This window comes from Carya illinoinensis, chromosome 4 (genome assembly GCF_018687715.1).
Source record: "Carya illinoinensis cultivar Pawnee chromosome 4, C.illinoinensisPawnee_v1, whole genome shotgun sequence".
Taxonomy (NCBI): Eukaryota; Viridiplantae; Streptophyta; class Magnoliopsida; order Fagales; family Juglandaceae; genus Carya; species Carya illinoinensis.
This window is the reverse complement of record NC_056755.1, coordinates 36,841,705-36,913,793: the sequence shown is the minus strand read 5'-3', so window position 1 is coordinate 36,913,793 and position 72,089 is coordinate 36,841,705. Positions and strand designations below refer to the sequence as shown.

Here is a 72,089-nt window from a genome sequence, read left to right as displayed (position 1 = left end):
GTTTGAACCGTGCTGATGTATCATTTGAACGGTTAAATTTGAACGTTCTAACGATGCATCAATTTCCCTCTAAAAAAATTTACTTAACGCGCCAAAATTACGTTCAAACGGTACAATTTATACGTTCGAATGGTGAATCTTTAGTGTTTGAACGGTTAACTTATTTGGGACAAAATATTTCATCCCTAACTAGACTGTTCGAACGGTCTGGACATTCCATCGTTATTTGGAGTTCCAAAATCTAACTTTTTGGAACGATTTTCATTTTGTCCCAAAGCAAAATCATCGCAAAACTCTTTTTTGTTGTAGTGTACATTGGATTAACTAAGTACATTTCATCTGAAATTTAAGTTATAGTAACTTCATCACACTTTTCATACATGAAAGAAACTATAGCAATCTTCATTCTAATATTTTATTATTTGCTTTTCATATATGAAGGTGAGATTTTAATAGCTGTGTACATATGAGATTGTTATATTATAGATTGTTGGATTGTAAAAATGAAATTGAATATGATTGTTGGAGGTTATTGAAGATTATTAAATAAAATAAAAAATTAATTGAAAAATAAAAATTAATTAAAGAAATATAAATAAAAAAAATAATAAGATTTTATTATTATATAGAATGTGATACCTAATCCAATGTAAATTTTAAGTTTTGAGTGATTAGCTAAAAGTAAATATTCTTCAAATTTTAAAAATTGTGATGACCAATCTAATGCCAATGCTTTAAGTGAGTTAGTCCCGTGATGCACATGCGAGTTGACATCTTTTTATTTTCTTTTTTTTCCCTGACTTATTCAGTACGCCAATGTTTTTTTTTTATCTTTAAAATAAAAAGGAAAATAATTTTAAAATAAAACCAACCTAGTATATTGTACAAAAATCAGGTAAATGTCTCATGTTCTCTCTTTTGCAATCTAGAAGGGAAGGAAAACTCATGCCACTCCGTGAATATCTTCCGCCATTGCAATTTTCATCCACTCTGGAAAGGAACACGACAAATGCTCAAGCTCTAATATAACAAAAAATTTAAAACTATCTAGTAAATCACTAAAATAGAAGACACTTGAACACAAAGTTAACATACAGAATGAGGAAGAAAATGAGTTCTGATAAGTAGCGTTGCATTTTTGTGGCGCCCCCAAATCCCCATGCACGGACACGGGAAAATCGAGATGTCCGGATGATGACAACCCGGGTCACCACCCTATCGACGAATGCCAAGTGTGTGCAAAAGCAACAAATGTGCATGAAGAAACACGCAGCGGATAACGAAAGTCATATAACTAAGTACCAGAATTTTTTCTTAATATAATACAAGCTGTTTAAAACATACATAAGTAAAACATTACATGACACAAATATAGATTTAAACCAAACTATAAAGCATAACTTCAACTCAAAACTCTGGCGGAGCCGCATCCTCGGGCTCAGCCTCCTCCTTCTCCTCGAATCCTGCACCAAAATCTACGGAACCAAAAATGGTACCGCAGGTAAGTAAAATTCAAACACCACCAGATAAAAGCATATAGAACTCAAACAATATGCATGAAGTGATGCCAATGCGCAAACCCATAAAAACATATTTTTCCACGCACGCCAAAAAAATCTCATTTGGCCCAAAAACAAACCATTTCCAAATATCACGCCAAAAGTCACATTTGACCCATAACCATCTCAAACCATTATCCAATTAATCCGTATGCACCATGACCTCCCCTAGGGGGCATCCGCACACCTTGGCTCCAGTGCCATACCGCAGATTACGACCACGCATGTGACACCTAACGAGCGATGCCCAGTTCTGCGCCCCGCGCATTCATAGCCAAGCATCCTCTAGCCCTCGCCAGCGAAGGGCCACGGAGTCAGTGCATAGAGCGATGCCCGGTTCCGCGCCCGGCGCGTTCGTAGCCAAGCATCCTCTAGCCCCTGCTCCCGTCGTCGCCCAACGACAACTCAGGGGACGTCACTCAGTTTATTCCACTCCCGAGTGACCAGAGGAGCTCCACCGAGATAATACCCCATCCCGGCTTGGGGTCGTGATACACACGCACCCGAAAGTCCACTTACGCCAATTAAATAGGCTTTTCTCAATTAAATAAAAACACACGTGCATGCACCATGTAAATACTATATCAATGCACAAAAATAATCAATCAACATAAATCAATAAAACAAGCAATTCCGTTCTCCATCCATCCGACCCCCGAACTCCTCGGTCTCAGTCCGGAATCAACCAACCAGCAGATAAATATTGAATGAGCAAAATATATTTAAATCTGAAAATAGGGTTTGGAAAATACTTACAGCGCTATATGGTATTTTTAGAAAGCTTGCGGCGTTGCAAACGGCGGAGAAAAAGCAACGTAACAGTGAAAATTTACTGTGGCCGTGGGTTGTAAAATACCCACTTTTGAACGGAGATAAACCAAGGCTTGAGATTGATAGGGAATGGTCTAAGGATGATTATGAAGCTATTGGAAGTGGTGGCTGGCTGTGGGTGGCGGCGAAAACGGTGGAGGGAGGCCGGATTTTCCAAAATGGAAAGCTAGCTCATGGGAGCTGTTCCGGTGGCTATTAGGAGCCGGAAATGGGTGGGTTAGGACGGTAAGGAACTGGTGATGAAGTGGTGAAGAAGTGGTGGCTGGAGGTGGAGCGAAGACGGCGGATCGGGGCAAAATCTGTGGGGCTTCTTGGGCATTTTCCGGCCAAACGGCTGGCCGGATGGGGCTGGGATTCGGTGGGGTGGTGCGCCGGAGGGAGGGGCTTTGACCGGTGGGGGTGGTGTCGCCCACGGTGGCCGGACGGTGGTGGGTCGGGGTTGGGGGTACTTCCGGCGTGGGAGAGGAGAGAGAGAGAGAGAGAGAGAGAGAGAGAGAGAGAGAGAGAGAGAGAGAGAGAGAGAGAGAGAGAGAGAGAGAGAGAGAGAGAGAGAGAGAGAGAGAGAGAGAGAGAGAGAGAGAGAGAGAGAGAGAGAGAGAGAGAGAGAGAGAGAGAGAGAGAGAGAGAGAGAGAGAGAGAGACGATCGGGAGAGGAAGAAAGAAGAAAAAGAAAAGAAAGAAAAAAAAGAAAAAGAAAAAGAAAGAAGAAAAAGAAAAGAGAAAAAGGGAAAAAGGAAAAAGGAAAAAAAAAGAGAGATGTAGGAAGAAATGAGGTCCGAATCCTCACTCCGGACAACAAAACAAAACTGCTGAGAAAGAGATTAAAAACCGTAAAACAAATAAATAAATAAATAAATAAATAAATAAAACACAACATCCAACAAATAAAAACTAAATTTAAAACACAATAATTTAAAATAAATAAACTAATATATTAATTAAAATAAAAACAACCATTCAGTGAAAATACACGCGAAGCGGGTCATCACATCCTCCCCTCCTTAATAACAAATTTCGTCCTCGAAATTTGTAAGATCAACCACCAACTTAAAACAAGCCACATAAAATCACATAAACCATCTGTGATCAAGATTAAGATACGTACCTTCATTACTCAAACAAGTATGGGTACTGCTCCCTCATGTCCGCTACTCGCTCCCAAGAGAAGTCTTGAGCTAACGGATCTCCCCACGCCACCTTAACCAAATGTATCGTCTTGGACCTCAACTGTTGCTCCTTCCAATCCATGATCTGCGACGGAACAACCTCATAAGTGAGATCCGGTTGCAACTGAATACCCTCTGGGTCGACGAAGCGTGGCTCTTGCTGTCCAAAGCTCTTCTTCAGGGATGATACGTGGAAGACATCGTGAATATCCCCAAAATACTCTGGCAAAGCAACTCTATAGGCGACGAACCCTACCTTCTCCAGAATCTGAAAAGGTCCGACATACCTCGGATCCAGTTTCCTCTTCTTACCAAAACGCTTAACACCTCTCATGGGAGAGACTTTGAGATAAACCCAATCACCAACTTCAAAAGACAACTCTCTCCTCCTGGTATCAGCGTAGCTTTTCTGGCGACTCTGAGCTGCCGCCATTTTATCTCTAATGATCCGGACTTGACTTTGCATCTCTTGAATTATTTCGGGTCCAATAATCTTACTTTTCCCGACTTCGTCCCAACACAAGGGCGATCTACACTTCCTCCTGTAAAGAGCTTCATAGGGAGCCATCTGAATGGTCGCATGGAAGCTGTAATTATATGCAAACTCTATGAGTGGCAAATGGTTTTCCCAACTCCCCTGAAATTCCATGACACACGCTCGCAACATGTCTTCAAGGGTCTGAATGGTGCGCTTTGATTGACCGTCTGTCTGCGGGTGATATGCAGTACTGAACTTCAACTTAGTACCCAAAGCTGCCTGCAAACTCTTCCAGAACTACGACGTAAACCTTGGGTCTCGATCCGACACTATACTCTTTGGTATGCCGTGCAGCCGCACTATTTCTTTCACGTACAAGCGTGTCAACTTACCTAAGGAGTCGGTGTTATTAACAGGCAGGAAATGAGCACTTTTCGTTAACCGGTCAACAATCACCCAAACAGAATTTTTCCCACTAGGCGTTCTTGGCAAACCCACTACAAAGTCCATCTTGATGTCATCCCATTTCCACTCAGGAATAAGGAGGGGTTGGAGCATACCTGCAGGTCTTTGATGCTCGGCCTTCACTTGACGACATGTGTGGCATTTCTCAACATATAAGACAATATCCTTCTTCATTCCATCCCACCAGTAATTTTTCTTCAAGTCCCGGTACATCTTTGTACTGTCGGGATGAATTGAATAAGGGGCCGCATGAGCTTTTGCCATGATCCGCTCCTTGAATTCTGAATCTTTGGGGACCACTCTGCGATCTCGGAACCGAAGTATCCCATCTTTATCCATGCTATAATGCAACGACCCTTGAGATTTTCTGACTCTTTTTCTGATATTCAGCAGCTTTGGATCCTTCCTTTGAAGAGTCTTCAATTTTTCAAAATCAGTTACCCGAATATCAAGAACTGAAGATAAAATCATTTCTTGCTGCGAACTCTCAATAAGGAGCCTTCTCATCCCACAAAGCAACGAATCCAATTCTGACGGCTCGGCTTCATCTTCCAAGCGTGACTTTCGGCTCAAAGCATCAGCAACTATATTAGCTTTCACCGAATGGTACTTGATCTCACACTGATAGTCACTGATTAGCTCTAGCCATCGCCTCTGCCTCATGTTCAGATTTTTCTGGGAAAACAAATGCTTCAAGCTTTTGTGATCAGTAAATACCTCGCAAGCTTCCCCATACAAGAAGTGCCGCCAGATCTTGAGAGCAAAAACAATCGCAGCCAATTCTAAATCGTGCGTCGGATAATTCTTCTCATGGTCCTTTAGCTGACGAGATGCATAGGCAACAACCCGTCTTTCCTGCATAAGGACACAACCCAAATCAAATTTAGACGCATCACTGAAGACTACGAATGGCTTATGCGGTTCTGGAAGTGCTAACACTGGTGCCGTCGTCAACCTGTTCTTTAATTCTTGGAAGCTTCTCTCACACTTATCTGACCAAACAAATTCTGTATTCTTCCGAGTCAGAGCTGTGAGAGGTCCGGATAGGCGAGCAAAACCCTCCACAAATCTTCGGTAGTATCCGGCGAGCCCCAAGAAACTCCGGATCTTGCGCACTGTAGTCGAGCGCTGCCATGACAAAATGGCTTCTACCTTACTAGGATCAACAGCCACTCCGTCTCGGGAAATCACATGCCCAAGAAATTTAACTTCTTCCAACCAGAATTCACACTTGCTGAGCTTGGCGTACAACTGGTGTTTTCTCAATTTTCCAAGTACTAGACGAAGATGATACACATGCTCTTCAACATCTCGGGAATAAATCAGAATATCATCGATGAATACTACCACAAAGGAATCCAGATAAGGTCGAAATACTCGATTCATTAAATCCATGAAAGCAGCAGGGGCATTAGCTAATTCAAATGGCATCACCTTAAATTCATAATGCCCGTACCTCGACCTGAAAGCAGTTTTAGGCATATCCTTGTCTCTTATCCTCAGCTGGTAGTATCCCGACCTCAGATCAATTTTAGAGAACACGGCTGCTCCTTGAAGCTGATCAAATAAATCATTTATCCGCGGAAGAGGATATTTATTTTTGATGGTCACCTTATTCAATTCCCGATAATCAATGCACATACGGAGGGTTCCATCTTTCTTTTTAACAAAAAAAAAACTGGTGCACCCCACGATGAAGTACTAGGCTGAATAAATCCCTTCTCTACCAGCTCTTGCAACTGAGTCTTCAACTCTTTTAATTCAGCCGGTGCCATGCGATAAGGAGCTTTATGCACAGGAGCCGCTCCAGGTTCCAAGTCTATAACAAATTCCATTTCCCGCACAGGGGGTAGTCCGGGCAAGTCATCCACAAACACATCGGAGAATTCTTCCACAACTGGAATGTCTGCCAAAGACTTCTTCTCAGACGGCGTGGACACCATCTGAACCAAGAATGCATCCGCTCCCCATGCAATCTCTCTTCTTGCTTGAATCGCCGATATAATTATCGGCTTTTCTTTTAATTTACTCCCCGCAAATTCCAGACAATCACCATCTGGAAGCTGAAAGCTAATTATTCGACTTTTGCAATTAATACTCGCAAAATATCGGTATAGCCAATCCATCCTGAGGATGATATCAAAGCCCAATAGCTTAAACACAACCAAATCGGAATCCAAGAACCTTCCCTCAAAATTTAACGGGCATCCCAAAGCAACCTTGGAACACCACACCATTTCACCATCGGGTAGAGCCACTACCATAGACTTCGGCAACGGTTCCGTGACCAAATTACACACCCGCGCAAACGTGGAAGATACAAACGACTGTGACACACCGGAATCAAACAAAGTGCAAGCATAAAACTCATACAAACGGACTCTTTCTGAACCAAACACATTAACCCATGAAATCCAAAAAGCAAAGGAGAAACCAAATATACCCAAAAATTAAATCCAACTTAAAATTAAATTAATCCATACCTGTAATTACTCCAGCATCATGGGTCACTGGCACCTCATCATCCACCTCTTCGGGTGTGACAGCATAAACCCGGGCTTGCACTGCTTGTCTCGGATTGATTCTTCCACAGTGTCTACCTCTACGGCTTCCTTGAACTCTGACGGGGCATTCCCGAGCAATATGTCCCACTTGGCCGCACCGGTAACATTGGGGTCCACTACTCAGCCGGCACTCGCCCTCATGTGCTCTATTACATGCTCCACAAATTGGCACCCGTCCTCCCATACGAACACCTGAGGACGCTTGAGGTCGAGTTCCAGTCCGCTGAACAAATTTTTGAGGCGAACCCGAGCTGCTTCCTTCACCAGAAAAACTCTACCTCTTATGTCCTGGAGGGGAGCCCATACTCAGATTATTTTCTCGCTCCACAAGGGTGGCCACATCCACTAATTCCTGAAAAGTGGATATCCGATGGCTGACCACCATACGGCGTATATTAGGGCGTAGTCCCTCCTGAAAGCGATCAGCTCACATCTCCTCTGTGGCGATAAGGTGGGGAGCAAATCGCCCAAGTTCTATGAATCTTCGGGCGTACTGTTCCACTGTCGTGCCCCCTTGGACCAAATTTGAGAACTCTCTTGCCTTTTGCTTCCTTACCGATGCGGGAAAGAAGCGGTCGTTAAATTCTTTCTTGAAGCGCTGCCAGGTCATAGCAGCGAAAGATCCCAATTCTAATTCCAGCATCACCCTCTTGGTATCCCACCAATCAGACCCGGTACCTTGCAACAGATAGCTGGCGTAGAGTACTTGTTGTGCCTCGGTGCAACCACACACCTCAAATGTTCTTTCCAAGTCTTTGATCCATTTTCCAGCTTGAAGTGAATCCTCTTCTCCAGTGAAGTGTGGAGTTCTATGCGCCAGGAAGCGCTCATAGGTGCATCCGGCTTGCACCATGCTACTGGACCCTCCTGGGTACATCCAAGGCCCTCCCTGATGTGGCCAAGGACCTCCTGGTTGTGGCCAAAATCCTCATTGCTATGGACAAGGCCCTTCTTGTTGTGGCCAGGGACCCCCTTGTTGTGGCCAAGGTCCTCCTTGTTGTGGCCAAGGCCCTGTCTGTTGTGGCCTAATATTCTGCTGCATAAACTCCATCATCTGCCGTATTGCTTCGGCTATGGAGTCATCTCTTGAGGTATTGTCCCGTGGCTCCTGAGTAGATTTCCTTGGTCTTCCCATTCCCTACCACCACAACCTTTGACCCCCTTTCAGAGAATAAAAACAAATAAAACTAACAACAAACAAAAACAGAACCAAAGACCAACACCACATCACAGAAAACAAAAGAAACCAACTTGCAAAAACATAACTAAATAAATAAAAACAAACAAACAAGTTCAAACAAATAAAGCAAATAAAACAAATTAAATAACTGTACTTAACATAATTTTTAAAACACAACCTAAAAAAAAATATTTTGGTACTACTTACGGGACATGTGGTTTTACCCAGAGCCAAACCGCTCTGATACCACCTGTGTTGCCCCCAAATCCCCACGCACGGACACGAAAAAATCGAGATGTCTGGATGATGACAACCCGGGTCACCACCCTATCAACGAGTGCCAAGTGTGTGCAAAAGCAACAAATGTGCATGAAAAAACACGCAGCGGATAACGAAAGTCATATAACTAAGTACCAGAATTTTTTCTTAATATAATACAAGCTGTTTTTTTTTTTTTTTTTTTTTTTTGAAATGGAAAATTTCATTGATTAAATCATGCTATTACAAACATCTAAGATAACAGCACGTCTAATACAAGGTGGTATTTCCTCTAACTCATAGAGATCACAATCATTTAGAAGGGCATTCTTGGCTAGCAAGTGGGCTGCCATATTTGAATCCCTCTTTGTGTGACAGAACTTCCATCTAACAAGATCTTGTAACAAAAGCTTAGTGTCTTCAATGATCAAACCTCCTTGGCTCCAATCCTTAGCTTTTTTCTGCATCCCTTCAACTACTTTGAGTGAATCACCTTCGAAGATGATAGACCGGAAACCAGCTTCTTTACAGAATATGACAGCCATCATCAGTGCATAAGCTTCAGCAGTGAAAGGGGATAGATTCAACTCTCTTCTGGCTCGCATGGTCCCAAGCACCTGGCCATTGCAATCTCTAATAATAGCCCCAATCCCTACTTGGTTCAGTGGTTGATTGATGGCAGCATCCCAGTTCAGTTTGTATTCTCCCACAGGTGGTGTAATCCATTTCTGAGGACACTTAGATGTCTCTGCAGCCCTGCAACTCACACGACCCTGAATTGCCAACTTGTAGCAGTAGAGATCATCCTGGGCCTTAACTAGTATTGAGTTGGGATGCCTGAAAGCCTTCCCATGCACCACTTCATTTCTTCTTGTCCATATAAGCCTCATAATCGAGCCTACTTCCTCAATTCTTGCTGCTGGTAACTTATCTGTTATTTGCTGCCAGACTTCCTTGAAGGATCCTACCTCTAGAGAGAGTTTTTGGATTGGCTTGCTTGCTTGGCACCAGACATCTCGAGCTGCACTGCAACTCCAGAGGGCATGGTCTGCTGTCTCCTCTACACGACCACAGATTGGGCAGGTACTTTCAGCAACAATCTTCCTTCTTTTCAAGTTGGCTAGAGTAGGTAGGCCCTCGTTGCAAGCCCTCCAAATGAACACCTTAACCCCATTTGGGACCTGCAGCTTCCAAACACCCTTCCATAACTCAGATTGATCCTTTGGCTTAGAAGGGCCAGCCTCAGGATTAGCATGGATTTCTTGGTGAAGATGGTAGCCACTCTTCACTGAGAATAGACCATTCTGAGTGCAACCCCAAATCAACCTATCACCCCTACTACCCAAAGTGATTGGGACAGTTTTTATCACCTCTATGTCTTGCTGAGTGAACATTTCATGAAGGCTGTGATCATTCCATGTCCTTAGGGAAGGGTTGATTAAATCTGCGACCACATTCCTTTGGGTTGGGGCACCAGCCTCTATTCTTGGGGCAAGGAAATGGGGTCGAGGGAGCCACCTATCTTCCCAGATTCTTACCTGTTTTCCATCCCCTATTCTCCATAACAAACCTTCCTTTAGCAGTGAAAGTCCAGCATGTAAGCTTCTCCAAGCCAGTGAGGGTCGAGCCCCAACTTTTGCCTTTAAAATGGACCCATGTGGGAAGTACTTTTGTCTGAGGATGGTGGCAGGGAGAGATGTAGGGCTTTGCAGCAGATTCCACCCATTCTTTGCTAAAAGAGCCATGTTGAAGCTATTGAAATCTCTGAAACCCAAGCCCCCCTGATCTTTTGCTTTGTTGATTCGGCTCCACTTTATCCACTGCATTTTAGTTTGATCCCCACTAAAACCCCACCAAAACTTCCTTAGCATCTGGTCAAGCCTCTTGGTGATGGACTTTGGTAGGAGAAAGATACCCATTGTGTATGTGGGAATTGCCTGTAGTACTGACTTGAGCAGCACCTCTTTTCCAGCTACTGACAGCTTGTCTGTCTTCCAGTTATTGATCTTTGACCACATTCTATCAATTAGGCCATGGAAACATGCTACTTTTGTTCTTCCTACCATGGCTGGTAAGCCTAAGTATTTTCCAAAAGATGCTGTAGGAGTTACACCTGCAATTCGAGTTATGTTGGCTCTGCACTCACTTGTAGTGTTTCTGCTGAAGTATATTGCAGATTTCTCTTTGTTCAAAAGCTGTCCAGAGGCCTGCTCATATGTAGTCAGCATGCCTAGCATTCTTCTCCACTCCAGTGTGCTTGCTTTACAGAATATCATACTGTCATCAGCAAAGAACAGATGGTTTATCTTGGTTGGTCCTCTTCCCATTGGAATACTTGATATTTTGCCCTTTGATTCAGCCTGAGTCAGGAGGTTTGATAGGGCCTCAGCACATATGATAAACAGGTAAGGGGATATGGGATCCCCTTGCCTTAGGCCTCTAGTTGGCTTAAATGTAGACTGAGCCTCTCCATTAAGCAATACTGAGTATGAAACAGACCTGATGCAATTCATTACCAGTGTAACCCATCTTCTGTCAAACCCCATTTTGCACATTACAACTTCCAGAAAATCCCACTCCACCCTATCATAGGCTTTACTCATGTCAAGTTTGAGAGCCATATAAGCTGACTTTCCTTGTATTCTTGTGGACATGGAGTGGAGGGTCTCGTAAGCCACCATAATGTTATCTGTTATGGCCCTACCTGGAACAAAAGCACTTTGGTTCACAGAAATTATGTCAGGCAAGATAAGTTTAAGCCTATTTGATAACACTTTAGCTACCACTTTGTAAATGACATTACATAGGCTAATTGGTCTATAATCAGAGACTTTGGTGGGGTTCTTGATCTTTGGGATCAGGGTAATATAGGTGTCATTTACCCCTTCCAAAGAACCAGCAGTATTGAGAATGTTGAGCACAAATCTTGAGACTTCCTTCCCTGTAGTATTCCAATGTGTTTGAAAGAAACAGGCTGGAAAACCATCAGGGCCTGGTGATCCCATGCTTTTCATTTGGAAGACAGCATTCTTAACTTCCTCTTCTGTGAACTCCTGGAGAAGCAGTTCATTCATTGCTGTAGAGACTTTGTTGGGCATATCCTTGATGCAATCCTCTATACCTGATGGGGAGGAAGAGGTGAAAAGGTCTGAGAAATATCTTGTAATAACCCTTCCAACTTGGTCTTTTTCTGAAATCAGGCAATTCCTGTGGTCCATAATCTGTGATATCTTGTTGATTTTCCTCCTATGGGATGCATGCAGGTGGTAGAAAGTAGTATTTCTATCTCCATTTTGTAGCCAATGCTGTTTGGCTCTTTGTTTCCATTTCAGGTCCTCTGCTGCTAGATCTTGATCAATATCACCTTTTAATTTTCTGATTGAGTCTAATTGGTCCCCTTTGTTTAGCTCTTGAAGTTCTTCCAGGGCTTTCAGTTTCTGTCTAATTTCTTTGGGGGCTTTCCTTATAACTTTTTCATTCCATTTTCTCAGCACAGTAGCACTCATAGTCAGCCTACTCCTTATGGTCTCAGCAGCTGCTCTTTCATGAATTGGCTTAACCCAGGCTTCTTTAAGAGTAGCTTCACACTCCTTTCTTAGTGACCAGGCAGCTTCGTATCTAAACCTCTTTACATGAGGCCTTGGTTGATCTTGCTGGTAAATCACATCAATGAGTACAGGGCAATGGTCTGAAGTCATGGTTGGTAGGACACAACAGGATGATTCTTGATACCTTTCTAACCACATTGGGTTTGCAAGGGCTCTATCCAATCTTTCCTTTATAAAGGAGTCTTGCTCTCGGTTGTTTGCCCAAGTAAAGCAGGGGCCCTTTGTCACTAGTGAACTCAATGAGCACCATTCAAGAGTATTCCTGAATATTTCCATCTGGTTATACGGCCTAGGACCCCCTCCCATCTTCTCATCTTGACATACTATTTCATTAAAGTCCCCACAACACATCCAGGGTGTACTGTCATCAGGTTTGATAGACTTGAGGAAATCCCAACTCAGGTGCCTTTTTGAGGTTTCTGGGTTCCCATAGAAGCCTGTAAAAAGCCATGGTTGTTCCATTCCCATGCCTACCATTGCACTGATATGCCATCTCGAGTAATTATAGATTGAAACCTTGTCCCTTGTCTTCCATAAAAAAGTTAAACCCCCACTACTTCCTCTACTATCCACTACCAGACAACCATCATAACCCAGCATGTTACACACCTCTTCAATCCTCACTTTCATACACTTAGTCTCCATGAGAAATATCATGGTTGGGCTCTTTTCCTTAACAAGGAGGTTAAGGTATCTAACTGTCCGAGGGTTCCCAAGCCCTCGGCAGTTCCATGCTAAGATTTTCATTGAGTTTGGCAGGGCTGGGATCCAGCCTCTGCCTTAGGAATTGAGCTTTCACATGTAACCTCCTGCCTCCTAAATTTCTTTCGTTCATGACTTTCTGTTTTTATGTTTTCCAACCTCCCTCTCTTGATTCCAGTTCTTAAGAGGTAATTAGATATGTCTCCCATGGCACCCCTCTCATTTTCTGCACTTGTTTGATTCTGTGTTCTAGTTTGCCTCTTCCATTTCCTAGCATGTTGAACTGCTGTTTCAGCCTCAAAGCACACATTTTCTTTTCCTGTGTCAGGTCCATTGCCTCGATTCTTTTTACTACTCAGTAGACCCCTCTCTCCACTTAGCACTCCATCTAGGTCCTCTTGGGTATTTTCCATGTGATTAAATGATACATTTAGAGCCAGCTGGTATTGGTTAGGATCAAGTTCCATATCAGTAAACGTACCTGGCATGCTCTTTAGTTCAGGCTCTATACCAACCGAGCTTGACTTAGTTTGAGGACTTGTCCCAGTGGAGCCCTCCTTTTGACTTTCCACTTGGTTTCTTTTGTGGTCCTCGATGATACAGCCTGGTTTTGTACTGACGTCCAAGCCTTCCTCTGTTCCCCGCCTACCATGCGGGACATGATTTGATGTTACCGGGATTTCCTCTTCACCTTTCTGCTTCTGGTCTGCTGTCACCTTCTGCAGGCTAGGTTCACTGTTTATCTTAGACTCTGCTCTGTCATCTCCCAACTTCTCTCCTTGCAGACCATCGTGAGGGTGGTGTTTACCTGGTGAACCACCATATTTTCGCCCCTCAAAGAGGTTAGAATGCATGGGTTGGGCTCGTAGCCAAGCCCCGAACTGCATTAGTTTTGGATCATCGTTTTGTTGTTCATCCCGAGACCTCACACAGTTTCTACCTTTGTGCGATAAGGTTCCACACTGGAAGCAGAAGTTTTGTAGACGTTCATACTTGAAGGAGATCCAGTGTTGCTTCCCGTCAACCCCCAACCATTTGCCACACATCAAGGGTTTGTGTAAATCCACCGCCACCCTAACTCTCAGGCATCTACCCCATGCTCTTCCATCTGAGCCTGCATCGACTCTTATCACAGGCCCTATTGATGCTGCGAACTCCTCACCAAACGTCTCTGTCATGGTAACTAGAGGAAGGTTATGGAGTTGAACCCAAAAGGGTTCATAACGGAATTGCAGTGCATTAATGGACTGGTTTTCGTCAACTTCTTGTATGGCTAGCAGGCATCTATCAAAGAACCAGGGACGCCCCCCCAGGACCTTCTCCTTATCCTTCACTTTTTGGAATTCAATCAAGAAGCTCTGGTCTCCGAGTTCTTTGAAACTGACCCAGCCTTCCAACCTCCACAGTTGTGACATGGTGATATGGAAAGCTTCACTATTAACAAGCTTTTCAGCCATTGCCTTAGCTACAAGGCATTGCTTGCCCAGACCTTCAGAATCTTGGTGGTCACCCTGTGTTACGTGAAAACATAAGCTTTCTTCCGTTGACAGTTGCAGTTTCTCCCATCTTTTTGTCAAGTCCTCTGTTGCGTCCATTGTAGTCCAGTAGAACGATGAACAAATTTACTACAAACACACAGCTCACACTAGTGAGACCCAAGCCTTTGAGGATCAAAGGCACTCTGGAGCCTTACCGTTTCTCACGAGAGAAAGAAAGGCACTCCCCAAATGGATGCATTCTATTCTACATTCTATAATACAAGCTGTTTAAAACATACATAAGTAAAACATTACATGACAAAAATATAGATTTAAACCAAACTATAAAGCATAACTTCAACTCAAAACTCTGGCGGAGCCGCATCCTCGGGCTCAGCCTCCTCCTCCTCGAATCCTGCACCAAAATCTACGGAACCAAAAATGGTACCGCAGGTAAGTAAAATCCAAACACCACCAGATAAAAGCATATAGAACTCAAACAATATGCATGAAGTGATGCAATGTGCAAACCCATAAAAACATATTTTTTCCACGCACGCCAAAAAAATCTCGTTTGGCCCAAAAACAAACCCTTTCCAAATATCACGCCAAAAGTCACATTTGGCCCATAACCATCTCAAACCGTTATCCAATTAATCCGTATGCACCATGACCTCCCCTAGGGGTCATCCGCACACCCTGGCTCCAGTGCCACACTGCAGATTACGACCACGCATGTGACACCTAACGAGCGATGCCCAGTTCCGCGCTCCGCGTGTTCGTAGCCAAGCATCCTCTAGCCCTCGCCAGCGAAGGGCTGCGGAGTCGGTGCGTAGAGCGATACCCGGTTCCGCACCCAGCGCGTTCGTAGCCAAGCATCCTCTAGCCCCCTCTCCCGTCATCGCCCAGCGACAACTCAGGGGACGTCACTCAGTTTATTCCGTGCATGCACACACACGTGCATGTACCATGTAAATGCTATATCAATGCACAAAAATAATCAATCAACATAAATCAATAAAATAAGCAACTCCGTCCTCCATCCATTCGACCCCCGAACTCCTAGGACTTAGTCCGGAATCAACCAACCAGCAGATAAATATTGAATGAGCAAAATATATTTAAATCTAAAAATAGAGTTTGAAAAATACTTACAGCGCTATATAATATTTTTAGAAAGCTTGCGGCGTTGCAAACGGCGGAGAAAAAGCAACGTAACAGTGAAAATTCACTGTGGCCGTGGGTTGTAAAATACCCACTTTTGAATGGGGACAAACCAAGGCTTGGGATTGATAGGGAATGATCTAAGGATGATTATGAAGCTATTGGAAGTGGTGGTTAGCCGTGGGTGGCGGCGAAAACGGTGGAGGGAGGCCAGATTTCCCAAAATGGAAAGCTAGCTCGTGGGAGCTGTTCCGGTGGCTATTAGGGGCCGGAAATGGGTGGGTTAGGACGGCAAGGAACCGGTGATGAAGTGGTGAAGAAGTGGTGGCCGGAGGTGGAGCGACGGCGGCAGATCGGGGTAAAATCCGTGGGACTTCTTGGGCGCTTTCTGGCCAAATGGCTGGCCGGATGGGGCTGGGATTCGGTGGGGTGGTGCGCCGGAGGGAGGGGCTTCGACCGGTGGGGGTGGTGTCACCCACGGTGGCCGGACGGCGGTGGGTCGGGGCTGGGGGTACTTCCAGCGTGGGAGAGGAGAGAGAGAGAGAGAGAGAGAGAGAGAGAGAGAGAGAGAGAGAGAGAAGAAAAAGAAAAGAAAGAAAAAAAAGAAAAAGAAAAAGAAAGAAGAAAAAGAAAAGAGAAAAAGGGAAAAAGGAAAAAAGAAAAAAAAAGAGAGATGTAGGAAGAAATGAGGTCCAAATCCTCACTCCGGACAACAAAACAAAATGCTTGATGTCAAGGATTCAAACGCTTGATGTCAGCTTGACAGTGAGCTCGAGTAGGATGCAGAAGGGAAGTTCGCTCGACTCGCACTTGACACGCCGCTTGAGCGAACATGCATTTTTAGTGTTTTCCACCGTTTAACTATATATATATATATATATGATGTTTTACATCATATGGCCGTACGGTTGATGTATGAGTGAACACAGTGGACGTACTGTGTTGAGATCCATCTTTGTAGTGTGATATTCCTCAGTAATAAAATCCTCTGCAGCTCCCGTGGACGTAGGCAATTTGCCGAACTACGTAAATCTTGTGTCGTGTGATTGTGTGATTGTTTTTCTCGTTCCATATTATTTTTCAATTCATTGTCATCGTCTTTCACAATAATTGGTATCAAGAGCCAAGGTTCGGGTCTGAGGAAAAACGATGGCTGGAGATGATTTGAAGGTATCGGGGATCCGAGAAGTTTGATGGCACGGATTTTGGATACTGGAGGATGCAGATAGAGGACTACTTCTATGGGAAGAAACTTAATCTTCCACTATTGGGGAAGCAACCAGAGAAGATGGATGATGTTAATTGGAACCTGTTGGATCGACAGGTTCTTGGGGTTATTCGATTAACCCTGTCGAGATCTGTTGCACACAACGTCATCAAGGAGAAGACGACTGCAGATCTCATGGCGGCTTTGTCAGGTATATATGAAAAGCCATCAGCGAATAACAAGGTACATTTGATGAAAATGTTATTCAATTTAAAGATGGCAAATGGTACGTCTGTTGCACAACATCTGAATGATTTTAATACTATCACAAATCAATTGTCGTCTGTTGAAATTGAATTTGATGATGAGATACGTGCACTGATACTATTGGCTTCACTGCCAAATAGTTGGGAAGCCATGAGAATGGCTGTTAGTAATTCTGCTGGAAAATCTAAATTAAAATATGATCATATTCGTGATTTGATTTTGGCTGAGGAGGTGCACATGAAAGATTCAAGCGAGACATCGGGTTTAAGTTCAGCTCTAAATGTTGATTCTCGAGGGAGATCACATGACAGGAACTCAAACAGAGGAAGATCAAAATCAAAGTACAGGGGCAAGAGCAAGTCCAGGCCTGGTCAGCAGGCAACTTGCTGGAATTGTGGCAAAGCTGGCTACATAAAGAAGAACTGCAAAAACCCTAAGAAGAAGGAGAATGATAGTGCTAATGTGGTAACTGAAGAAGTACAGGATGCACTATTGCTTGCAGTTCATAGTCCAGTTGATGACTGGATACTAGATTCAGGGGCTTCCTTCCATACATCTTCCCATCGGGAGCTAATGCAGAACTATGTTGTAGGTGATTTTGGGAATGTGTATTTGGCTGATGGTGAGGCTTTGAACGTAGTGGGGATGGGAGATATTGATATTGCACTCCCTGGCAAGAACAAATGGACCTTGCAAAAGGTCAGGCACATTCCTGAGTTGAAGAAAAACCTCATTTCTATTGGGCAGCTCGATGAGTGTGGCCATTCAGTGGTGTTCTCAGATAGCACCTGGAAGGTCACAAAAGGGGCATTGGTACTAGCTCGGGGTAAGAAAACTGGTACACTATATATGACTACTGGTTTGATTGACACTATTGCTACTACCGTTGCAGAGAGCATAGCAGATTGGTGGCATTGCAGGCTTGGCCATATGAGTCAGAAGGGTATGAAAGAACTTCTGTCTAGAGGCAAGCTACCAGAACTGAAGTCAGTTGATCTCAGTATGTATGAGAGTTGCGTTATGGGGAAACAAAAGAAGGTCAGCTTCTTGAAAAGTGGCAAGACGCCTAAGACAGGAAGACTTGATCTTGTGCACACAGATGTGTGGGGTCCTTCCCCAGTGGCATCTCTTGGAGGTTCTCGCTACTATGTTACGTTCATTGATGATCATAGTAGGAAGGTATGGGTTTATTTTTTGAAGCATAAATTTAACGTATTTAATGTTTTCAAAATCTGGAAAGCCATGGTTGAGACAGAGATAGGCCTGAAACTGAAATGTTTGAGGTCTGACAATGGTGGTGAGTATGTTAATGGTGGGTTCAAGGAGTATTGTGCAGCTTTGGGTATCAGAATGGAGAAGACCATTCTCGGGATACCACAGCAAAATAGAGTTGCTGAACGTATGAACAGAACCATCAATGAGCGTGCTAGAAGCATGAGGTTGCACACTGGACTACCACCCACTTTCTGGGCAGATGCAGTCAGCACTGCCGTTTATTTGATAAACAGAGGGCCATCAGTTCCACTTGATTGTGGATTGCATGAGGAGGTTTGAAGCGGGAAAGAGGTTAAATTTTCTCACCTTAAAACTTTTGGTTGTCTTTCTTATGTGCTAATTGATTCTGATGCTCGTAGTAAACTTGAGGCTAAGTCAAAGAAATGCTATTTCATTGGCTATGGAGACGAGGCATTTGGCTATCGTTTCTGGGATGATCAGGGTCGGAAAATCATAAGAAGCAGGAATGTAATTTTCAATGAGAAAATTATGTACAAGGATAAGTCTAGTACAGCTTCTGCAGTAGCTCCTCAGCAGTCCGAGTTTGTAGGATTGGATGACCTACTGGAGGTTACAGTGCAGTGTAGAGATGTGAGTGACGGGGAGAGTGGGTCCAGTGCACCCATTCCTATTATTCCGCAGGCAGTTTCAGAACCGTCCACTCCTATAGTTACAATTTGCAGGTCAGGTAGGACTATACGTCCTCCACAGCATTTCTCACCTACTTTGAATTACATTTTGTTGACAGATGGTGGAAAACGGCAGAGTTACGAAGAAACCTTGAAAGATGAAAACTCTAGCAAGTGGGAGCTGGCCATGAAAGATGAGATGGATTCCCTGTTAGGGAATCAGACATGGGAGTTGACAGAATTTTCATCAGGGAAGAAGGCATTACACAACAAGTGGGTGTACCGGGTGAAAATTGAGCATGATTGCAGTAAGAGGTACAAGGCTAGACTTGTTGTAAAAGGCTTTCAGCAGAAGCAGGGTATTGATTACTCTGAGATTTTTTCTCCTGTGGTGAAGATCACAACTATCAGGATGGTATTGGCTATGGTTGCTACTGAAGATCTATTTCTTGAGCAGTTAGATGTGAAGACAACATTTCTTCATGGAGACCTTGAAGAAGACATCTTCATGCACCAGCCTGAGGGGTTTGTGGTACAGGGAAATGAAGGTTCAGTTTGCAGACTGAAGAAGAGCTTGTATGGCCTGAAGCAAGCTCCTAGACAGTGGTACAAGAAATTTGATAACTTCATGCACAGTGCAGGGTACATTAGATGTCAGGTAGATCACTGTTGCTATGTCAGGCATTTTGACAATTCTTATATTATTCTACTGTTGTATGTGGATGACATGTTTATTGCAGGGGCTAGTATTGATGAGATCAATAATCTGAAGAAGCAGATGTCAGAGCACTTTGCAATGAAGGATTTGGAAGCTGCAAAGTAAATCCTTGGCATGAGAATTGTCAGAGGTAGAGTGAGAGGTACGTTGAGACTCTCACAGGTTGAGTATGTGAAAAAGGTTCTCAGCAGGTTCAATATGGACAAGGCTAAACCAATTGGCACACCCTTGGGAAGTCACTTCAGACTCAGCAAGAATCAGTCACCAGAGTCAGAAGAGGAACAAGATTACATGAGTAAGGTTCCTTATGCCTCAGCTATTGGTTCACTTATGTATGCTATGGTTTGCACAAGACTGGATATTGCCCATGCAGTGAGAGTTGTGAGTAGATACATGAGTAACCCAGGAAAGCAACATTGGGAAGCAATGAAGTGGATTTTGAGGTACCTAAAGGGTTCCTCAGAAACCTATTTGTTTCTCTGGAGAGAGCTTGGAGGTGCAGGGCTATGTTGATACTGATTTAGCTGGAGATATTGATAGCAGAAAGAGTACCACGGGCTTTGTTTATACACTTGGTTGTACTGCAGTATCATGGGGTTCTAATCTACAGAAAACAGTTTATTTGTCTACAACAGAAGCTGAGTATATTGCAGTGTCAGAGGCTGCAAAGGAGATGGTATGGCTACAGAGCTTCTTGGAGGAATTGGGTAAGAAGAATCAGAAAGGCACTCTCTACAGTGATAGTCAGAGTGCCATATTCTTTGCTAAGAACCCAGCATTCCATTCCAGAACCCAGCACATTCAGATCAGGTATCAATTCATACGGTCATTGTTAAATGACAGACAGTTGTTACTTGAGAAGATTTGTGGAAGCAAGAACCCTGCTGATATGTTGACAAAGGGTGTTACACTTGAGAAACTGAAGTTGTGCGCAACTTCAGTTGGTTTTCTTGCATGAAGACAGGGGCAGTGAGTTGCAGAGGTGGAGGATATCATGTTTGAGAAAGACGGCGATACAGCGAGTGTACCAGTCTCCAAGTGGGAGAATTGTTGAATACTGTGGAGTCTGGTCTACACTGCTCGAGCGGAGGCATTGGCAGCTCGAGCGAATTCAGACAGATTCGAACGCTCGATGTTAGCTCGACAGTGAGCTAGAGCAGGAAGCTTTCGCTCGAGCGGAGGCATTGGCCACTCGAGCGAAGTCAGATAGAGTTGAACGCTCGATATCAGCTCGAGCAGGATACGAAAGGGAAGTTCACTCGACTCGCACTCGACACGCTGCTCGAGTGAACATGCATTTTTAGGATTTTCTGCCGTTTAACTATATATATGATGTTTTACATCATATGGCCGTACGATTGATGTATGAGTGAACACAGTGGACGTACTGTGTTGAGATCCATCTTTGTAGTGTGATATTCCTCAATAATAAAATCCTCTGCAGCTCTCGTGGACGTAGGCAATTTGCCGAACCACGTAAATTTTGTGTCGTGTGTGATTGTGTGATTGTTTTTCTCGTTCTATATTATTTTTCAATTCATTGTCATCGTTTTTCACAACAAGGAGGACTAGTATGATGGAGAGAAGAAAATCACAATTGAAGTATGAGAATGAAAGATCTGAGTTACTACTTCTTAAAAAGAGAAAAGTTGATTTGGAAATTAAGGCTGAAGAAGATAGATCTGACTTAGTAACTCATAAAAAGAGAAAACTTGATATTGAAATTAAATCCAAAGATATTGATTCCATGAATGGTGTGCAACAAGAGTATTTTCATAATCCTCAAATGGAGATAATTGAGGAACAAAGGAACAAGGCCATATCTTGTACATAGTTTTGACTGTGGTTACATATTTTGGATATTTTGAAATTGTTTTGACTGTGGTGACATATTTTGGGTCTTTTTGTACTGCTGGTTGCACCAAATTCCATTATTTTTTGTACTGTTGATTTCTATCAATGACATGGAAATTGTTAGGAGCTTTTGTGGAATTGGTGGTTGCTGCTATGGAGCTGCTGTGGAGCAAAAGGTTGCTGCTGTGGAGCTGCTGTGGAACTGCCAAGTCCAACTTTGTGGATTAAACAAAACTTTATGTAGCTCAAGTTCTATTAAAATCATCTTTGTGGATTTTCTATTAAGTTGATTTTGATACATGAGATTTATTTAAATCTATATGGAACTTCTTTTGGTTGGAAGTTGAATTTGTATAGAAGTTGAATTTGTATGGCATATATTTTGCAAGAGTAATGCTACATACAGTCATTTTTGTGCGCAAAGCTGATATGATTGGCTGGATTAATTTTTTTTTAATACACAACCAATCATATCACTGGAGTGCACAAAGGAGTCTGCGAAAAATGACTGCACGTAAAATTTTCCATTTTGCAAACACTAAATTTGTATGGAGTAGATTTTATTAAGTTGTAAATTTGTATAAAATTAGAAATCAGATTATATGAAATAAAAAATCACATTGTATGGATCGATTTTTCTGTGAGTGTTGCTATGGTCTGCTGAATTTATTGGACTCGAAACACTTAATATGTATTGAGTAGAATTGATTAAATTGTGAATTTGTATGAAATTAGAAATCACATTGTATGTGTGGATTTTTTTGAGTGTTGCTGAATTGGTGAATGGTCTATTGAATTTATTGGACTTGGTAGTAGAATTTGACTTGAATTTATGGGACGATCATATTTGTAAGAAAAAAATTAATATTTTATTATTGTTTAGTTAAAAAATATATAATTTAATATAAGAATTTTTTTTATATACAAAATTAATCTTAAAAAAAATATAATTTTAGACGTGAGCACCTCATTGGTCCCCCCAACCCGCTTCAGACGTAGCGCTTTGACGTCTTCTGCTTTCCCCCTTTTTTTATTTTTTTGGCGTCTCTCTCTTCCGGACGTCTTCTGTGTCAAGTCAAGGCAAGCAATGATTGAACGGCAAAGAAGCAATAGTGAGCAAAGCAACTTTCCCTCAAAGACGCCGTAAGTCCAGGCTTTCACATCCCGCCAAAAGTGCAGGCACTTCTAGAGGAAAATTAGTCTCTGGTGCTCCCAACAGTTCAACTCTCACAACTGTACTTTTACGGTTCGTGTTTGTCTTTTCGATTTCCACTATGACACCTCTTTGGGCATTTGTTTTGTGGGTTCGAAAGGTTTTTTTACTGAGAGCGTGAAACCGCACAATACATCTTAAGCCTATTAATGCGAGATTAACGCCACAATATTCCGTATTTTTTTCCCAATCGTATTCCCCCTAAATTATTCTTCTAATCTCTGATATTTCTCTTGACGTGGCTGGGTGGTGGCTTACAGTGGCTGTCCAGGTCGTCGGCGTGCTTTTGACGCTCAGACCCGTGGCCAGCTGGGTCAACGCTCAGACCCATGGATGCAGTATACGTACCGGTCCCGCCATGGCATCTACACGCCATTCGACCGGATCCGGCACATGAATGTTGGGCGACAACCGTCTGCAAGCAAATTTCGAATTCTTTCGGACATGTATTTGAGATGGTACCGAGTGAAACGGCACCTACAGGAGATAAAAAAAAAAAAAACCCGCTCTCTTTAAACCATATATATTTTGCAAAATTACGAGTACATAGAAACATGAAAATTAGTCAAGAGCATGTAGCTCAGATGGTACGAGACTCAATTTTCATAAAAGAAGTGTTGGGTTCGATCCTCCTTCCCAATTTCCAATATAAAAAAAAAAAAAAAGAAACATGAAAATTAAGCAAGTCTTGTAAATCCCCCAGTGAGCAAAGGCACCGATATTTATATATTCTCACGCTGACCCAACTTGATTTCTACGATGCCTCTATCAATCTGCAGATCACTTCACGCTGCATCGAGGTTATAACAAAGGGCAACAGAAAGAACGTTAGCAACATTCCATGAAATAAGATATATCTCATAGTAATACAGTAGTAGTACTACTAGGCATATGAACATGATGAATTTGAGATCTAGAGAGGGGAGAGATCGATCGAGAGAGTCGCACCTTTTGCAATCTGTAGAGGGGCTGATCTTGTAAGGAATATTGACGCCACACTTCTTGGGAAGGCCAGCTGCGAGATTAAGATTGTAAGGAGTGTATGGAACTCCGCTGACAGCTTGCTTTAAACAATTGCAAACGCCCTGACGGTCAGCTGTGGTGCGAGCCAGGCCGTAGAGGGACTTGATCCCACTGCAGCACGTAGCCGGCACACTCCCACCATTTGCTAAATAAGAAACGCATGGGGTTAGGTACCTCACCACCTGCCCACATGATATAGCTGCTTCTGAGCCCTTTGGTGCACCAACCACCATGCACACTACCGCCACGAAGCAAACCAACTTAAAGACATTCACAAAGCTAGCCATCATGAAAAATATTGATTAATGCCCTCAGCAAAGAATTACAATCCCAAGCTAGCTTTAAGATGGATGTTGGCTACCGACTCTGAGTATAAGAAGCGCTCCTAGTTGGTGTTTATATAATGCAGATGCAGGGGGTGTGGGGTTCGGGTGCTTATTCCTCTTTCCTCCCTAATTCACATTGGGCCAAGTTTCAAGCTTTGTTTTTCATCTTAGAGAATCATTAGATAAAGGTATTTTGGAAAAGAGAATAACTTATCATAAAAGAAAAGAAAATAGATTTATTTTTTAGGTGGATCTGAAGAATTTCTTCGGAACTTTCACCTCCTAAAATTACGCAATTCATGATTTTTATATTTAACTACTCCATTTGACATGTCAACACAATTCATGCTGAACAAGATTTCGTTTCTATATTTAAAAATCAAAACTTTCAAGTAATTAGAAGAACAAAAACACCACAAAATCAAGTTTTTCGATGAAAACAAGATTTCGCTTCTATATTTAAAAACTCCCTTTTGGGTTTGGATGGTTCATAAGAAATTACTAGCTTCTTGATTCTAAACACATGATTGAATCTACTAATCTTGTTTTAAAAACTATGGTTTTCTTTAAGAATATCTTGTTTGGATTCTTATTTACTTGATAGGGATGGAAAATTCTAGCCATACGTAGTGTATAATCTCAGTAGAGATCAGTCAAAGACGCTGGACTTAACTTGCAATTATTGGTCAAAGTATTCCCTTTCCGTCTAAAATTTGCAGATGTGACCTTCTTTGAATTTTCCTTGGTTTGAAGTTTGAACATCCCCCCATTGGGTTGGGTTTTTCTTATCTTTCTCGAATTTTCATCTGTTTATTAGCTTATTGTTGAGATCATAGCCAAATCTAGAGCCAAAGGAACTCAACCTTCTGCAATGACAAAACCAGCTCCAATATTTATCCATTTCTCTTTACATATCACCTTTATCCTCTTTCTCAACCATGCAAACTCCCAACTTGGTACTCAAGAACAAGGAATCCTAAAAAACCTGAAACAACTTTGGGGAAACCCAAAATCTCTCATACACTGGATTCCAACAAACTCCTCCTCTCATGTTCCTGGCCAAAGATCACTTGCTCTAGTGGCTCTATCATTAGATTATCCTTTCAAGATTATAACATCAATGGAACAGTTCCACTCTTCATTTGCAACCTCAAGAACCTCACAACATTTGGTGTTCATAATACCAGTTTTCACTCAACAGAGTTCCTAAGAGCTCTCTACAACTGTTCCAAGCTGAAAATTCTTGACCTCTCACAGAACTACTTTTATGGTGCAATCCCCAATGACATTCACCGCATGTCTCGACTTCGAGACCTCAACCTCGGAGGTAACCACTTCATCGGTAACATCCCATCATCTATCAAGCTGTTGATAGAATTGAGGAAACTCATGCTTGTCTAGTGTCCAGTTATCGAGTCTTTCTTGCCAGAAATTGGAAACCTGTCCAATCTAGAGGAACTGGGATTGGCCTATAATTCTAAGATAGTGCCACCATTGCCTTCAGAGTTTGGAAAGTTGAAGAAGTTGAAGTTTTTATGGATGGTAGGAACAAATTTGATCAGGGAAATCCCAAACACGATTGGAGAAATGGCAGTTTTGGAGCATTTGGATTTGTCAGAAAATAGCTTGACAGGGAAGATCCTAGGTAGTTTGTTTATCCTCGAGTGGTCGAGGCTTTGAATCTTGATGACATCGATCTCTCAGAAAATAATTTGACAGGTGTAGTTCCCGATGATTTTGGAAAGCTTAGAAATTGGACGATCTGGCTTTGTTTTTCAATCAGCTGTAAGGAAAAATCCCAAATAGCATTGGTCGTCTTTTAAAGTTGATAAATATTAAGTTATTTAACAACAATTTTTTAGGGAGTTTTCTACTAGAACTAGGGAGTTATTCTATGTTGGAAAAGCTTTGGGTTTCAACCAACAGGCTTACATGCTAGTTACTAGAACACTTGTGTGACAATGGGAAGTTAGTGGAAGTGGGAGCTTTTGAAAATCAGCTCATTGGAGAGTTATGCAAGTCGTTTGGAAATTGCAGTAGCTTGGAACTAGTAAAGATATACAAAAATGGGTTTTCTAGGAATATTCCAAGTAGTCTTTGGACATCATCGAATTTGAAAATGTTAATGTTAAATGATAATTATTTTACAGGCAAGCTTCCTGAGATATTGGCATGGAGTCTTACACGATTGGAGATGAATAACAACATGTTTTTGGGTAAAATTCCATGGAGAGTGTCTTCCTCCAAGATTTTGTTGGTCCTCATGGCTAGTAATAACCTCTTTAATGGCACGATTCCTCGAGATTTTTCTCGTTTGACAATTCTTTTGGTTGATCGAAACCAAGTTTCAGGCTCTCTTCCATCAGATATTAATTCATGAAAATCGCTAAATGCTCTAAACCTCAGCCAAAATGTAATCTTTGGACAGATTCCAGAGGAACTTGGTTTCCTTAACTGGCCTTATTGAATTGGATTTGTTAGAAAACTAGCTGTTTGGCCTAATTCCTTCAAAAATTAGTTATTCGTATGAAACTTAGTAAATTTGTTTTTTTTTTTTTTTCCAAATAAATCCCTGCCATATCCAACAATTTATCATGATTTGTCCCACGACAGGCGGGAACATAACCAATTAAATTATTAGCTTTTTCACACAGAAGATATTATTTCTATTGCATAAAGAACACATTAGTCTCAAAGGAAAGATTTAATCTCGAAAGAATACATATCAAAATATATTTTTATTATTATTTTAAAAGAAAATTATAAAGAAATATAGACAAATCAAGTATGCATTGAGTGTCATTATATAGACATAAACACACGTGTTCATATAAGCAATCGTTATATATTGGCTCAACATAAAAATTTAACTCATTATTAACACTCGGGCCACTATGAGATAAGGTTGACGAAAAAAATGGTCGAAATATATTGGCATGCCCATTCTGCCATTCATGATATTCGGAGAATATATTTAAATTGACTAAAACAACCAAAAGTGTCATTTGCAGCTTTTCAGAATGGAGCTGCTTTTGCATTTCTATAAAGCAATATATATGTTGGATGGTGCTACGGGTACGCCCAGTACTAGCACAAGGATGAAGGTTCATATTTTTATCATTTTTTAAAGATTTTTTTTTTAACATTTTTAATCATTTGAAATATATATATATATATATATATATATAATTTTATTAATAATCACCTCTTTTATCATTAAGTAAAAAAATAAATTAAAAAAATTAAAATACATAAGCGGTAAGAATTAAGGGTATTTTCCATATAAGTTTAGTAGGATCGATTCTAACTTTGCAGAATGAATAAAAGGCTAATATGAGACTTTGACTAAAATATATGTACTAGCATTTAAGAAAGGAGAAATCCTTAGAAGCAGTCAGGCTATTAATCACCCAAGAGCAGCCCACCACTAAATAACTGACACTTAGGCTTTCCTACAACTGATTATTATGTATTGGCATAAATAACTTTGCCCTTGCGCAACCCCTATCTAGGGGTGTAAAAAAAAACTGATAAACTGGTAAACCAGACCGGACCGGATCAAACTAGTGGGATCGATCCGGTCCCGAGTTTAGTTCGGTCCGGTATCGGTTTTATTTTTTTTAAAACCGGTCAAAATTGGTCCGGTTTCGATTTTTCTTTTTCTAAAACCGGGTCGGACTGAACTGGACTGGTTTATATATATTTTTTAATTTTTTATATTGTATATAATATTTATATATAATATATAACTATATATAAATTAGTTTTGTATTATATGATAAATTACTAACTAATATAATATTAAATTTTAAAATCTTATATCATTTTGTTTATTGTATTAATAGTTATATTAATATTATATAGTGCATATTAATAGTTATACTAATACTATATCACTATATATTAGCTTATAATATATATTATAATATGCTACAATATATTCTCACTATAGTATTATATACTATAATATACTATATTAAAACCGGACCGAATTGGACCAAAAACTGGTAAAACAGGAGTACTGGTTTAGGAGTGTAACCGGTGCGTAATCAGTTTTGAAAAATACAAAACCGGTACATACCGGTTCGGTCCTAAATTTTGTCTAAAACCGGACCAAACTGGACCGGTTATACCCCTACCCCTATCGCACCTCCCTCTCTGCCCCTTCGCACTACTGGAGCTCGCACCCCCCGCTCGTAAGGCTACCCCTTTGCACCCCCCTCTTGCATGGTTAGAGTTCGCATGGCTTCGTCTCCTCTCACGATACAGAGGCAAACACCCCTTGATCTGGTGACCTACTCTGAAGCTTGTGAAGAAGGAGGTTTGTAATTGAGAACATAGTGGAATTTTACAGAGGTTTTGTAATTATTCTTCTGAGAAGAACTCTCTTTTATAGATTTGCACTTTTGTTAGTTTGAAGACCCTAGGCAATAGTGGCAGAATCTATGTCGTGCAGGTGAGAAATCATTATCTAATGAGAAGATCGAGGAATTTTATGTAGCGATTTTCAAGTTCAACATAAGAAATTTGATGTTGGTTCTTGAGGGGCTTTTATACAATCGAATTGGATTTGAATGCCTTTAACGAAGCATTGATTTCTTTGGTTCTTTGTATTCAGTGTGTCCAACTCTGGATTTTTTTTTTGGGGAAATAATTCCAATTTTGGACTTTTATCTTTTGTAGCAGAGTTGATAATTCGCTAGTAATAGTAATTTCCATGGCTTTCCTGTCCATCTTTCTCAACTCCTATGTCTTTCTTTCTCTCTTCGACTATTGGATTGCATTTGGGGTCCTTTTCTCTTTGAAAAAAATTCCAAACTGAAGACTTCTCCTCCATCTATGGCCTTTTGTAGAAGACGGTCGGTCGGCATTAGACTGAGATGGTGACGGTGCAACTGAGTTTGCTCTTGGGCAGCGATGCAAAGAGATGGAATAGAGGGGCAGCGAGGAAGATGGAAGAGATGAAAGCCACTTGGGTGAAACAAATATGTCTCTTGCTTAGAATCAATGAAAACCAAAGCCAGAGCCAAAGCATGAGGAACTCAACCACTTGTAATGATGAAAACAGCTCCAATATTTACCCATTTTTCTTTTTACATCACCTTTTTCCTCTTTCTCAGTCATGCAAACTCCCAGCTCACTACTCAAGAGCAAGGAATCTTGCTAAACCTGAAACAACTATGGGGAAAACCAGAATCGCTAAGATATTGGATTCCAAAAAACTCTTCCTCCCATTGTTCTTGGCCTGAGATTACTTGCTCTAATTGCTCTATTATTGGATTATCCTTCTGAGATTATAACATCAGTGGAAGAATTCCACCCTTCATTTGCAAATCAAGAACCTCACAACATTTGATGTTTATAATAACAGTTTCCACTCAACTGAGTTCCTGAGAGCTCTCTACAACTATTCTAGATTAGAAAAGCTTGACCTCTTGCAGAACTACTTTTATGGTGCAATCCCCGATGTCATTCACCGTATATCTTGGCTTCAAGAGCTCTAACTCGAAGGGACCAACTTCTTGGGTAACATCCCTGATTTATCGGGTGGTTGAAAAAATTGAGGAAAATCATGCTTGTACATTGTCTGTATACTGGGACTTTCCCGCCAAAAATTGGAAACTTGTCCAATCTCGAGGAACTTGGATTGGCCTATAATTCTAAGATAGTGCTATCATTACCTTCGGAGTTCAGAAAGTTGAAGAAGCTGAAGTTTTTATGGATGGCCAGAACAAAATTGATTGGGGAAATCACAAACACAATTGGAGAAATGACAGCTCTAGAACATTTGGATTTGTCAGAAAATAGCTTGACCGGGAAGATCTCGGATAGTTTGTTTTTGCCAAAGAATCTAAGGATTGTTTACCTTTGCAAAAACAAATTGTTTGGGGAGATTCCTCGACTAGTCGAGGCTTTGAACCTCAATGTCATTGATCTCTCAGAAAATAATTTGACAGGGACAATTTCCAATGATATTGGAAAGCTCAGAAATTTAACGGGTTTGGCTTTAATTTTTAATCAGCTATATGGAAAAATCCCAGATAACATTGGTCATCTTCCAAAGCTGATAAATCTTAGGTTATGTAACAATAATTTTTCAGGGAGTTTGCCTCCAGAACTTGGGAGGTATTCTATGCTAGAAGAGTTTCAGGTTTCAACCAACAAGCTTACAGGTTAGTTGCCAGAACACTTGCTTGACAATGGAAAGTTACTGGGAGTGGTAGCTTTCGAAAACCAACTCAATTGAGAGTTCCCCAAGTCGCTTGGAAATTACAGCAGTTTGGAATTAGTCAAGATATACAGAAATAAGTTTTTTTGGGAATATTCCAAATGGTTTTTGGACATCATTGAATCTAAACATGTTGATGTTAAGTGATAATTCTTTTACAGGCGAGCTTCCTGAGAGATTGGCATGGAATCTTTCACGATTGGGGATGAATAACAATAGGTTTTTGGGTAAAATTCCGCAGGGAGTGTCTTCATCAAGGAAATTGCTGGTTCTCAAGGGTAGTAATAACCTCTTCAATGGCATGATTCCTGGAGATCTTTTTGGTTTGACAACTCTTTTGCTTGATTGAAACTGACTTTCAAGCTCCCTTCCATCAAATATTAGTTTAGGAAAATTGTTGAATACTGTAAACCTCAGCCAGAATGCAATCTCTTAATAGATTCAAGAGGAACTTGGTTCCTTACTAGGCCTTACTGAATTGGACTTGTCAGAAAACCAGTTGTTTGGTCTAATTCCATCGAAACTTGGCCTCTTAAAGCTCCCTTCCCTCAATTTGTCTTCAAATCATCTAATTGGAAGTATCCCAAGTGAATTTGAAAATGATGCATATGCCTATAGCTTCTTGAACAATCTTGGTCTTTTTACTAATAGTCCATCTCGATCCCTTAACCTCGAAAACTGCAATTTACATCGCCAAAAGTCTAGCAAAACTTCTTTCCAATTACTTACTTGGATCATGTGTTCGGTGGTAGCAGTTCTTGTAGGTTTATTTATTTCATTCTTTGTGATAAGAAATTATAAAACAAAAAAGCATGGATTACATTTGACATGGAAGCTCACCTCATTCCAGAAGCTCAATTTTATAGAATCAAACATTTTGACAGAATATAAAAAGATTGGTTCTGGTGGATCAAGTCAAGTATACCATGTTGTTGTTAATCATTTAGGCGATATTGTTGCAGTGAAAAAGATTTGGAATAATAGCATACCCCAACCCATCTTAAATTGTCATATGTCGAAGGTGTGTCTGAAGGAAATTAGGGCAAATGTATTAGGGGAATGGGCTTAATGGGCTTGATAATAGTGGGCTTAAGTGTGAGTTTAATTGTAAAGATGTTGTGTGGGAACTGAGCCCATCTGTAGTTATGTAGTTATGACCCATTAGTGTATTGAAGTAATGTAGACAAGTATATAAAAAGAGTACAAGTCTAAGGAATAAATCATCAAATAGAATTACAGTCAACTAAGATTCTCTCTCTCTCTCTCTAAATTCTCTCTCTAATTCTTTCTTTCTTTCTTGGAGTACATTCTTTACGTTTTTGAAGAAGGCCTGTGACAACATGGTATCAGAGATTGAAGGATCTTCTTTCTCATCATGGCGGAAGGCATTAGGATTAATCAATTGCAAGATTCTTTCTCCACATCTAAGAAGTTAGTTTAGTCACACCAGAAGGCTTTGGAGTTGGAGGTGGGTTCTTCGAAGACATCATTCGATTCTCAATAGAGGGCAATGGAGTCACTAGTCTTGCAATTGAAAGGTTTAACTACTGAAATGCAGAAAATGAATCGGTCGAGAAGTGGGGAGAATTTACAAAGTGGAAGTAATAGTAATGGTGAGAGTCAAGTGGAAATAAATAATGTAACACATACCAGATTTGTTAGAATCGAATTTCCTTCTTTCAATGGTAAGGATCCTTTTGGTTGGTTGTATATGGTCAATCATTTTTTTCTTGTATCAGAATGCTCCTTCTCATCAAAGATGGCAGTTAGCATCTTTTCATATGGTGGGTCAAGCTCTCATCTGGTTCCAAGATCTGTAAGAGTCGGGCATGTTAGTGGATTGTGATGCTTTTATGAATTCATTGTTGTCAAGGTTTGGGTCTAGTTGCTAGGATGATCCCATGAAAGCCTTGACTAGGTTTAGACAAATTGATTCAGTGGAAGATATGATTATAAGGCTAAGTTTGAAGCATTGTCAAATAGACTTAGAGGGTTGAAAACTACAAGTTAAGTTGTTTCTTGAGTGGCCTTAAGGATGAGATAAGGCTGCCTGTCAAAATGTTTAGCGCCACAAATTTAATGTCTGCCTATGGTCTTGCCAAGATTCAAGAAGAACATGTCCAGATCAGCAAAAAACTGGCAAGAAACAATAGTAGTTATGGATATGGTCAATTTACAAAAGCATCAGTGGGTTCTAGAGCAGATAGTACTAAGAGTAGCAATGTGACTAGTTTGCCAGTATAGAAGATTTCAGTCTCAAATGAAAGATACCTATGCTACTATTGTGATTCTAAATGGGTGGCTGGGCATAAGAGTAAGAAACCTAAGTTGTTTTTAATTGAAGAAATTGTTGAAGAAGTTTCTAGTGTGGATGAAAGTGATGGGAGTGGGAAGGATTTAGTTGGGGCAGATCAATTTTTGTGCCTCTTGGAAGGAATTGGCAAGCCAGAGATTTCTTTACATGCTATTACAGGTTTTGTGGGTCCTAGAATGATGAGAATAAAAGGCAAAATTGGAAGGCAGTGGGTTGTTATTTTGATTGATACCAGAAGTACCCACAATTTTGTGGATCAAGCATTGTTAAAAGGGCCCAATTGATGGTCAAAGCCCAAGAAAACATTCGAGTAAAGATAGCTAATGGTGATCAGATTATGAGTGAAGGTAGCTGTGATGCAGTTCCTATGGTGATACAAGAGATTGAATTTTATGTTTATATGTTTGTTTTGGTGTTGGCTGGCTGTGATGTTGTTCTCGGCATATAGTGAATGCAAACATTGGGAAATTTTTTGTGAAATTTTGAGGAGCTCTCAATGCAGTTTACTTATTGTGATAAGAATTTGCAGTTGAATAGTTTGAAGAAGACCAAGTTGTTTGAAGAAACTTCTAGTTTGAAGTTAAGAGAGTTGAAGAAAAAAGGGGTGTTGTTGCATCTCATGGACAAGCAGCTAGAAGCTGTTCAGCCTCCTAAAGAGATTCAAAATTTGTTGACAAGCTATCAAGATGTGTTTGTTGAGCCCAAAGGGCTACTCCCTACTAGGTTTCATGACCATGCTATTCATTTACAACCTGGAGCTAGGACAGTATCTGTTAGACCCTATAGATACCCTTATTTTCAAAAGGAGGAAATTGATAAGATAGTTAAGGTGCTTCTACAGAATGGGGTGATTGGGCCAAGTCAGAGCCCATTTTCTTCTCCAGTTTTCTTAGTCAGAAAAGCAGATGGAAGCTAGAGGATGTGCATCGATTAGAGGGCTTTGAACAAAGACATTGTCAATGACAAGTTTCCTATTCCAATGTTGGAAGAATTGCTGGTTGAGCTGAGTGGTTCTCTGATATATTCTAAACCGGATTTAAGATTTGGTTATTACTAGATTTGGCTAAGTGATTTGCCTAAGTGGTGAAGATATTGATAAAACTGCTTTTAGAACACATGAGGGTTATTATGAGTTCTTGGTCATGCATTTTGGCCTAACTAATGCACCATCTACTTTCCTATCATTATTGAATTCAATTTTTTGACCTTATTTGAGGAAAGTTATTTTGGTGTTTTTTGATGATATATTAGTATATAGGAATACTGAATTTGATCATGTGTAGCATTTGAAAATAACACTGGAGATTTTGAGGAAAAACCAATTATTTGCTAAAATGAGTAAATGCAGGTTTGGAATGATGAAGTGGATTACTTGGCCCATTTAGTGTCCATGAATGGTGTGAGGGCAGATCCTGCTAAGTTGAAGGCTATGGTTGATTGGCCAATTCCTAACTTAGTTAAAGCCTTTGAGTGTTTAACTGGATATTATAGGAAAATCATTTGTGGTTATGGGGGTATTGCTGCTCCTCTTATTGCTCTATTGAAGAAGAAAAGTTTCTGTTGGAATGATGAAGAACAGAAAGCCTTCCAAAGGTTGAAGCAGGCTATTATTCAACCACTAGTATTGAAACTTCCTAATTTTTCTAAGTTGTTGGTAATTGAATGTGATGCCTCTAGTATAGGTATAGGGGCAATTTTAGTTTAGGAATCAAGGCTTGTTGCTTTCTTTAGTCAAGATTTTGTATCAATAGTTCAAAGATGGAAGCCTTTGTGACGCCCCCAAATCCCCACGCGCGGACACGGGGAAATCGAGACGTCCGGATGGTGACAACCCGGGTCACCACCCTATCGACGAGTGTCAAGTGTGTGCAAAAGCAACAAATGTGCACGAATGAACACGCAGCGGATAACGAAAGTCATATAACTAAGTACCAGAATTTTCTTAATATAATACAAGCTGTTTAAAACATACATAATTAAAATATTACAAAAACACAAATATAGTTTTAAACCAAACTATAAAGCATAACTTCGACATCAAAACTCCGGCGGAGCCGTATCCTCGGGCTCAGCCTCCTCCTCCTCCATGAATCCTACACCAAAATCTACGGAACCAAAAATGGTACCGCAGGTAAGTAAAATCCAAACACCACCAGATAAAAGCATATAGAACTCAAATAATATGCATGAATTAATGCCAATGCGTAAAACCCATAAAATCACAATTTCCACACACGCCAAAAATCTCATTTGGCCCAACAACAAACCCGTTCCAAAAACACGCCAAAAGTCACATTTGGCCTTTACTCATCTCAAACCAAAAACCATTTTATCCGTATGCGCCATGACCTCCCCTAGGGGTCATCCGCACACCCTGGCTCCAGTGCCACACCGCAGAGTACCACCACGCATGTGACACCTAACGAGCGATGCCCAGTTCCACGCCCCGCGTGTTCGTAGCCAAGCATCCTCTAGCCCTCACCAGCGAAGGGCCACGGAGTCGGTGCGTAGGGCGATGCCCGGTTCCGCGCTCGGCGTGTTCGTAGCCAAGCATCCCCTAGCCCCCGCTCCCGTCGTCGCCCATCGACGACCCAGGGGACATCACTCAGTTTATTCTGCTCCCGAGTGACCAGAGGAGCTCCACCGAGATAATACCCCATCCCGGCTTGGGGTCGTGATACACATGCACCCGTAAGTCCACTTATGCCAATAAACAGGCTTTTCTCAATTAAATAAAAACACACGTGCATGCACCATGTAAATGCAATATCGATGCGCAAAAATAAACAACCAACATATATCAATAAAATAAGCAACTCCGTCCTCCATCCATCCGAACCCCGAACTCCTCGGACTCAGTCCGGAATCAGCCACCCAACAGATAAAATTATTGAATGAGCAATATATATTTAAATCTGAAAATAGGGTTTGGAAAATACTTACAGAGCTATATGGTATTTTTAGAAAGCTTGCGGCATTGCAAACGGCGGAAGAAAAGCAACGTAACAGTGTAATTTACACTGTCGCCGTGGGTAATAAATTACCCATTTTCGAACGGCGACAAACCAAGGCACGAAATTGATAGGGAATGGTCTTGAGATATTTATGAAGCTAAAGGAAACGAGTTTTGGCCGTGGGTGGTGGTGGAAATGGCGGTCGAAGGCCAAAAAGGGGCTGAACGGAGTTGAGCTCGTGGGAGCTGCTCCGGCAACGGATTGAGGCTAGAAATGAGTGGTTTAGGTCGGCAAGAGGTAGGGGAAGAAGTTGTGAAAAGATGGTGGCCGGAGGTGGTGTGACGGTGCCGAAATCGGTGAAAAACCGTATGGCTTGGAGGAGTTCGTGGTGGCTAACGGTGGCTCGGATGGAGGTGAAACTTGGTGGGGATGTTCACCGGTGAGAGGGGAAGAAAACTGGGTGGGTGGTGTAGGCCACGCCGCCGGCGAGCGGCAGTTCTAGGCTGCGAAAGCAACCGGCGACAGGGGCAAAAACAGAGCAGGTGGAGCGACTTCCGGCGGCTCTCGAAAGCTAACGGCTGGTCCGATGGCTCTGAAAATTGGTGGGGATGATCTCTGGTGGAAGGGGAAGAGAATGGTGGTGAAGGTGCACCAAATGGTGGCTGGACGGCGGAGAACTAGGCGGTCAAAGGGGCGGCGACGGGAAGGAGAAAACAGGCTATTTGGCGTACGAGGGAGAGAAAGGAGAAGAAAGAAGAAGAAAAGAAAGAAAAAGAAAGAAAAAGAAGGAAAAAGAAAAGGAAAAAGGGAAAAAGAAAAAGAGAAAAGAAAAGAAATGAGGTCCAATCCTCACTCCGGAGACCAAAAACCGATCCGCCGAAAACGTTATTAAAAACCGTAAAATGAATAAAATAAATTAAACACAACATCAAATAAATTAAAACCAATTTAAAATACATTAATTTAAAATAAATAACCCAATATATTAATTAAAATAAAAACAACAGTTCAGTGAAAATACACGTTAAAGCGGGTCATCACATCCTCCCCCCCTTAAGAACAAATTTCGTCATCGAAATTTGCAAGATCAGCCATCAGCGCCAAACAGATACAAGGTACAACTACAAACATATTTGAGAGATACATAACGTCGACAACTCCCAACAAAACCAATGGTTATTAACTTCACACCATAAATTGCTAATATCGGCGACGCCTTTGCTTTACCTTCCGAATTTTCATCCTATTCCAACCTTGGTAACCTAATAGCCACTTCCCAAAATTAACCATCAATAAATAAAATTTGCACGACCAAAAGATTAATCTCCCATTAAAACTCTGAATTACTACTAATTCCTCAAAATCGATACAAAATTTGAACTTCTAAAAAATCTCCAAAAAACATGCTTTCGCGTGCACTCTGATAACTCACCAACATACATAAAGGCTATATCCTCAAAAATTAATATCATGAAGTACAAGCTCAATCCACACCTGACCACAAGAAAACGTTTACCACATTTCCATAGAAAATCATATACTTCCAAAAACCACAAATCTCCACTCATTCCTCAGTTGGCCATCGCTGCCCTAAACGAAAATCGACATTCCGCAAAAATACATCCATTGATTGATGACAGAAACCAGTACTAATCAACCTCCAAGCCCCAATTTGAAAACACATAACACCATCCCAAAATACACCTGTCTCTTCTAAACATAAGGAACATCTCCAAAAGGCCCAAGTCCTTCCCGGCCAACCAACGAGAGCGCCTATAACCTCTATCCGATATCCCACGCTTCAAGCTCATTTCCTATATTTTGAATCACATCTAATCTTGCAATAACTAACTCACCATAAACTACCATTGACTTCACCTAGACATAATCGAAATGCTCTTGGTAACTCACCCACCTACTTGTACTCTCAAAAACTCTAGTTTTAGCACAACTAATTTCTTCATAGCACTTCACAAATAAATCTCAAGACAGGCCATACTGTTTAAATCTTCAATCCATCAAAAACTATTAAACAACACTCATGGATCCTACTGCTTTATTACTTCATATATCACACATGGTGACCTAACGATCTCTTTCAAGTTAAATAACCGTATCCCCAATTCTCCCAATTGAATACTTGATCTCCAAAGAAAAGTATAGTCTCACCAATTTAAATTCCTATGACTTCAAGTCGCAATTAATTCTCAAGATGAATACAACAGTCGTTTCAAACCATCATTCCAATGGGTAACCCGATTCGACTGTACATTCCGTTCAACTTACCAAACGACCCAGAGACAAAATCTCTTGAATTTAGTATTATCACACCGATTCCTCTTCGACTCCTACCAAGCCAAAAATAGATGAGACTAGAACCAGCACTCCCCGAAATCCATACGCACTTACCATTACTACTCATCGATCTCATGTACTCTTAGCCAACATCATTCAAACATACAAGTGATCCATTATTACATTTTCATCACCTGGACTTATATCCTCAACTCAACAAGAATCATTCCTAAATCTACTCAACTTATATCCTTAAATCAGCAACTAGCCATTGCTTAAAGTTTGGTACCGAGAATGGCCTTGAACCTGCTAAGAATTCATTCCCAAAAGTCTACAGATCATATAGCCTCAAATTCAATCGTATACAATACCAACACAAAATCTACTATTTCCAACACCCTGATAGACCTATATCTTTCGAATCGATATAATCATTTCCTAAAATCTGCCACTACAACCTCGAGTTAACAATAATTATTTTCTAAACTAGCTCGATATCTTCAATCCTCAAAGAAATACATGAAATAGATCATTACCGCTAATCCTCAAAGAAATCTACTCTAGAAAAATTTTCATATCAATAACTCAACTCTAATCAACCCCATTTTAATGGTTACAAACTAATCACTCACTAGAGTAGATCAAGCTATAGCACTAAGTCTGTAAAACTAAGAACTCAATTCCAATTATAAATCAGTCCTTCAATTCTGCAATTCTAAAACCTTAAATCAAACAAGAATCATCTTCCGGAATCTCTAAGATCAAAGAACTTACATCCCATAAAAGAAAATCGACTCTCAAATCCTTCAAATTCTAAAACATTACTAGATAATAAATCATTTTCTGAAATTCTCAAGATTGGTAGCTTTAATCCAAAACATTCAACTTAAAAGCTTGTAAAATCTAAAGCCCCAATTGTCACCAAATTATTCATTCGAATCACGAAATCTAAAACTCGAAATTTAATTATTTCCCCCCCAAAGCTTGTTGAACCTAACACCTTAATTACCATAAACTTATTTTCCTAAAATCTATAAGATCCCAAACTTTAAAACTTTAATGAAATTTCATAAAAATCTATCCTTGAAATTTGTTGAACTTACAAACTACTACGCTATAGACCATTTCATAAACTCCGCGGAACTAAAGAACTCAATTATTCTACTTCCCTAAAAGATCACCCAGATCATGCCACTCTCTCTAAGCCTCTATAATATAAGAAAAACAAACCACACAAGGCGTTCATCACTAAAGATTAGATTAGACCCCTACCTGTCATGACTCTAGCATTCTGAGTCTCCGTAACCTCGCCTCCAAAGGTACCAAGAGTCACTGCGCACATGAGCCCGAGCTAAATGCCTCTGGTTAGTTTTACCACTGCGACAAGCTCCACGGCTTTCTTGAACTCGACTAGGGCACTCACGAGCAAGATGTCCCGTCTGGCCGCATTCAAAACATTGGTTACTACCCAGACGACACTCGCTTCCATGAGCTCTATTACATCTTCCACAAACTTGCACTCGTCCTCCCATACGCACTCCCGAGGCTGCTAATGGTCGAATCCCAGTCTGCTGAACAAACTTCTGAGGCAAACCCGAACTACTTCCTTCACCAAAAAAAAACTCCGCCTCTTATGTCCTGGAGAGGAGCCCATTCTCAAGTTATTCTCTCGCTCCACAAGAGTGGCCACATCCACTAAATCCTGAAAAGTGGATATCCGGTGGCTGACCACCATACGGCGTATATCAGGACGTAGACCCTCCTAGAAATGCTCGGCTCACATTTCTTCTGTGGCGATGGGGTGGGGAGCAAATCGCCCAAGTTCTATAAATTTTCGGGCGTACTGTTCCACGGTCATACTCCCTTGGACTAAGCTTGAGAACTCTCTTGCTTTTTGCCGCCTCACGGAGCGGGAAAGAAGCGATCATTAAATTCTTTCTTAAAGCGTTACCAGGTTACAGAGGCAATAGACCCCAATCCTTAAACAAAATTCCCTTAAACACATCCTTAAAGTTTGTTGAACCTACACTCTCCTATACTATAGCCCCGTTACATAAATTCTATAAAACCTTGACCTCAATCATCGTACAAGCAAACCACATCGCAAAAAAATTCAAGCCTACTACACTAAAGGTTCAAGCCTAATAATAGTATCCTCGATTATACCGTCTTCCTGCCACAACACAACATTTGACCCCCTTTAAGAAAAACAAATAAAACCAACAACATAAAACCAAAAACCCAAACCAAACCACATAACAAGAAAACAAAAAAAAGAAACCAGCATGCAATAACACAACTAAATAAATACATACAAGCAAACAAGCTCAAACAAATAAAACAATTAAAACATATCAAACAACAACTTTACCTAAAATAAATTTTAAAACACAACTTTAAAAACATTCTGGTACTAACTACGGGACATGTGGTTTTACCTAGAGCTAAACCGTTCTGATACCACCTGTGACGCCCCCAAATCCCCACGCGCGGACACGGAAAAATCGAGACGTCCGGATGGTGACAACCCGGGTCACCACCCTATCGACGAGTGCCAAGTGTGTGCAAAAGCAACAAATGTGCACGAATGAACACGCAGCGGATAACGAAAGTCATATAACTAAGTACTAGAATTTTCTTAATATAATACAAGCTGTTTAAAACATACATAATTAAAATATTACAAAAACACAAATATAGTTTTAAACCAAACTATAAAGTATAACTTCGACATCAAAACTCCGGCGGAGCCGCATCCTCGGGCTCAGCCTCCTCCTCCTCCATGAATCCTACACCAAAATCTACGGAACCAAAAATGGTACCGCAGGTAAGTAAAATCCAAACACCACCAGATAAAAGCATATAGAACTCAAACAATATGCATGAATTAATGCCAATGCGTAAAACCCATAAAATCACAATTTCCACACACGCCAAAAATCTCATTTGGCCCAACAACAAACCCGTTCCAAAAACACGCCAAAAGTCACATTTGGCCTTTACTCATCTCAAACCAAAAACCATTTTATCCGTATGCGCCATGACCTCCCCTAGGGGTCACTCGCACACCCTGGCTCCAGTACCACACCGCAGAGTACCACCACGCATGTGACACCTAACGAGCGATGCCCAGTTCCACGCCCCGCGTGTTCGTAGCCAAGCATCCTCTAGCCCTCACCAGCGAAGGGCCACGGAGTCGGTGCTTAGGGCGATACCCAGTTCCGCGCCCGGCGCGTTCGTAGCCAAGCATCCCCTAGCCCCCGCTCCCGTCGTCGCCCAGCGACGACCCAGGGGACATCACTCAGTTTATTCCGCTCCCGAGTGACCAGAGGAGCTCCACCGAGATAATACCCCATCCCGGCTTGGGGTCGTGATCCACACGCACCCGTAAGTCCACTTACGCCAATAAACAGGCTTTTCTCAATTAAACAAAAACACACGTGCATGCACCATGTAAATGCAATATCGATGCGCAAAAATAAACAACCAACATATATCAATAAAATAAGCAACTCCGTCCTCCATCCATTCGACCCCCGAACTCCTTGGACTCAGTCCGGAATCAACCAACCAACAAATAAAATTATTGAATGAGTAATATATATTTAAATCTGAAAATAGGGTTTGGAAAATACTTACAGCGCTATATGATATTTTTAGAAAGCTTGCGACGTTGCAAACGGCAGAAGAAAAGTAACGTAACAGTGTAATTTACACTGTCGCCGTGGGTAATAAATTACCCATTTTCGAACGGGGACAAACCAAGGCACGAAATTGATAGGGAATGGTCTTGAGATATTTATGAAGCTAAAGGAAACGATTTTTGGCCGTGGGTGGTGGTGGAAATGGCGGTCGAAGGCCAAAAAGGGGCTGAACGGAGTTGAGCTCGTGGGAGCTGCTCCGGCAACGGATTGAGGCCAGAAATGAGTGGTTTAGGTCGGCAAGAGGTAGGGGAAGAAGTTGTGAAAAGATGGTGGCCGGAGGTGGTGCGACGGTGCCGGAATCGGTGAAAAACCGTATGGCTTGGAGGAGCTCGTGGTGGCTAACGGTGGCTCGGATGGAGGTGAAACTTGGTGGGGATGTTCACCAGTGAGAGGGGAAGAAAACTGGGTGGGGGGCGTAGGCCACGCCACCGGCGAGCGGCAGTTCTGGGCTGCGAAAGCAACCGGCGACAGGGGCAAAAACAGAGCAGGTGGAGCGACTTCCGGCGGCTTTCGAAAGCTAACGGCTGGTCCGATGGCTCTGAAAATTGGTGGGGATGATCTCTGGTGGAAGGGGAAGAGAATGGTGGTGACGGTACACCAAATGGTGGCCGGACGGCGGAGAACTGGGCGGTCAAAGGGGCGGCGACGGGAAGGAGAAAACAGGCTATTCGGTGTACGAGGGAGAGAAAGGAGAAGAAAGAAGAAGAAAAGAAAGAAAAAGAAAGAAAAAGAAGGAAAAAGAAAAGGAAAAAGGGAAAAAGAAAAAGAGAAAAGAAAAGAAATGAGGTCCAATCCTCATTCCGGAGACCAAAAACCGATCCGCCAAAAACGATATTAAAAACCGTAAAACGACTAAAATAAATTAAACACAACATCAAATAAATTAAAACCAATTTAAAATACATTAATTTAAAATAAATAAACCAATATATTAATTAAAATAAAAACAACAGTTCAGTGAAAATACACGTAAAAACGGGTCATCACAGCCTTATTTGTTGTTAGGACTAATCATCAGAGTCTTAGGTACTTGCTAGAGCAAACAATTGGTACTCCCATGCAGCAAAGATGGATAACAAAGTTACTTGGCTTTGATTTTCTTGTTGAGTATAAGAAAGGCCAAGAGAATCGAGTGGTGGATGCCTTGTCATGGCAGTTTGAAGAATCTCTTGGGGAAGTCTTTGGGTGTTTGTTTTTGATTTATTTTCCTACTGTTAATTGGTTGATTGAATTGAAACAAAGCTATGCTAATGATTCTATGCTGCAAAAACTTCTTAAGAAGGTTAATAAGGGTCAAAGTTCTTTAAGGTTCTCTATTAAAGAGGAACTTCTATTTTATAAGGGCAGGTTGTATGTGCCTAAGAATCTACATTGTATCAATAAGTTGCTACATTTGTTACATAGTCACCCAAAAGGTTGCCATTCTGGTGTTGATAAGACTCTCTATAGGGTCAGAAGAAATTTCTTTTGGTGAGGGCTTAAAAGATCAGTGAAGGAGTTTGTTCGTGAGTGTGATATTTGTCAAAGGGTTAAGGTTGAACAATCTATACTAGGTGGATTGCTTCAACCTCTACCAGTTCCAGAGAAGCCATAGTTAGACAACTCAATGGTTTTCATCGAGGGTTTGCCTATCTCTAAGGGTCATTCTGTGATATGGGTTGTAGTAGATGGATAGACTAAATATAGTCACTTCGTCTCATTGGCTCATCCTTACTTAGCTAAGACTATTGCTTAGCTTTTCTTACAACACATTCAGACTTCATAGGTCCTCAAGAAATTGTTTCAGATCGGGATCCAGTCTTTACAAGCAGATTTTGGAGGGGATTTTTTAAACTACATGATTTGTAGCTTTGCCTATCATCCTTAGATGGATAAGCAGTCTGAGGCTATTAATAAGAGCCTCAAAACTTATCTAAGGTGTTTTGTGGGTTATCGGCCTAAAGATTGGGCATAGTGGGTGTGTGTAGCAGAATGGTAGTACAATACATCTATACATACATCTATTAAAATGACACCTTTCCAAGAATTCTACGAAGTTCCTCCTTCTCTTTTGTTATCTTACATGCCCAATACAACCCAGGTGGTTGAGGTGGCGCAGGAACTGGTAGCTAGAGATCAGATCTTATGATTACTCAAGGAAAATCTTTAGCAAGCACAAAATTGCATGAAAAGATTTGCAAATCTAAAAAGGAAGGAAAGAGTTTTTTCTGAGTGTGATTGGGTCTACTTGAGGTTGCAACCATATAGACAAATCTCTGTCATGCAGCACCATTGTCTCAAGCTGGCTCTGAGGTTCTTCAAGCCCTTCCAAATTCTGCAACACTTGGGATAGGTTGCTTATCATCTGCAACTTCCTGCGTCTTCTCAGCCCCACCATGTTTTCCACTTGTCACAGTTGAAGACGAAGGTGGGATCCTCCATTGTGGTCTTACCACAGTTGCCTCCAATGGATTCAGAAGGGCTATTGAAGCCAAAACCGATCGAGATACTTCAATGGTAAATGAGGAAGCGAAACAACAAGGCCTTAAAGGAGTTATTGGTCCACTGGGAAGGGTAATTGATAGACGATGCTATGTGGGAGGAGTATGGGTGATTGACTGCGGCTTACCCACACCTTGTGGGCAACATGTTTTGAGAGGGGAGGTATTGTCATATGTCGAAGAGGCGTCTGAAGGGAATTAGGGCAAATTTATTAGGGAAATGGGCTTAATGGGACTGATAGGATTGGGCTTAAGTGTGAGTTTAATTGTAAGGATGCTGTGAGGGAACTAAGCCCATCTGTAGTTACGTAGTTATGGCCCATCAGTGTATTGAAGTATGTAGACAAGTATATAAAAAGAGTACAAGTCAAAGGAATAAATCATCAGAAGAATTACATTCAACATAGATTCTCTCTCTAATTCTTATTTTTTTTTTTTTTCTTTCTTTCTTTCTTGGAGTACATTCTTTACATTCTTGGAGAAGGCCTGTCACACAAACCAATTATTAATAGGACCCACTACTTTTTTCAACTTTCGATAAAAAAAGTTAAACTTATCTAAACCTACTTCATACATTCAAACACAAATCTCAACCTATTTATATTCAAATACATCTCAATCGAACCCACAAAACATTGCTAGTCATATATCAACTTAGATCATTTGAAATCACATCAGAAGCCAAACACAACCTAAAAATAATTCAATATTGAATTTATTACCATTGAATTTGAAAGTAGTAGTTGAGCTTTCAAGAACTCTAATTTGGCTTTGAATTCCATGAACAATGCTGAGCATCCTCATTTGGTTTAGAATTCCTTAGAAAGGGAAAAGCATCTCAAAGGTATATTTCTTTGAACTAATAAAGAAAATATATAGGATAGCATATTGTATGATAATGTTAGATTAGCAAATAGATGAGACACAAATAGTTCAACTTTCTTAGTGATAGAACATGTATCATAAAGTGTTAATATAAAGTAAACCAAGGTGGTGTTTGAGAAATTATACCACAATTACCCAGATAACCTTTGCAATTATAGGAATAATAAACCAAATTTAGAACACGTCAAAGACTTTTCTCTAATTTCCACTGCTTATTTCTGTCCAGAAGTACTTATAAAAAAAACTTCTCCCTAGAAGTAGAGTACTATCCTTAACTTCTATCTAATGTCCACAAAGATGGAAGAGGTGTTATATTTTGGTTAAACTTTCCCAACGACTATTCCATTCCATTCTATAAAATGAAGATGACAGTGGTAGAAAATGCTACTTGATATTCCAAGACCCTTTAGTGCAAGTTGACTGGAAAATTTGCATGGGAAACGAACCATTTTTCATCTAAAGTGCCTCCCAAGTCTACACCACTTTCGAATAGAGATCTTTTCCATAAACAAGGGCTAACAATTGTATCTTCTTGCAAAGACAGCATACATGTTTGATATTATCATTAATTTGACCATAGAAAATACTAAAAATATTGCTAAGTTTTTCCATAAAAATCTTGTAAACTAAGTTGGACGTTTATCATGTCGCATTATCAATATTGTAATAAATAGAGTTCTAACCATTTGGAGAAAATTGAATGATTAGAGCAATTAGTTAGCCCTTGTGTTTGAAGTTCCAACCTAGTTTTTGAAATTTTTGTTTTTTGTAATTTACACCATTCAAGCATTTTTTTACTATCTGCTTTACTCTATTTTTAATGAGTAATCTTTTAAATCCTTTCAAGCCCTTACAATACACAAAGGGTACAGATTGGAATCTACATTTAATTAAAATGAAAAATACAAAAATTGATATCCTAAATAATTCCCCCTCCTGCCTCCCTAATATGTCACTACAAAAGCACTGCCAAAACCAATGATTCTTTACGCTAGGGATTATCACTCTTCTTAAACTAGCTTGCAAGGTCAAGCACATGGATAAAGATCTTGTTAGTAGATCACGCAAACTTAAAAGTAGCATTTAGAGACAATTCCCAATGATTTTGGAAATCTCAGAAATTTGACGAGTCTGGCTTTGTTTTTCAATCAGCAATCTAGAAAAATCTCATATAGCATTGGTCATCTTCCAAAGCTAATAAATCTCGAGTTACATAACAATAAATTTTTCAGGGAGTTTGCCTCTAGAACTTGGGAGATATTCTATGTTGGAAATGCTTTGGGTTTCAACCAACAGTCTTACTGGCCAGTTACCAAAACACTTATGTAACAATGGGAAGTTGGTGGAAGTATCAGCTTTTAAAAACCAGCTTGTTGGAGAGTTGCCCAAGTTGTTATGAAATTGCAGCAATTTGGAATTAGTAAAGATATACAAAAATGGATTTTCTATGAATATTCCAAGTGGTCTCTGGACATCATTGAACTTGAAAAAGTTGATGTTAAGTGCAAATTAATTTATAGGCAAGCTTCCTGAGAGAATGGCATGGAATATTTCACGATTGGAGATCAATAACAACAGGTTTTCGGATAAAATTTCACAGGGAGTGTCTTCCTCAAGGAATTTGTTAGTTCTCAAGGCTAGTAATAACCTCTTTAATGGCATGATTCCTCGAAATCTTTCTCATTTGAAAACTTTTTTGCTTGATCGAAACTGGCTTTTGGGCTCCCTTCCATCAAATACTTATTCATGGAAATTGCTTACTACTCTAAACCTTAGTCGGAATGCAATCTCTAGACATATTCTAGAAGAACGTGGGTCTTTGCCAGGCCTTAATGAATTGGACTTGTCAGAAAACCAGTTGTTTGGTCTAATTCCATCAAAACTTGGCTTCCTGAAGCTCACTTCACTCAATCTGTTTTCAAATCTTTTGATTGGAGGTATCCCAAGTGAGTTTGAGAATGATGCATATGCCTACATCTTATTAAACAATCTTGGTCTTTGTGCTAATAGACCATCTCGATGCCTTAACCTCGAGAACTACAGTTCGTGCCACCAAAAGTTGAGCAAAACTTCTTACAAGTTAATTGCTTGGATCATAGGTCTTGTGGTGGCAATTCTTCTCGGTTTGTTTATTTCATTATTTGTGATCAGAAATTATGAATAGAGAAAGCATGGATTGCATTTGACATGGAAACTCACCTCATTCCAGAAGTTGAATTTCACATAATCAAACATTTTGTCAGGATTGATAGAAGATAACAAGATTGGTTCTAGTGGATTATGTGACGCCTCCAAATTCCGTTTTGGATCGAACAGACATTTGAAGTGTCGAGACATGCAACACAATGTTACCTGCCTTCGTTCATGACATATAAGATGCAATGTTCCTAACATGTCTCTAACATTATGCAATATTCGCAGCGGATAAATTTTTTTCTTTAGCAATACTATGCACCAAATTGAAAATATCCCAAATGCTTAAAACATACTTCATACATAAAGACCCATTGAACAACTAAGATCACAACACTAGTCCAAAATGGTTATGATCCAAAAAGTAATGGAGATGCAACTCTATCGTACAGTAGTAATTTACGTTAACTACTATATTAACATTAACATGTCTAGTTGGTCAGCTCCTAATTCTCATTCAGGTCTTGTAACAAGATCTACCATTCGGGGGGAATGGTAGTTGAGACTACCATATTGAGATTTGATTACAAATCTCAGTATGTTAACAAAAAACTTCCACACAGGCTAATGATGCATTTATGACAGTAAAAACATGAATGCATAATCAAATTTATAAGTAATTAAAGCATACATACACTGTAGTTCCTTTACTTAGCACACATACACAGTAAACTGCTAGTAAGTTAAAAGCTAACTTACCTTGATCTCTGCGTTTCTTATGAAAGCTCAAGTGTGATCACGAGGAACTGTAATTAGTGATTCTAAAAATTAGAACTAAATCACTAATAATTTGAAATATGGAAAAATACTAACTTAAAAGTAAAATTTTCATTTTACCCTCTACATGTGAGAAAATGACCATTTTACCCCTAACTTAAGGGTTTGGCATGCTAACTTCAAAAGTCACCAAAATTTACATGCCTCATGTAAATTTTATCCTAAACTTAAATATCAATTTAGAAAAATTTAAAACTAATCACAACTATTAAAATTCCATAGGGCCGAAATTCCGATATGCTATTTCCATTGATTTTTGTTTCTAACTTGTTTTGATCAACCTTTTGATCTATGACTTATAAAGATGTGATCTTCAAACCAAACCATCACATGATTTAAAAAGATGTCCTAAAACATAAATAACCTTCTAATTCAAGATCACATGGTTAAAAATTAACCGAAACATAAATTGAGTCAAGAACATCCACACTTTGGCCTATCTGAACATCTTTTTACATAATATTTCATATCTTTGAAACTAACATCAAATATCTTCAAAATAATATTCTAACATGTATATAAGAGGCTTAGGATCCTCCAATAAAATTATCAAATCCATTGGAATAGGTTTAAATCACCAAAGATTTAAACTTTCTCAAAATACAAACTGTTTTTCCTCTTCCAGTTTCTAAGTTTCTAGATCTAAGAAAATATTTCATCAAAACCTTTAATCATGCAACAAATCCTCAACCAATAATCATGTACACATGTTAACAATACTCCATAAAAAAGTTCGGATCAAGATCTATCCATTAGCTTGGTCAAAAACTCCAAAATATAACATATTCTCCAGTTTATCTCCCAGAATGACCTTTCTAGAGTTTAAACAATATTTTACTAATCAAATGATCTTCAAATGGAACAAATAAGCTATTCACATAAACTAGACTAACAAAGGAACAACTTTTATGAAGGAGACTTTATAATAAAACACATACAAAAACTTCAAAATGGGTGTGCAAAAGAACACCTAAAAGCTGTTCGAGAGAGTGTTTGGTATTCTTTCAATGGAAAGTGTAAAGGAAGATTATTTCAAGGGGAGTGGGCTGGAGATATTTATGCACAAGATATAGAAGAGGATGAGGTTGGAGTGAGAGTTGAGTGTAGGTCTCTCTTACCCAATAATATCTACAAAAATCAGCTCAAGATATTTTTATCCAATAATATCCACAAAAATTAGATCAAGATATTTTTACCCAATAATATCCATGAAAATCAGTTCAAGATATTTTTACCCAATAATATCCACAAAATCAGCTCAAGATATTTTCTAAAGGTGGAGAGTAGACTTGGAAGAGTGAGGTGGCTAAGATCTTTCCATGTGTCCAATTAAAACTTTTCTAACTATCTCCAATAATCAAAAACACATTTTGATACCATAGTGAGTAATAACACTAACTATGTAGTTAGACTAAAACCTATACGATTAATAGATTCGTGAAAACTTATGGGGTCTTCACGAGATTCCTAAAACCAATAGAAATTTCATCATTGAATTTCTAGTGGACTGTTACAGATTAGGTCAAGTATATCGTGTTGTTGTTAATCATTTAGGTGATACTGTTGCAGTGAAAAGGATTTGGAAAAACAACAAGCTAGAAGAAAAGCTTGGAAAACAATTTCTAGCAGAAGTCAAAACGCTTGGTTCAATTCGACATGCCAACATAGTGAAGCTGCTCTGCTATATCTCTAGTGATAAGTCAAAACTTCTTGTCTACGAGTATTTGGATAACTATAGCCAGGATTCTTGGTTGCATAGGAACAATAGAGCAACAACCTTTCCAAGTCTAGTTAGTCATATTGTCTTGGATTGGCCCAAGAGGTTGCATATAGCAGTTGGGGTTGCCCAGAGGCTCTGCTATATGCACCATGACTGCTCACTACCCATTATTCATCGAGATGTGAAGTCAAGCAACATCCTTTTAGATCTCGATTTCAATACACACATAGCTGATTTTGGTCTAGCACAGATGTTGATCAAGGAGGAAGAACTGGCTACAATGTCAATCATGGCTAGCTCTTTTGGCTACATAGCTCCAGGTGTGCGATAATATAAATTTCCAAGTTTCCTTTTACTGGTGATGTTTTCCTCTTTCTCCATCACCAGAAGTTTAGCTTAGCTTAAGTTATTCATTTGAAATGCATAGTATGCTCGCACGACAAGAATCAATGAGAAGATCAATGTTTACAGCTTCAAGGTTATTCTTTTGGAATTGGCAACCGGAAGGAAAGCCAATGATGATGATGAACACACATCCCTAGTCGAATGGGCATCGCAACACATTCAAGATGGAAAACCTATAGGAGATGCCTTGGATGAGGAGGTCAAGGAGCCTCGTCACTTGAATGAAATGTGTCAGGTTTTCAGACTTGGACTCTATTGTACTGGCACACAGCCTTCTACTAGGCCATCCATGAAAGAGGTTCTAAAGGTTTTGCTCCAATATAGCTAGCCAATTAGAAACAGAGAGAAGAATGAGGTAACTGAGATGCTTTTCCCTTCCTAAGGAATACAAGGCCAAATGAGGATGCTCAAAAATGTTCAAGAGATGTGAAGTTGGAGCTTCCTAAGGCTCTCTTATATGCACCGTGACTGATTGCTACCCATTGTTCATCAAGATGTGAAGTCAAGGAACATCCTTTTAGATCTCAATTTCAATGCACAAATAACTAATTTTGGTCTAGCAAAGATGTTGGACAAGTAGGGAGAACTGGCTACAATGTTAGTTGTGGCTGGCTCTTTTGGGTACATAGTGACCGGTGCAAAACTGCAAGTGCACAGTATCGTAGTTTTATAGTAAAGTAATAAGTAGAGTATCGTCCTCAGGGATTGGTACCTTACTCTTGCCAAATACCAAAATTTTACTAATCTCAATTTTATCTAGAGGAATCGCTAAGGTTTTTGTAGTTGCAAATAAACTTAGATCAACTCAAAGAGAAATAAGCAAAGAAAATAAAACTGACTTTCAAAGATCAAATTCAATGGGGAAGAAACCTTCTAGGAAATCGATTTCACCATAATTCTTCACTATGCTTTTCTCATCCAGCTAATTTAACTTAAACCTCTTTTGTCTATTAGCAAATCTCTAATTCATCCAAAAGCCTCTTTCGATAGTCAATTGGAAGTGATTCTAGTTTATCAATTCACACAAGAGTATGCAAATTAAATAATCAAGAACGCAATAAGACCAATGATTTAATTACTACACAGGTTCATACAAGTCTTTCGAGCTCTATACTTACCTATGCTGAAATATCCAAGATCTACCCTATGATTCCCTCTTTCGATAGCAAATCACAAGATTAATAATCATCTAATCAATGGCCAGTTAATTAGAAGCATTAAACTCAGAATAAATCAGATAAACAAAGAGAGAATTTGCATTAAATTAGCATGGACAAACAAGCATAGTTCGGAATTAGGTTACATCGTTTTCCTAGAAAGAAGAAAATTTAGCTCATGCTAGAATTGGAATTCAACATAAACGAATTCACCATAATTGTTCTGAGAAGATGGGAAGAAGAAAATAAACACTGAAAAATCCTCCTTGCAGCCTCAACTGGTCGTCAAAAGCTCAAGGGAACGATTCAACGCCTTTCTCCCGTCCGTGCTCGTGTATGAATCCAACGTACGTGCAATAAATTGGAATTCCGTCTCCAAAACAGATGAATTGAATCCCTCTAACTGTGTTTTTCTCTCCCAAGAAGTGTTCTCCAGTCAAAAACCGCGGCTCTAGAGTGAAGAATGGCCTTTTATATGGTCCCACGGCGGAAAACCTAAAATCTGTCAAAATACGATGTTCGCTCGAGCGGGGTGTCGAGCGCGCGTCGAGCGTTCGACTCTGCCTGATTTCGCTCGAGCGTCCTATCGAGCGCACATCGAGCGTTCGACTCTGCCTGATTTCGCTCGAGCGGCCAATGTCTCCGCTCGAGCGATCTTCGTTTTTCAGCAACCTGCTCGAGCTCCCTGTCGAGCGACAGTCGAGCGTTTGAATCTGCCTGAATTCGCTCGAGCGGCCAAAAGCCTCCGCTCGAGCGAACTTGTAAAATCTGCAATATGAAATTTTGCAAGCCATCAAATACCCCCAAACTTACAACTTTGTTTGTCCTCAAACAAAAAGAAAAACAAATGATAGTTTAGGCAATATCAACTCGACCCCAAAGAGAAGTATCATCACTCACCAAGCTTTTATGAATTTAGATTTCATCTCTAGTATCTTACTCTTTTAACATCAAAGATAGCAAGAAAATCAATCAAAAATTTTGCAATTTGTCAAGCAAGAGTTAGGCGTTTACTTCAACCTAAAGCTAAGACCTTGAGTGTGTGTGTGATATAGTCAATTTAACCTCAAACCACCTGCAAACTCAGATAAAAGTAGAACAACCAAAATCAGAAGAATTCTCTTAAAACTTAACCCCATAAGTCCAATTTTCAGAAATCCTCTCCACTAATGTAGTCAACACCAAAATCAAAGATCAAAAGGTCTTTATTAAGGTTGTAATGATAGGCCACAGAGTGAGGGTTAAGAAAGAACTGGATATGAGAAATTAAATCAAACTGGGAAAATACTTAGTGAAAAGAACATTAAAAGAGAAACTCACATGATTCAAATCATAGCTCTTTCTTGGCAATATGCTCATACTTGTGGCATTATTATTGCTGTAATCACTGATGTAATACCAACACTTCCCTTAACAAAATTTGAGGTAATTCACTTTCCACTTGGCGACTTCTTTTTCTTTTCTTTTCTTTTCTTTTTCTTTTTCCTCCTCTTCTTTTTTTTTTTTTTTTTTTTTTTTTTCAATCACTTCCTTTCTTCTTCTTCTTTTTCTTTGATCAAATAGAGCAAACATAATACGTTTCATCATGAAACCAATTTTCTCTTTTAAATGTAACTCTCCACCAAAGTATTTTCTCAAACTATCAACGGTAGATTCATTGTTTTTCAGGCTTAGAGCGGGCATGGTTTATGTAGTTTAAAGAATCAATAAAGGCTCATGAAGGCTCAAGGGGGTTGACTATGGAAACACACCATGTAATGATGGCATGACATTTAGGACGGCTGGGAAAGCTTTTTGGTTGTGCCAAAGAAATGCCTAGATCATTTCTCTAATATTTGGTCTCGACTAGGATTTCGCCTCAAGGACCCATCAACGGATTCTAGAGCAAAGCAAAATCGAACCTTCCTCTTTCAATTAATTCAACTTCTTCTCTTCATAAGCAAAATGGAATAAGAGAAAAACAACTATGTGCTCAATTGTGTTCAAGGTCAAAGATTTAAACCAAAGTACCCACAAAACTTCACTTGACATAAAAGAAATTTTTGAAAATTTTTCTCAAAACCATCTTCAATCACAAATTTCAGAGTCATAGAGAATTCAATCTTACTCCAATGCATGCTTGGTAAGAGACTCATACAACCCATCAACAACCCAAGACTTAGAAAACAAGAGGATCCAATGATTATAGGAGTTTACACCCCCAAACTTAAACTAAACAATGTCCTCATTGTGATGCAAAAGTAAAAAGGATTGAAGAAGTAAAGGAACTTCCCTGGTTTCATGGTGAACCTTCCGAGGTTTTAAAATTTTCCAGCTCTTTATTCTTGCTAAATAAACCTGCATCAAAAACCAATTTATTAAAACTTAAATAAATAAAGATAATAAAATAAATGAAAGAAATAAAGATAGATCTATGGGTTGCCTCCCATAAGCGCTTGTTTTAAAGTCTACAGCCAGACTTTTCAATCTTCCTCAATCGGGATCTCTAAGAGGAATAAGAGTACAGTTCCTCTCCACTTCATTGCTAAGTGATGTATCTTGCTGCAAGGCTCGTTCTAGGTGATTGGCTGGTGCATCTTCTTTAAAGGGCTTTTCCACACCTTGCTTAATGACATCAACCCGGAAGCAAGTGCTTGGCTCTTCTGGAATTCTCATGGCTTGGTAAATTTTGAACATAACTTCTTCCTTGTTCACTCTCAATGTTAACTCACCCTTTTGAACGTCAATCAAAGCTCGTCCCGTGGCCAAGAATGGTCGACCAAGAATTAGTGGGACTTCTTCATCTTCTTCCATGTCTAACACCACAAAATCAGCAGGGAAGATAAATTTATCCACTTTTACCAATACGTCTTCTATGATTCCACGTGGATACTTGATGGACCGATCCGCTAGTTGCAAAGAAATTGTTGTAGGCTTCATCTCTTCAAGTCCTAATTTCCTGCAAACAGAAAGTGGCATAAGATTAATGCTAGCACCAAGATCACATAAAACTTTATCAAAAAATGAATTTCCAATAGTGCAAGGCAAAGTGAAACTCCCCGGATCTTTCAATTTTTGAGGCAATTTCTTTTGAAGAATGGCACTGCATTCTTCAGAAAGCTTCACTGTTTCAAACTCTTCCAATCTTCTCTTCTTGGAAATGATGTCCTTTAGGAATTTGACATAATTTGGCATTTGTTCCAAGGCATCTGCAAAAGGAATATTAATGTGAATTTTCTTAAAAATATCCAAAAACTTAGAAAATTGCTTATCTAGTTTTTGCTTTTGAAAGCGCTGAGGGTAAGGAAGTGGAGGAGCAAGAATAGGAGGATTGTCAGGAAATGAAATTGTAGGAGCAAAGTCGGTCTCCTCTAGTGTATCATTGACAATCTCCTCTTCTTCTACTTTATTTTTGCTTTGGCCATTGTTCGCAGCGGTAGGAGTAGACTTGCTCTCCTTCAATGGTGACCTCTCTATTTCTTTTCCACTCCTAAGTGTGATGGCCTTGCATTGTTCCTTTGGATTCACTTCAGTGTTGCTGGGAAAAGCTCCTCTTTGTTGGGCATTGATGGTAGTGGCTAGTTGCCCAATTTGCACTTCAATATTCTTTATAGCAGCTCCCATATTGCTACAATGAGTCTCAATGTTGTCCAACCGTGAATCAGTCTTTTTAAACCTTGCATTGGTCTCCTGAACAAAGGAAACCATGGCATCCTCAAGTGACATCTTCCTCTCGCTTGGTTGGCTATCAAATCCGGGAGGATGCTGAGGTTGCAACACATTCTTGGTATTTCCATATGACAAGTTCTCATGATTTCTAAGCCCTGGATGATAGTAATTTGGCATAGGATTACCACGATAATTGTAGTTCCGATTGTTGACATATTGAACTTGCTCTTGACTCGCCTCATTGCTTGGAACTATCATGCTTGTGGATGCAACATATTCTGTACTTTGTGGTATCCTTTGAGTTGTCAAGGCTGAAATCTGATGAGATAGAGTAGCTACTTGAGCGGAAAGAGCTGCTATCGGCTCCAAGTCATGAATTCCAGCTACCTTCTTAGCCAAAGTCCTCTCAGTTGGCCATTGATAGTTGTTTGAGGCCATTTCCTCCAAAAGTGCAGTAGCACCTTCAGCTGTCTTCGACATCAAAGTTCCACCAGAAGCAGCATCAACTATAGTTCGAGTTTGCCCATTTAACCCATTATAGAACATCTGAACTTGCAACCAATCTGGCAATCCATGTTGTGGGCAACGTCGAATCAAGTCCTTATACCTTTCCCATGCTTCATAGAGTGACTCAAAATCATTTTGCTTGAATTGGCCAATCTCACTCCTGAGTTGGGCTGTTTTGGCAGGAGGAAAGAATTTAGCAAGAAACCTCTCAGCCATGTCCTGCCAACTAACGATGCTTCCCGGTTGTAGAGATTGTAGCCAACCTCTAGCCTTGTCTCTCAAAGAGAAGGGAAACAATCTCAGTCTAATGGTGTCTTCAGTAACACCATTAATCTTCACAGTATCACAAATCTCCAAGAACATAGCCAGGTGAATATTGGGATCATCAAGTGGTGATCCACTGAATTGAGCCTGCTGCACCATGCTAATCAAAGCTGGTTTGAGCTCAAAGTTGTTGGCATTGATTGGCTGGCGCATTATGCTCGAGTAATTTCCATTCACAACTGGCCGTACATAGTCCTTCAAGGTGCGTGGTAGTACCTCACGATCTTCTTCAGCCATAGCTAGTATCTTATTTCTTCTTAGTGATCTAAGAGTTCTCTCAATCTCCGGATCAACAGGAATAATGTCACGAGATCTAGTACGGCGCATCCAATGTCAAAAACACACCTGTAGAACAAATTAAAACAAAATTCTAAATTAAAACCAAGATTACTTTGTATCGATATTGACGAAAAGAATAAGAATAAACCAATCCCCGGCAACGGCGCCAAAAACTTGACCGGTGCAAAACTGCAAGTGCACAGTATCGTAGTTTTATAGTAAAGTAATAAGTAGAGTATCGTCCTCAGGGATTGGTACCTTACTCTTGCCAAATACCAAAATTTTACTAATCTCAATTTTATCTAGAGGAATCGCTAAGGTTTTTGTAGTTGCAAATAAACTTAGATCAACTCAAAGAGAAATAAGCAAAGAAAATAAAACTGACTTTCAAAGATCAAATTCAATGGGGAAGAAACCTTCTAGGAAATCGATTTCACCATAATTCTTCACTATGCTTTTCTCATCCAGCTAATTTAACTTAAACCTCTTTTGTCTATTAGCAAATCTCTAATTCATCCAAAAGCCTCTTTCGATAGTCAATTGGAAGTGATTCTAGTTTATCAATTCACACAAGAGTATGCAAATTAAATAATCAAGAACGCAATAAGACCAATGATTTAATTACTACACAGGTTCATACAAGTCTTTCGAGCTCTATACTTACCTATGCTGAAATATCCAAGATCTACCCTATGATTCCCTCTTTCGATAGCAAATCACAAGATTAATAATCATCTAATCAATGGCCAGTTAATTAGAAGCATTAAACTCAGAATAAATCAGATAAACAAAGAGAGAATTTGCATTAAATTAGCATGGACAAACAAGCATAGTTCGGAATTAGGTTACATCGTTTTCCTAGAAAGAAGAAAATTTAGCTCATGCTAGAATTGGAATTCAACATAAACGAATTCACCATAATTGTTCTGAGAAGATGGGAAGAAGAAAATAAACACTGAAAAATCCTCCTTGCAGCCTCAACTGGTCGTCAAAAGCTCAAGGGAACGATTCAACGCCTTTCTCCCGTCCGTGCTCGTGTATGAATCCAACGTACGTGCAATAAATTGGAATTCCGTCTCCAAAACAGATGAATTGAATCCCTCTAACTGTGTTTTTCTCTCCCAAGAAGTGTTCTCCAGTCAAAAACCGCGGCTCTAGAGTGAAGAATGGCCTTTTATATGGTCCCACGGCGGAAAACCTAAAATCTGTCAAAATACGATGTTCGCTCGAGCGGGGTGTCGAGCGCGCGTCGAGCGTTCGACTCTGCCTGATTTCGCTCGAGCGTCCTATCGAGCGCACATCGAGCGTTCGACTCTGCCTGATTTCGCTCGAGCGGCCAATGTCTCCGCTCGAGCGATCTTCGTTTTTCAGCAACCTGCTCGAGCTCCCTGTCGAGCGACAGTCGAGCGTTTGAATCTGCCTGAATTCGCTCGAGCGGCCAAAAGCCTCCGCTCGAGCGAACTTGTAAAATCTGCAATATGAAATTTTGCAAGCCATCACATAGTTTCTGGTGTGTAACAATATAAATTTTCAATTTTCCTTTTATTGATGATGTTATTCTCTTTTTCCATCACTAGAAGTTTGGCTTAGCTTGTGTTGTCGAATTGAAATGTAAAGTATGCTCGCACGACAATAATTAATTAAAAGGTAGATGTTTACAGCTTCGGGGTTATCCTTCTGGAACTGGCAACCAGGAGGAAAGCCAATAATGGTGATGAACTCACATCCCTAGCCGATGGGCATTGTGACACATTCAAGATGGAAAACCTATACGTGATGCCTTGGATGAGGAGGTCAAGGAGCCCTGTCACTTGAATGAAATATGTCATGTTTTCACATGGACTCTTTTGTACTAGCACACAGGATTCTATCGAGCCATCTAGGAAGAAGGTTTTGAAGGTTTTGCTCTAGTGCAGCCAGCCAGTCATAAATGGAGAGAAGAATGCAGCAACTAAGATGATTTTCACTTCCTAAGGAATTCAAAGCCAAATGCGGATGCTCAACATTGTTCAAGAAATGTAAAGTTGGAGCTGCCTTGAGGCTCTTCTATATGCACCATGATTGCTCACTACACATTGTTCATTGGGATGTGAAGTCAAGCAACATCCTTTTAGATCTTGATTTAAACACACAAATAGCTGATCTTGATCTAGCAAAGATGTTGATCAAGGAGGGAGAACTGGCTAGAATGTTAGCTGTGGCGGTCTCTTTTGGCTACATAGCTCTAGGTTTGTGAGAATATAAATTTTCAAGTTTCCTTTTATTGATAATGTTTTCCTCTTTTTCCATCACTAGACATTTGGCTTAGCTTTGTATTGTTGAATTGAAATGTAGAGTATGCTCGAACGACAAGAATTAATGATAAGATCGATGTTTGCAATTTCGGGGTTATCCTTCTAGAACTGACAATCAGGAGGAAAGCCAGTGATGGTGATGAACACACATCCCTAGCCGAATGGGCATTGTGACACATTCAAGATGGAAAACCTATGGGTGATGCCTTGGATGAAGAGGTCAAGAACCCTTGCCACTTGAATGAAATGTGTCGTGTTTTCAGACTTGACTCTATTGTACTTGCACATAGCCTTCTACTAGGCCATCCATCAAAGCGGTTCTAAAGGTTTTGCTCCAATACAACCAGCCAGTCCGTAACCAGTGATCTCGAGGAAGGGACTGCGGATCTCTCTAAAAATCATCTCAAGATAACAAACAATAGTGCACCCACCACTCTCACCGCTTTCAGTAGAGATTCCACCGCCACTAGAGGTTGTTCCATTGTTCGCCACTTTTTGCTAACAACTTATTATCATCTTTTAAGACGTCGTCCTCTTGGTAGGACATGGGTGATGATCAAGAAATTAGTCGCAAAAATCTTTTTTTTTCCCCTTTTTATCCACCTCTTTGTACTATTGTTATTGTTCTAGGTTGTTGGTTGGGGAACCCCACCCTCTCCTCATATATCATCTTTTCTACTTTTCTAATGAAGTTTATTCGCTTGCTTAGAGAAAAAAAAAAAAAAAAGACCAACCAGTCAGAAATGCAGAGAACAATGTGACAACTGAAATGCTTTTCCCTTCCTAAGGAATTCAAAGCCAAATTAGGATACTCAACGTTATTCAAGAGAAATAAAAGACCAGATCCTCTATGGTTACTAAAAAGAATCGAAGGGTGAAGTTATTCCATGATATTCTTTTTAGTAATAACTTCACTATTGTGTTTGCACTTTCATTCTAGATTATCTCCTGTTTCATTATACTTCTTCCTTTCATTCCCCAATTTTTGAAAACTTTTTTGTTGTAATTTGCACTCTTCAAGCATTTTTTACCGTCTGCTTTACTCTATTTTTAATGAGTAATTTTTTAAATCCTTTCAATCCATTACAATACACAAAGGATAAACATTGGAATCTACATTTAATTAAAATGGAAAATACAAGAATTGATATCCTAAATAATTCCCCCCCCCCCCCTTTCTCCCCAATATGTCACCACAAAAGCATGGCCAAAACTAAAGATTCTTTACACAAGGGATTATCACTCTTCTTAAATTGGCTTGCAAGGTCGACCACATGCACAAAGATCGTGTTGGCAGACTTACGAAATTAAAAGAAGTATTTCTTAGGAGCCAGCAGACCACTTAACTGAAATATTTATCAATATATGAATGAGTTCTAATAGAGTCAAGCTAACGAGTATGCTTGAGAATAAATGAGTGGGTCTTAACTAGTTTTAGTCGAGTCGAGTCAAGTTTAGTAGGGTATGTGTCATTTACTAATTGAGCAAGTATCAACTTTCATGTTTGAGATTTATTTTTTTTCTTTTTTTTTTTCTCAACTCGATTTTGATTCGAGTTTAACCAAATGAGTACTGAGCAGGCTATTGAATGTACTAGTTTATTTACAGTCCTAGAAACAATCAAAGGCACTTTCTTCCTACAAAAAGTAAAAGCCATTTTGTTTTGTTTTGTTTTTTAGATGTCTAAATGTGAAAGAGTAATGTTAAATACAAACACATGACATACAAACCTTTGAAAAAAGTGGGTCTTATTTTTTGTTTTTCAAAAAGCTAACTCTTTTTTTTTTTTTTTTGAAATATTGATCTCATTAATCAGGGTACCAATAACAAACTTCAACTCTATGGTGTAATGAAGCATAGAGAAAATAGATTACATCAAATCTAAAATCATAATGGACTTAATACAAGAAGGACATGTTTCAATGTCATAGACGTCTTCAGCTTCCTCAAAGGCAGCTTTTGCTAGTTGGTGGGTTGCCTTATTTGCTTCTCGATAGATGTGAAAAGTTGTCCACTTGATGCTTGAATTTAGCACTTGTCATGCATCTTCAATTAGGCAGCCCCCCAAGCTCCAATCCAGACCTTGGCTTAGCAACAAGTCCACTACATGCTTATAGTCACAATTAGGCAGCCCCCCAAGCTTCAATCCAAACCTTGGCTTAGCAACAAGTCTACTACATGCTTAGAGTCACCCTCTAAACAGACCTGTTGCAGGCCTAGCTCTTTGCAAAACACTACAGCCATGAGTATTCCATAAGCTTCAGCATCTGAGGGGCATCCTTTGAGAGGCCTTTGGGCATGGAGAGTACCTATGATTTGTCTTTGGAAGTCTTTGACAATCACTCCTATGCTAATTCGCCCCTCCCTTTCTTTGATTGCAACATCCCAGTTGAGTTTGAACCAGTTCTTCTCTGGCTTTTTCCATTTATGGACGATTGTAGGGGCTGTCTCATGGTCTCCTCTTGATGCTATGAGAGAATCTTTGTAAGCTGAAAACTCATCTATTGTCCGTTGGAATACTCTTGTGGGGTGCATGAAAACTTTAGCATGAAAAGCTTCATTCGTCTTGGTCCAGATTCCCTTCAAGACGATGGCACTCTTTTCCAACTCAGTAGTATCTAAGGACTCTACTAGGATTGACCATATATCAAAGAAGAGATCACTTTGGCATGCCAATTTTTGAACCTTCTTATTGCTCTGATTCCAAATATCCTATGTAGCAGTACAACTCCACAAGGCATGACCCAAAGTCTCAGGGGCTTGTTTGCAAATGAAGCATGAGCTATCATCAACAATCTTTCTTCATTTTAGGTTTGCCAGGGTTGGGAGTGCCTCACTACAAGCTCTCCATATGAACATCTTGGCATTTGGGGGAATTCTCATCTTCCAAATGCTCTTCCACATTTGCTTATCCCGAGCTCTACTTGATGGTTTTCCTTCCAAGTCATCCTCCAATTGTCAATGGAAATGGTATCCGCTTTTCACTGAGTATTGTCCATTATTAGTAAATGGCCATACCAGCCTGTCTTCTCTCCCTCCTATGCTTATTGGTATGACCTTGATAGCTTCAATCTCCCTTGCTGAGAATAGCTCCTGTAGGAGTGGGTCCTTCCAAATTTTGAGGTTTGCATCAATGAGATCATTGACCTGTTCACACCAACATTCAGCTGGTCGAGGTGAGATTACCTAGTAGGCAGGGAGGGAGGGAACCCAGCCATCATTCCATATGTTTACATGATTGCCATTACCCAGCCTCCATAAGAGGCCTTTTTTTAGTATCTCTAAACCTGCATGGATGCCTCTCCAAGCAAAAGATGGCCTTGAACCCAATTGTGCATCTAACAATTCAGCCTTACTGAAATATTTCTGTTTGAGGATCCTTGCAACTAGAGATGTTGGATTATGTAGGATTATCCACCCTTGTTTTGAAAGTAAAGCTAAGTTGAAACTTTTGAAGTCTCTAAAACCAAGTCCTTCATTATCTTTGCTATGACTGATCTGTTTCCACTTGGCCCATTGAATTTTCGAGGTGTCCTCATTGTAGTCCCATTAGAACTTCCTGAGTAGCTGATTCAGCCTTCTTGTTATGGAAATTGGAAGCAAAAGAATCCCCATGGAATAGGTAGATATGGCTTGCAACACTGCTTTGAGGAGAACTTATTTGCCTGCTGCAGAGAGGTACTTTGATTTCCAGCTGGTCACACGGGCCCATGTTCTGTCAGTAAGGCCATGTAATTCTGCAACTTTTCTTCTACCCATAAGTGCAGGTAAGCCCAGATATCTTTCAAAGTTGCTGAATGAATTGACCCCAGCCAGCTTCAATATTTGGTGGTTATCATCTTGCTTGGTATTTTTGCTAAAGAAAATGGTGGACTTTTCTTTGTTTAGTACCTGGCCTGATGCCTTCTCATATACTGTTAGGATATTAAGCACATTAAGGAGCTCCTGAGGGGTTGCTTGACAGAAGAGAAGGCTATCATCTGCGAAGAAAAGATGATTAACTGAGATGGGGCCTCTTCTTATTGGTGCAGGTGTTATCAGGCCAGATTGTTCTGCTTGATTCAACAATGTAGTGAGGGATTCAACACACATAATGAATATGTATGGGGACACGGGATCAACTTGTCTAAGGCCCCTTGAAGGCCTAAATTTCCTTTGTGGTTCCCCATTAACTAGGATCGAGTAGGATATTGAGTTAAGACAGGATTGGATGAGTTTGATCCAGTGAAGGGGAAATTCCATCTTTGTCATGACTGCTTTGACAAAACTCCACTCTATCCTGTTATAAGCTTTGCTCATGTCTAGTTTTAAGATCAAACATCCTCTTTTGCCTTTCATCCTTGAATTCATTGAGTGTAGGGCTTCATAGGCAACTAGTACATTGTCTTAAATGAGTCTATTAAGCACAAAAGCACTTTGATTTAAGGATATAAGATTATGAAGTTGGCAATGGTTTTAGAGACAATTTTGTAGCTTACATTACATAAGCTAATGGGTTTGTACTCAACAACTTTCTTTGGGTTTTTGACTTTTGGAATGAGTGAGATATTAGTGTTATTAACCTCCTGAAGGGAACCATCTTGATTGAGGACCTGAAGAGCAAATTTATAGACCTCTTCACCCACCACCTCCCAATGTTTTTGAAAAAATTAGGCAGGGAACCCATCAGGACCAGAAGATCCTAATGGGTTCATTTGGAAGGCTGCAGCTCTTATCTCTTCCTTAGTGAAGGGGTGTAGGAGCCATTGTTTCATCTCAGCATTCAATTTAGAGTTCATTACACCCAAGCATTCTTCAAAACCAGAAGGGCTAGATGTATTAAAAAGGGAAGAGAAGTAACCTATAAATACCTCCCCTATTTCATCCTTCTCAGCAACTGTCCTCCCTTGTGGGTCCTTGACACTTTTAATAGCATTTGTCCTTCTTCTTTGAGATGCCTATAGGTGAAATAACATGTATTTCTATCCCCAAAAGGCTAACTCAGACCTGCACAACCTAAGCATTTACTAATCATTTTTCAAATATTCCACATTCCTGATACCCAGAATCCTGTTTTGTTTGCAATAGAAAGAGGAGAATGCTATGGCAAAGTGATTCTTGAAAGAACAGTTAACATCCCCCATTTTATTTCATAATTCAGTATAAGTGCACTTGAAATATGCCAATACCGACAAAATACAACAGCATCACAAAAGCTGCAGAATTAGAGGCGGGCAGGCTGCAGCATGTAAGCTTGAGCCCTACTTAGAGAACTCTTGATACATTAGTTAAAGTTAAAAGGATATTTTTTATAAATATAGGATGAATTTGATTTTGATTATGTAAATCTTTATATTAGAATAATTATTTTTTTATTATATAAATAATAAAATAATAGAAGATGAATTTAGCTTTGATTATTTCCTTCACATCAAATCTTTATATTAGATTATCTATTTATTTATTATATAATAATAAAATAATATCAATTTAAAAAAAAAATCTTTAATTTTTTTAATTATTAATTTTTTTAATTTTATCATATTTTTCCATTCTATCTATTATTAATTATTAATTTAAAAAAGGCGATCTGCATCTTGGATTACATAAATTATCCCAGTAACTAATGTGCGGTTTGGCCATCTATTTTTTGCTATAAAAGTGAAAAGAGAACATGTCCCAGTTTTTTTTTTTTTTGATAGAAAACCTACTTTCATTGATTAATTTGCAAAGGCACTAGATACATCATTCAAAACAGAATTCACGACCACTAAAGGTCCACTCTCAGTCCACACCCTCTCTTTGGAATCCCCGACAGCCAACCTTGCAGCATTGTGTGCTGCTCCATTTGCTGACCTGTGAACAAAAGACAGCTTCCAACCCGGATGAAGCCTCATTTCTTGCTGCAAATCATCTGTTTCCTGGCCTCCCCACGACTGGTCCTCAGCTCTTGAATTGACAGCTTCTATGATTGCCTTAGCATCTCCTTCAAATTCAACTTGGGTCAGGTTCATGTCTATACACATGTCCACTGCCCTTTGTAAAGCTGTTTTTTCTGCTTGGGCTGCCGTGAACACATTTTTCCTTGAGGAAGTTAGGCATGCCTTTAGTTTCCCTTCCCAATCTCTAACTACTATGCCAATTCCACCCCTCTTCTGAAGCTTGTCAAAAGCGGCATCAAAATTTACCTTCACAGCAGGCCCTTTGAAAAGAGAACATGTCCCAGTTGATGTGCGGTTTGGCCATACATTTTTGCTATAAAATATCCCAGCAACAAAAAGCACGAGAAGAAGAAGCAGAAATAATAATAAAATATTAATTTAGTCTATGTACAGAAACCATCAACTTTGAAAACTATTTAACTTTTTAGCCAATACTTCTACACTCTCCAAATATGATTCACCCTTCCATAAAATGCTCCGCAAGACAAGCTCGGGCGCCAAAGCCATCATTAGAGTGCTCAACGACGACGTTCTCAGTAACTTCCTCTACCAATAACTCCTAGTGTACTCTCCAAACATTTCCTCGAATTCAGGCGGGCCCCAAGTGAACAATGTCAGAAAGCTCCACAATGACTTTTCTCAATTTAAGGGAGGTATTACTGTATGGACAATGCTCATATAATCATGAAATTATAAATATTGTATAATCATTTTGAAAAAAAGTAGAATCCACGATTAAAAATTTAATTTTTTTTTATGTAGATTCCATATTAATTTATTTTTTTCAAAGCGACTACACGCCACTTGCACAACCACGACTACAAATATTATTTCTCTTACTGTATTAGATTCCTAAGAGCATCCCATTCTCATCCTTAAAACCAATCCTTTGTCAAATTATAAGAAATTATATATGAAAAATTAAAAAAAAAAAAAAAAAAACTCATCTACATTCAGTTTCGTAAATTAAGTTTTGATTTTAAGATGTGTATAGTCACTCCCCAAATTATTGTACACATTCTAAATCTTTATTTTGATTTTTTTATTCCAATATTATATTTTAAATAAAATATTAAAAAAAGTTAGAGAAAACAAATAATAAAAAAAAATAAGAGAGAAATATTATTTTAACAGAATAGAAAAATGATAAAGAATAGGATGTAAGAAGTTTAAGAAAAAATTATAAAAAATGCGATTTGTAGATAAATTTTAAGAAATATTATAGACAATCGGATGAAAATCCTAAAGTATAAGAAAACCCATTAATTAGGAAAAGATCCGTGTTTTTATTAAAATGTCCTCCAAAACACCAAACTAAACTTAAGAATTCGTCTCTAGAAAAAACATTACACTAAAGATTGAGTTATTTTGAATCCTTTTTGCTTTTCTTAAATGACTCCTAACACAAACAAATATATATAGAAAAAAAAAAAAAGACTCCTATGTACACATCTAGTTGTACTTGGAAAGACATCCTTCAATTTGCTCTCAACCACTCTCAGATCTGAAGACCTGTCATGATGCATCACAGACATGTCTGGAGTGCTGCATATTTTACATCAACAATGTAAAATCTCTAAAAGTGGTTGCCCAACACAGCCTACGTCATGCCAATGCAAAGAAATCTAAAGCAACAAAGCTTACACAATACTACACCACAATTCAATTGACAAGGCATACGAGATAAATAAATAGACATCTCATAATTTCCCATAATTTCCTACATTTTTGGGGGAGGGGGAGCTAGCCCTGTGGCCCCTCTTGTGCTTTCGTCTCTAATAGGAACAAAATATGACATACAGAACCAAAAAGAATTTTGACAACAGGCATAAATTCAAGCACTGGCCTTAATACTAGGTGATAAAGGCTACCAATTGAGTCATAAAGGCTACCAATTAAGTTAATAGTTGCATTAATGTTTGAATTTTATATTGAAATTGGCTAGACTAGGTGATAAAGGCTACCAATTGAGTCATACAGGCAAATCAAATTATTAAACATTCCATGCCGATGGTGAGGCTTTTTAAATTTATTTATTTTTATTTTTATTTTTTTTTGCAAAATCTCATTAATTCGATGATAAACCATCACTTATAGCGGAAGAATACCATGATTACAAGACATTACCAATAAAAACATTATTGCCAATCAACCACAATAGTCAATAAAATAGACAAAAACCCCAAATAAACTATAATACATCGGCTCAAGAACATCTCAAATAAGGTAAAGACAATTTTGTCAGTCCGTATCAAACCTCTACAATTTTTTGGAACATGCAATAAAGATCTCCAAACCTAAGTCGAACCTTGAGCTCCTAATTTTGCCAAATAATCCGCCAGCACATTACCTTCTCAAAAGATGTGATTAATGGTAAAATTTCCCCCTCTAAGCAAGCTCATAACCTCCTCCCAAAAATCTTCAAGATACCAAACATCACATCTCTGTTGATGTATCTAGTTTACATAAACTAGAGAATTCGACTGGACATCTACCTGTTGTAATCCCAACGCATGGCAATAGTTCAATCCAATTAATAAGGCCTTTAACTCAACAAGATTATTAGATCCATGATTCCCCAAGATAGTATGAGAAAGAAAGAAGCATATCCCCATGCATATCTCGAATTATACCACTTGCTCCCAGCCTCCCAGGATTGCCTAAACTACAGCCATCAATATTCAACTTAAATCTGCCCTGCATTGGCTTCACCCAAGAAACCAATCTAACCTTTCCTGGTTTAATTAGTAGGATAGGAATACACAGTTCCTTCAACCGATCCTCATTAGCAAACGATATTTTGGCAAACTTTGACAGATTATATAGCACTTTACCGAGCCAAACACGTACAGATCTCCAAGCCTCTTTAGCCGAAAAACATCTACCTTCCATTCTTGCCTTACACCTGCGTTGCCACAACTTCCAAGTAATAATACAAGGAAGAGTACCCAAAATACTACCAACCTAGGAAGAACAAGAAGCACGTCTGAACCAAAGCAACACCATCTCAAACCAACTTCTATTTAGGTCATACGACACGCCCAAAATAATAGAAAACCTCTTCCAAATAGTTGAAGCAATGTCACTTGCAGCAAGAACATGATTTAAATCCTCATAGCTACCTCCCTCATAACAATTACATTTACAAGTAATTGGAATCCTAACTACTCTTCTCAATCTATCATCAACACTCAAACAGTTATGAAAACATTTCCACATAGGAATTGAAATGTTTTTTTGGTATAGCTTCATTCCAAACCCAAGAAGAGCAATACACAACTAGAGCACTCACATGAATGCATTGTCATGCCCTCTCTGTAGAGAAACGACCATCTTTATTATTAAGCCAAACTAGAAGATCTTGACTAGTTTTATATGTGCCCAAAAACCGACATATTTCTTCCATCTTCTTTAAACCGACTAGCATCTCTAATACTGCAATGTCCAACCATTTGAAACCTTTAATGCACCTAACTTCAAACTCGGTGCACCCACAACAAGAAGATTAACTGCAAGGGGACCACTAGAATGAAATATTCCCATCCCTAACTTTCCATTTTGAATTTTTCAAAACTGCTGGAATGCACTTCACCACCATCCTCCAAAATCGAGACCCCTTCTTAGGCTCTAACAAAGAGGCATGCTTATCTCTGATATATTTTGCACGGAAAAATCAAGACCAAAGATCATCACCCATCATGACCTTCCAAGCAAATTTCATGTGAAGAGAAGACTGCACCTCAGCAAAATCCTGTACTCCTCCACTCTTCAATCGGCTTGCACATAGAATTCCATGCAATCCATTTCTTTTTTTTCCTTTTCATCTTTCTTGCCCCCAAAAAAGGAACTAAACATCCTATTAAGACTTTCCAACACCATCCATGGTAATTGAAGAATAGACATAAGATGAATAGGCATACTTGACAAAACATGTTTCAGCAACACCAACATTCCACCAACGGAGAGACATTTTAATTTCCACCTCCCAATTTTTTCCCTCACTCAATTTAAAAGAGGATCCAAATGCCAATTAGCAGGCTTACTAGTGACAATAGGTAGGGCTGTAAAACAGTTGGTTCGGTCCGGTCTGGACTGGACCGACAAACATGGGATTTGGTTTCGGTCCATGATTCCTTGGACCGAACTAGTTCGGTCCGGTCCACGATTCCTCAGACCGAAGTGGACTGGACCGACCGAATTAAAAAAAATATATATTATTTTTTATGTATATTATTTTATATAATAATTATATAATTAATTATGTAATTTTCATCTAAGCTATTCTCATTTATAATATAAAATTTAAAATATGTAATTACAAAATAATATTCTATTAATTAAGTAGTGTATATTATCAATTAACTTATAACCAATTCACCATTAACTAATTACTAACATCTACATCTATATCTAATTAAAGTTATTAGATAAATTTTTTGTAAAATACCTAAGTTGTAAGTAAATATAAAGCAATTGGTAAATTATAAATTAACTAACCTAATACTAATTCCCCATTATGTATATATGTATATAGTATATATATTATAATTTATATATAAATATAATTTATAATTTATAATATGTATTATGTATGTATATTTAATTTATAATATGTATCATTGACCATATAATTTTTTTTAATGAGTTAATTACAAAATCTACATTAATAATTTACTTAATTTTAATTTAGTAATTTAAATAAAATGTTTAATTGATTTATTTAGAAAAAAAAAGAAAAAAAAATTGGATTGGATCAAATGGACCGACCGAATGGGACCGGCCGAATGCGGGCCGGACCGACTAGATGTTTGGTCTAGGAAAAATGATGGACCGAATCGGACCGGACCATTTTCACCCCTAACAATAGGCACATGCACCTAGGTAAATAAAAGGAAAGCTCCCTTCAACAAAGCCAATAATACGAAGTAACTCCCTCTTCCTCCCTAAAGAAAATTGCTTAGCAAAATAAATATCAGTTTTCTCCTTACTAGCCCTTTGACTAGACCACCACTAGCAAAAACCACTACATCATCAGCATAAAGGAGATGAGAAACAAGAGGCGTACCTCTTGGGTGAGAAAATTTTTTAATTCTTCCACATAATAAATTCATCTTTAATAAGTGAGAGGAAACTTCTTCCATAATAATAAAATGGTAAGGCAAAAGTGGATCTCCATACCTCAAACCTCCACCTCCTTGAAAAAAAATCCTGAGAATCATTATCGAGTACCAAGGCGAAGAAATACAATTCCTAATCAAACCACAAACAAAACTTGAAAAATCAAAAGCCTCATAGACATGCAAAAGACACTCTCATTCCACCTTATCATATGCCTTAGCCATATCAAGTTTGAAAATAACATTACCTCTCATAACCTTATTATTAAGAATGAACAATTTCTTGCGTGAGACTGATATTATCAAAATACTCATTCTTGAGATAAAAGCACATGCTCTGAAGAAATCAAAGAAGAGAGTAAAGGAGCAAGGCACGCCACTAAACATTGGTGCAGATTTTATAAAACACTGAGCATAAACTAATAGGCCAAAACTTATCAAACCCCGTTGCCTGAGTCATTTTAGGAATAAGAACCACAAAAGGAGCAATATAAAATTTGGGAAGAGAAACCACCCGAAAAAACTCCCTTACTGCTCCCACAACCTCCAAATGAACAATATCCCAACAAGCATAATAAAAACCCGAACCAAATCCATCCAGACCCAGACTACTCTCAATGGGAATGCTAAACACTACATGTTTCACCTCTTCTTTGGTTAGCAAAGAACAAAGACTCAAATTATCATTTTTTGAGATAACATTGGAAACCAAGTCCCCTAAATCTGGAAGCACCACTCAACTAGACTGCCCCCAAGAACTCTATAAAATACTACACTGCACCATCATGAACTTCTTGAGGGGAATTTAAGATCAATCCATTCGAAAGCTTCATCTCCATAATCTTGGACTGCTTCCTTTTATTAAGTAAAGCATGAAAAAAACGAGAGTTCTTATCACCTTGCCTCCACCAATGTACTTTTCCATACTGCGCTAACTGAACATCTTCTCTATGAAGCCAAGTTTCCAATTCAATTTTTGAAGCAATATGACGCTAAGGCGACTAGCTGGGAAAGTCATTTTGCTCTGGTGACATGGCTCGTATTTTTTCACTAGGGTTTTTACGTGCTTTTGCATGGCAGCCGTGGGGGCCTTGGTGGCCCCATGTCAATGACCATACCAAGTTTGTTTGTAGATCTTTTATCTGCAGCTCCTCATCCAATTCCAAATGTTCAGATGCCCTTGAAGGGTCCGAAAGTTTTGGATGGTGAATTGTATTTTCTGGCACTACTTTTAAATTGCCTCCCAAGTGCAGAAGGTGTCTAACTTGTGTATAATGAGAGTCCCAAGGTCGATTTCACAGGGATTAAGACAGATTCAATGCTATGTAGTTGCTTATTTAAAAAAAAAAAAAAGAATTAAGAAAGTGAAATATTAGCTGTTCAAATATTTCTTATGGTCAATGGGCAAGTTTGTAAACCAAATTGTAACTACTAGAAAACTTGAGGGTTTGAAAATAATTTTTTTGCTTCTTTTCTGAAGAACTTAAATGAGAATAACATGGATTTGGATGCACATTAAAATTTATAAAATTCAGTTAAGGAAACTAAACTCTTTGTGTGGATAAAGAAAAACAAGTGCAATACTTAAAATCAATGTTCTGAAAAGCTTTTAGACAAACACCTACGTTTCAGGTCTCCTTTGCACAGAGGGTTTCAGGAAAATTTTGCATTCACAATTACTATCAAATGGAATTTCAATCATGATTAAAGCATTTGAATGATGTATGTGATTTAAGAACTAACAAAATATTTTCTGAATAATCTCAACAAATTTCATATCAGGCTAACAATCAGCATGCAACTCGGGATTAGGGTCTGCATCCCTTAAGCATTCACCGTGCCTTCAATCAATGATGGATCAGAGAGGACATAGAAAAACCCTAGTCCCAGTGTCTATAAGAATGATAGAAACTTATGGAAGATACAAGTTAAAACCGAAAAGAAACCAAAACCCCCAATTGAAACCCTATTACTCAAAGGTTTCCCTTGACCTAGATTACGAAATTACTCTCCCATCAAGTATGAAAACAATCTATTCATCAAATAAAAACACTGATCCATAGTCCCCAGAAAGGAAAAAAACAAAAACCCTGAAATTGGAAGCATAATTCTTGAAGTGATTTTTGGGCCCTACCAAAAATCCCAACGTCCCCTTCTTGCACACCACTTCCTCCCTTTTAAGCTCTCTTTCTTCATCCTCTATAGTGCTTCTTTTGATCTCTCTCTCTTGGTTGTTGCTCTCTCCAATTCCATGCGATATTCTAAGGTGCGAGACCTGAGATGTAAAACAGTAAGGGTTACAGGCTTGAGAGGATTCCCTTTTCTTCTTTTTTTTTTTTTTTTTTTTTTTTTTAAGTGTTGAGTGAGTGTGTGAGGTAAGTGGCAGATAGTAATATTTCACATGTATTTCCCATTTTGACCTTGTGCTGCCTTTGTTGTAAACTTATTATGTAAATAAGCATATGTAACTCATTTTCAGACCAAAACCCTTAATTTACATGCTCAATTTTCATATTATTTCCACTTAATAATTTTCTCTCTTCTAAGGAGAAAATTCAAAAGTCTATGGAACCTTTTAGGTTTTCGATGGTGCTGAAATTTTTAAGGCAATGACCATCTCTGGATGCGGTCAGGTTGTTTATAAAAAACATATGGGGTTTTGCTGGTGTTGCGATTGTTTCTTCCATGAGAAAGTAGTGTAACGTGTTTGTCCGGCTTACGTCGGAGGAGGATTTCAACAAAGCTTTCTCTAGGGAGGTTGTTTGTAACACCCCCAATTTTTCACTTGGGATCGAACGAACATTTGAAGCGTCAGGACATACAACACAAGGTTACTTGCCCCCATTCATGACACATAAGTTGCAATGTTCCTAACATGCATTTAGCATTATACAATATTTACAATGGATAATTTTTTTTAG

The 72,089-nt window shown here is 39.4% G+C and overlaps 4 protein-coding genes and 1 non-coding gene across 5 annotated transcripts; 3 read left to right on the top strand and 2 right to left on the bottom strand.

The window, feature by feature from the left end:
* Positions 1–8,731: 8,731 nt before the first annotated feature.
* On the bottom strand, positions 8,732–12,856 carry LOC122306468. Its single transcript, XM_043118898.1, has one exon. It carries the CDS (start codon positions 12,854–12,856, stop codon positions 8,732–8,734), a length of 4,125 nt encoding a protein of 1,374 aa, XP_042974832.1.
* Positions 12,857–23,109: 10,253 nt separating this feature from the next.
* Positions 23,110–24,075, bottom strand: LOC122306808 (non-specific lipid-transfer protein 3-like). Its single transcript, XM_043119325.1, has 2 exons — positions 23,565–24,075; positions 23,110–23,406 (listed from the first exon to the last, which is right to left on the bottom strand). Exons 1-2 carry the CDS (start codon positions 23,927–23,929, stop codon positions 23,397–23,399), a joined length of 375 nt encoding a protein of 124 aa, XP_042975259.1. The 5' UTR covers positions 23,930–24,075; the 3' UTR covers positions 23,110–23,396.
* Positions 24,076–24,836: 761 nt separating this feature from the next.
* LOC122306467 (receptor-like protein 52) lies at positions 24,837–26,345 on the top strand. The gene is made up of 4 exons (XM_043118897.1): positions 24,837–24,921; positions 25,074–25,292; positions 25,374–25,610; positions 26,116–26,345. The coding sequence occupies exons 1-4, from the start codon at positions 24,837–24,839 to the stop codon at positions 26,343–26,345; spliced, it is 771 nt and encodes a 256-aa protein (XP_042974831.1).
* Positions 26,346–46,363: 20,018 nt separating this feature from the next.
* Positions 46,364–50,249, top strand: LOC122306466 (receptor-like protein kinase HSL1). Its single transcript, XM_043118896.1, has 3 exons — positions 46,364–46,949; positions 49,351–49,838; positions 49,944–50,249. Exons 1-3 carry the CDS (start codon positions 46,364–46,366, stop codon positions 50,247–50,249), a joined length of 1,380 nt encoding a protein of 459 aa, XP_042974830.1.
* A 5,045-nt stretch (positions 50,250–55,294) lies between these two features.
* LOC122308699 lies at positions 55,295–55,401 on the top strand. The gene has a single exon (XR_006242209.1). It is a non-coding gene; the product is annotated as a small nucleolar RNA R71 (small nucleolar RNA).
* The last annotated feature ends 16,688 nt before the right edge of the window (positions 55,402–72,089 follow it).

Excerpts from the sequence above, each read along its gene's own strand:
- LOC122306468 (XM_043118898.1), bottom strand. The coding sequence starts at position 12,856 with ATGAAAATCTTAGCATGGAACTGCCGAGGGCTTGGGAACCCTCGGACA.
- LOC122306467 (XM_043118897.1), top strand. The coding sequence starts at position 24,837 with ATGACAAAACCAGCTCCAATATTTATCCATTTCTCTTTACATATCACC. Across the intron at positions 24,922-25,073 it reads CCATGCAAACTCCCAACTTG|ATTATAACATCAATGGAACA; the intron begins GTACTCAAGAAC and ends TATCCTTTCAAG. Across the intron at positions 25,611-26,115 it reads CTTGACAGGGAAGATCCTAG|GCAAGCTTCCTGAGATATTG; the intron begins GTAGTTTGTTTA and ends ATTATTTTACAG.
- LOC122306808 (XM_043119325.1), bottom strand. The coding sequence starts at position 23,929 with ATGATGGCTAGCTTTGTGAATGTCTTTAAGTTGGTTTGCTTCGTGGCG.
- LOC122306466 (XM_043118896.1), top strand. The coding sequence starts at position 46,364 with ATGGCATGGAATATTTCACGATTGGAGATCAATAACAACAGGTTTTCG. Across the intron at positions 46,950-49,350 it reads TGTGGTGGCAATTCTTCTCG|GTGATACTGTTGCAGTGAAA; the intron begins GTTTGTTTATTT and ends TTAATCATTTAG. Across the intron at positions 49,839-49,943 it reads TTGGCTACATAGCTCCAGGT|TATGCTCGCACGACAAGAAT; the intron begins GTGCGATAATAT and ends TGAAATGCATAG.